General features: G+C 38.3%; 1 protein-coding gene and 1 long non-coding RNA gene across 2 annotated transcripts; both read left to right on the top strand.

The window, feature by feature from the left end:
* Positions 1-12,941: 12,941 nt before the first annotated feature.
* On the top strand, positions 12,942-27,407 carry UFM1 (ubiquitin fold modifier 1). Its single transcript, XM_019971369.2, has 6 exons — positions 12,942-13,068; positions 13,145-13,201; positions 18,684-18,741; positions 22,289-22,328; positions 23,689-23,721; positions 25,290-27,407. Coding segments are annotated over exons 1-6 (258 nt in total). The 5' UTR covers positions 12,942-13,066; the 3' UTR covers positions 25,358-27,407.
* A 14,035-nt stretch (positions 27,408-41,442) lies between these two features.
* LOC139186193 (uncharacterized) lies at positions 41,443-50,548 on the top strand. The gene is made up of 2 exons (XR_011569728.1): positions 41,443-47,540; positions 49,443-50,548. It is a non-coding gene; the product is annotated as an uncharacterized lncRNA (long non-coding RNA).
* Positions 50,549-72,089: the final 21,541 nt, after the last annotated feature.

The following is a 72,089-nucleotide window of genomic DNA, read 5'->3' as shown; positions in this document are numbered from 1 at the left end:
CTCACATCATGAACTCCTTATTGCAAAATTCAGACTTAAAATGAAGAAAGTAGGGAAAACCACCATGAGACCATTCAGGTATGCTCTAAATCAAATCCCTTATGATTATGCAGTGGAAGTGAGAAATAGATTCAAGGGATTAAATCTGATAGACAGAGTGCCTGAAGAACTACGGATAGAGGTTCGTGACATTGTACAGGAGGCAGGGATCAAGACCATCCCCAAGAAAAAGAAATGCAAAAGGGCAAAATGCTTGTCTGAGGAGGTCTTACAAATAGCTGAGAAAAGAAGAGACGATAAAGGCAAAGGAGAAAAGGAAAGATATATCCATTTGAATGCAGAGTTCCAAAGAATAGCAAGGAGAGATAAGAAAGCCTTCCTCAATGATCATTGTAAAACAATAGAGGAGAACAATAGAATGGGAAAGACTAGAGACCTCTTCAAGAAAATTAGAGATACCAAGGGCACATTTCATGCAAAGATGGGCACAACAAAATACAGAAATGGTATGGACCTAACAGAAGCAGAAGATATTAAGAAGAGGGGGCAAGAATACACAGAAGAACTGTACAAAAAAGATCTTCATGACCCAGATAACCATGATGGTGTGATCACTCACCTAGAGCCAGACATCCTGGAATGCGAAGTCAAGTGGGCTTTAGGAAGCATCACTACAAACAAAGCTGGTGGATGTGATGGAATTCCAGTTGAGCTATTTCAAATCCTAAAAGATGATGCTGTGAAAGTGTTGCACTCAATATGCCAGCAAATTTGGAAAACTCAGCAGTGGCCACAGGACTGGAAAAGGTCAGTTTTCATTCCAATCCCAAAGAAAGGCAATGCCAAAGAATGCTCATACTACTGCACAATTGCACTCATCTCACACACTAGCAAAGTAATGCTCAAAATTCTCCAAGCCAGGCTTCAACAGTACATGAACCATGAACTTCCAGAAGTTCAAGCTGGCTTTAGAAAAGGCAGAGGAACCAGAGATCAAATTGCCAACATCTGTTGGATCATTGAAAAAGCAAGAGAGTTCCAGAAAAACATCTATTTCTGCTTTATTGACTACACCAAAGACTTTGTGTGGATCACATCAAAATGTGGAAAATTCTGAAAGAGATGGGAATACCAGACCACCTAACCTGTCTCTTGAGAAATCTGTATGCAGGTCAGCAAACAACAGTTAGAACTGGTCATGGAACAACAACTGATTCCAAATTGGGAAAGGAATACGTCAAGGCTGTATATTGTCACCCTGCTTATTTAACTTATATGCAGAGTACATCATGCGAAGTGCCGGGCTGGATGAAACACAAGCTGGAATCAAGATTGCCGGGAGAAATATCAATAACCTCAGATATGCAGATGATACCACCCTCATGGAAGAAAGCAAAGAAGAACTAAAGAGCCTCTTGATGAAAGTGAAAGAGGAGAGTGAAAAAGTTGGCTTAAAATTCTACACTCAGAAAATTAATATCACGGCATCTGGTCCCATCACTTCATGGGAAATAGATGGGGAAACAGTGGAAACATTGACAGACTTTATATTTGGGGGCTCCAATATCACTGAAGATGGTGTCTGCAGCCATGAAATTAAAAGATGCTTGCTCCGTGGAAGAAAAATTCTGACCAACCTAGACAGCACATTAAAAAGCAGAGAAATTACTTTGCCAAAAAAGGTCCATCTAATCAAAGCTATGGTTTTTCCAGTAGTCATATATGGATGTGAGAGTGGACTATAAAGAAAGCTGGAATGCTGAAGAATTGATGCTTTTGAACTGTGGTGCTGGAGAAGACTCTTGAGAGTCCCTGAATATTCATTGGAAGGACTGATGCTGAAGCTGAAACTCCAGTCCTTTCACCACCTGATGCAAAGAATTGACTCATTAGAAAAGACCCTGATGCTGGGAAAAATTGAAGGCAGAAGGAGAAGGGGACAATTGAGGATGAGATGGTTGGATGGCATCACCGACTCAGTGGACATGAGTTTGAGTGAACTCTGGGAGTTGGTGATTGACAGGGAGGCCTGGCGTGCTGCAGTCCATGGGGTCCAAAGTGTCGGACATGACTGAGCTGACCTGAACTGATATTGAATGTGGCAAAAACCACACTTTTTTGATATGTAGTTACCAGTCTTTGTAATAGCTGGCAAATGATAGGAGATAAAAAATGTATATATTTAAAAGGTAAATATGGCACTTCTTAGTAAAAGTAGGAAACAACCTGTTAAAAGCTTATGAACTAGTCAAGAATTGTAGTCTTATGATCCTCTGAAACTTGTGAGCCATTTTACAAGTCAAAATTAAGAAAAATTTATTAAAATTTTGAGAAAATACTTGGAATTATGATTATATACATATTAAAATTTTTCAGGGTAGATGAATTACTTAGAAATTAAATTTTGTAACATTCAGGAAAAGATGAAAATTCCAAAAAAAGTAAGAAAGTGTTAGAAGGCAAAGCAATTAATGTTTATAGCCACAGAATCTCAATGATTTTTGGCTTGAATTTCTAATCTCAAACTGCTAGACCATACTTCCACAGCTCCTAGAATAAAAAAATCAATTAAAATTCATTTTGTATCATATATATTCATTCTAAATTATACTATTAAGCCATATGTTTAAATCTGTTTACTTCACTACAAAGAAAAAAAAGTCTTTCAGAAAATCTTTAAATCTTTGAATGTCTTACCCATTAGCTGCCAAGCAGCTGGTCAAGAAATACTCAGTGAAAAAAAAAAAAAAGAAAAGAAAAAGAATTGCTTGGTAGTACAGAAAATTTCAATTTTAGAAACTATTCTCAATCAACAGCCTTGCCTCGGGTATTCAACATATCTGGAAAGTATCCCAACAATGGAACAGATGAACTATTTCTTTTTTCTCCTGCTTAGCTACAGGCAAAATCTAAAATTATAAAAATGATCACCACCCAATTCTTAAAAGAATATGATGCTGAAAATCACAAGAAAACAAAACAGCTGCACTCCTTCCAAATTCTCAGATCTCATTCCCTAACTTTTGTGTAAATTCCTCTCAAACAAAAGCTTGAAGCGTAGTCAGGAACTAAAGGGCATTGTATTAGGTCTAGATGGGCTTACACATGAATTTAGCAATTCCTTTGTATGAAGAAATATATACTCTCTTAGGCAAGTTTCTGTATAGTTATCTGAAAATTTTCCATTTTATTCTCTTTGGAGGTAGGTTTATCTTAATCACTGCATTGTTATTGATGTGTTTAAAACACTTACATTCAATTTCATTATCAACACGGTAAAATGGGTAAACCTTGTTATTAAAATCTTGATATTTATTTTCCATTTGCCACTTTTTTCTTATTTTCTTTTTTCCTACTTCCTTTGAGAAATATTGAATTTTTATGATTTTATTTATACACGTTATTCGCTTATTATTTAAATTATTTTATGTTAGAGTGGCTATGCTAGTGTTTGCAATATATATCTTTTACTTATAGTCTACTTCCAAATAATATTGTATCATTTGCTTATACTGACAGAGATTACAATGTTACACTTCTACTCCCCACCTACTTAATTAATGTTCATGTGCTAGTGACGTCATACACACTCTTTCTGCGTTTGTTATAGAACTGCAAGACATTTTTATTATTTTTGCTTTGAATGATCATCTTTTAAAGAGCTTTTAAAAATTAGACAAACTCTCTTGTATTTTTATTTACATAATCACCATTGCTAGCACATTTTATTCTCTTGTGTAGATTAACATTTCATTCTAGTATCAGGTATTTTTTGACTTCTGCCAATAAGAACTTCCTTTAGTATTTCTTGTAATGCAGGACTGTTGGCCTTGAAAGCTCTTTTGTGTATCTGAATAAAATCTTTATTTATTTTTTTTGTCATTTTTGAAAAACTTTTTTGCAGTTATAGAATTCTAGATTGACAGTTTTTTCTTCCAGTACATTAAAGACGTCACTCTATTATCTTCTGGCTTGCAAACTCTTTGGCAAAAAGTGGGCTGTTTTTCTTGGTTTTGTTCCTATGTTTTTCCCTTTAACTGCTTTTAAGATTTTTTTTTCTGTATTAGCAGTTTTCAGCAATTTTATTTTTATGTACCTTGTTGAATTTTTTTTTAATGTTTCTCCTACTTAAGTTGGTTGAACTTCTTGAATTTCTGTCCCTAAAATTTTCATCAAATTTGGAACATTTTCAGCTATGATTTCTTCAAATATATTTTTGTACCCATAAACGTCTGTGTACCACCCTTTCTCTAATATATAAAATATATTTGATATTTCCCATAGGTCATTGAAATTTAATTCATTGTTTTCTGTATTTCATTTTGCACAGCTTTTATTGCTAATTTTTTTGCAGTGTCTAATCAGTTAAGTATTACTGGTAAGATTTTCATTTTAGAGAGTGTCATTTTCATCCAGATGTTGCATCTGGATCTTTTTTATGTATTCCATTTCTCTTCTCATCATATTCAATTTTCCTCTATCTTCTTGTACTCACAGAGATAATTATAACAACTGTTGAAGGTCGTCATCTGCCAAATCCTTTTTCTGTTGTCACATGGGTCTTTTTTAATGGCTGATTTGTCTCCACTTCTTTGAAATCCTTCTAGGGTTTTTATTGGATGCTGAACCTTCTGGATGCTACATTGTGCTGTATTCCTTTAAAAAGAACAGAGTGATGTTATAACATATAATTAAATTACTTTGAATCAGTCTGAACCTTTTGAGGCTGGCTATTGAAGCTTGTTTGTGTGAGTCAAGTACACCATTGAGCCTATAGTTAATATAGAACTACTACTAAGGGATAGCTGTCTAGAAGATTCTTAAGTAATGGCTTATGTATTAAGGTCTTTTCACTTGGTAAGTAGAAACACAAATTGTTTCCACTTCTTTGTGCACTGGTGGTTGTTAGGCTTACTGCTTTTCAGTTTCAATCTCCTCTGCCTGTATCCCTAGCTTAAAGGAATTTCCTCATATGCAAATAAACACTGAGTGAAAGACCCTCTGTTAATCTTAGACTTTCTCTTTGCAACTCTCTCCTCTCTGATCTCTGCCCTGAAAATTCTGTACATCTATGACTCCTTAAGGGAGAAGGTAATGGCTCCCCACTCCAGTATTCTTGCCTGGAAAATCCCATGGGCAGAGGAGCCTGGTAGGCTGCAGTCCATGGGGTCGATAAGAGTCGGACACGACTAAGCGACTTCACTTTCACTTTTCACTTTCATGCATTGGAGGAGGAAATGGCAACCCACTCCAGTCTTCTTGCCTGGAGAATCCCAGGGACGGCGGGGCCTGGTGGGCTGCCATCTATGGGGTTGCACAGAGTCAGACACGACTGAAGTGACTTAGCAGCAGCAGCAGCATGACTCCTTAAATGTAATCTCTGGTCTCCTGAGAGCACTGGACTCTGCTTGCATTCCTCTCCATGTGTCATGGTTCATAAGCAGAAAGCTCCAGTATTCAAAGGGCTCACCTTGCTTGTTTTTCTATAGTCTATAGAAAATAGTTCTATAGTCTATAGGAAATAATTGTCTCATACATTTTATTTAGTTTTCTAGTCATGTAATTGCAGGGGAGTATATCAGGGTCTGTTGTTCTATTATACTCAGAAGTTTTAGCTTAGTAATAAAATTTCAATTCATTTATTTCTATTTTTCACACTTTTTAAAATTTCTGTTTAATCTGTATATCTTTATTTTCAGAATTTATCTTTTTCTATTACAAAATTTCCTGTTTTCATAATGTATTATCTTTTTTTAAGACTAAAATGACATTTTGGTTTAAACTAATTCTTCAAATTCTTGGGAGACTAAGTTTGTTTATTCTTTTGCTACAAAGTCATTGCTCATGTTTTCTTTAATGCTTTCATCAGTGTTTTCAAAGGAAATTTAGAAAGGCTGTCTTACAGATAATTGGCATCAGACTTTATTAAACCAGAAATGTATTTTGGTAATTTTACAAGATAATGAATTATTATTCCTTTACTAAAGACAATGTAAATTCACTCATTTATCAAATAATGTCCCAATTATTGTACCCATGGGATTTTCATTTATAGAGATGACTGAATGATGACACAAAGAGGTTGATGCCATTAAAAAATTTTCAATTCACATTTCCCGAGAGAAGGGGGCACACCAACCACAATGAAAATCACCAGGTTTTGGTCAAGAGGCATTATCAGGAAGGAGTGACCTAGACCAGAGCCTTCATAGGAATTTCTGCAGGAAAGGCAAGGGAGGGGCAGGTAAACAGCTTAGGACTGGCTAGTTTGAATAGTTCTGGTAACATTTGGGTTATGGGAGTGGTCTCTAGTTGCCTGGCACCTGGGTTGATGTCCCTAAATCATATCATTCACATTAAGGGTCAGAAGCTCAAATGACTGCAGGGGATCAATAGAAAACATGAAAGTGTGATTAGGATGACAGGTGCTGAGCCATTTATATCTGCACCAAACGGTAATACTCACTTAGCCACACTGTACAGGCAAACACCAAACTCCCCCTGGGCCACTGTTACCAGCTCACAACCCCTGCTATGCCCCCCACCACCATACAAGAAAGGTGGTGCTTGTACGGTTAGGGAGCTAGAGAAGGCGAGGTTCAAAAAAGAATGAGGCCGGCACTTTACAGGAACAGATCACCTTTAATGACGCAAGGAGGGGCAGCAGTCAGATTAGCGAGCTGCCGCACTTACCCAAGAAAAGAGTAGGTATATATAGGCATGTATGTGGAAAGTTACTGTCTTAAGGGGGTCTGTTTTTCTCCAAGGTTGTTCAGAGTAGTTATCTCTTAAACGGTTGGGGCAAGGAATTTTGGAGATCAGCCAGAGGCTGGACCAGCTGGGAGCTGGGCGTAATCAACCTTAATGTCCATTTTTTTCTTTGGGTGAGAGAGTTCTTTGTTTGGCATAGAATGGTGGGGAGGACCTGGAGGGGAGTTTTAACCCCAGGCTACCATGAAGCTTGCAACTTTCCTTCAGTGCTAATATCAATATTAGCAAAGCAATTGCTAATATCAGTGAGCAATTCCTCATCTCTAAGAAGTATATAATCCTAAGAAAACCAATAATGAGATTTCTGGTGCAAGGTCTCTGATTCAGCACAAACATGTCACATAAAGTAATGGTGTGGGAACATGTGAGGATATTCATGTAATTTTTTATTTAAATGGCATCTTTATTTGATAATATTTGATAAGAACCTTTAATTAGCTTTTTCTAACCTCTGCTGTCACCAGTAGCCATAAATTGAGTGAGGAGTCTGTCCTTTGAATAGATAAGCTTTAAAATAAGAATAAAGCAAGAATCAAAGTGTATAGTCTACTGCATTAAGAACATTGATGACTGCACTTAATGGAATGTAAAACACTACTGTAATTAGGAAGCACCTACAACAATTTTTAAAGTAACATTAATTAATTAAACAAATATTGATTGAGTACCTGCTATATGCTAGATACTGATGGGAAATAAAAACTGAGTAAGAATTCCTTGACAAGCTCATCAAATGAATTTACCATTCAATTATTTGTATTTTACTACTAAAAATAAACTTTGTATATGATCAAATTTTGTAAAGAAACATCAATAACTATGCTTTGTCACTATTTCCTCACAAATCATGTGTGTTGCCCTAGGCCTGTTCAAAGCCTCTTTTGTCCATTTTCTCATTTTTAAAAAAGATAATAGTACACATCACAAGTGCTTTGTACATTTTATTTTAGACAACAAATAAGACAGTGAATGCAAAACTTTTCAAAAAGAACAAAATGTTGTATAAATATAAGAGAATATTATCAATGACCATTTCTTGCTCTGTTTAGGTATGATGGAGAGTCATAAATAATTTCAAAATATATTTAAGGCCAGAAATATCAATTAAAATAATATTAATATTTTAATGGTCATCAGTGGTGTGACCTTGAAAAAATCACTTAGCGTTTTTGTGTCTTAACTTCCTTACTTGTGAAATAAGGATAAAAATATTTCCTCCCTCAAAAATTTGGTTGCCACTAGTTAAAGATATGACTTAAATCCTTAACCTCTTGTAGTGTTAAAACTCAGTTTTTAATACCAGATATCTGAGTTCAATCTCATTTCAGTCACTTACTTATATTTAGGATAGGTTATTTAATTTCCATGAGCTACTTTCCTCTCCTGAAAATAGAATATAACTAGTACTGACCTCATAGAGCTACTGGTATGTAGAAGAAACACATCCTGTGTTTGGAGATTTGTGAAAGAGGACTCTAATTTTTTCCAATAAGTGTATTCCCATTAGACAGACAATTCATGTAGTATTTAGAGAGAAAACTTTAATTATGCAAGACTAGTAAATTCTTCCTTTATATAATTTAAATGCTTTTTAGTAATAAAGGTATTCTATGATTTCAGTAGTTAAAATACTGCAAATTTTGTGATTAAGTCTCACATTTATAAGGCTGATAGTCAAACAATGACATTCCTAGAAAACTCTTGTTCATTTTACTTTCCTTCATTAAATTTCAGGAAATAAGTGGGAAATGTATGTCACCATAGTAATCAGTGGCAGCACATTTCAGGGTGTAATCTCCTCTAAGGCCATTGCCTGGTCTTGCTAAACTCTAATCTCAGCTATATTTCATTGTTCGCAGGTTTACAAGGAGGTAAGGCACTCTCTAACCATATAGAACTTACAAGGATCAACATAGTATCTACATATTTTCCCATACTTTTGTCTACCAGATCATTCTCTTTGAATAAGACTTCTTGTCATTGAATTATTACAGCTAAGGTCAATGAAAGTTTAAAGTCTATATTTTGTGATTCCACTAACACTAAATACTTAACATAATACCTAGCACAAAAAATCTTGATACATCTTGAGCCATTATTATTATCATTGCCCCAGTAATACCAATGCTTGCTAGAGGATTGGGGTAGGGGGAATATGACCAAATTCAGTTCAGTTCAGTTCAGTTACTCAGTTGTGTCCGACTCTTTGCGACCCCATGAATTGCAGCATGCCAGACCTCCCTGTCCATCACCAACTCCCGGAGTTCACTCAAACTCACATCCATCGAGTCAGTGATGCCATCCAACCATCTCATCCTCTGTCGTCCCCTTCTCCTCCTGCCCTCAATCCCTCCCAGCATCAGGGTCTTTTCCAATGAGTCAACTCTTTGCATGAGGTGGCCAAAGTACTGGAGTTTCAGCTTCAGCATCAGTCCTTCCAATGAACACCCAGGACTGGTCTCCTTTAGGATGGACTAGTTGGATCTCCTTGTAGTCCAAGGGACTCTCAAGAGTCTTCTCCAACACCACAGTTCAAAAGCATCAATTCTTCGGCACTCAGCCTTCTTCACAGTCCAACTCTCACATCCATACATGACCACTGGAAAAACCATAGCCTTGACTAGATGGACCTTTGTTGGCAAAGTAATATCTCTGCTTTTGAATTTGCTATCTAGGTTGATCATAATCTTCCTTCCAAGGAGTAAGTGTCTTTTAATTTCATGGCTGCAGTCACCATCTGCAGTGATTTTGGAGCCCCCCAAAATAAAGTCTGACACTGTTTCCACTGTTTCCCCATCTATTTCCCATGAAGTGATGGCACCAGATGCCATGATCTTTGTTTTCTGAATGTTGAGCTTTAAACCAACTTTTTCACTCTCCTCTTTCACTTTCATCAAAAGGCTTTTTAGTTCCTCTTCACTTTCTGCCATAAGGGTAGTGTCATCTGCATATCTGAGGTTATTGATATTTCTCCCAGCAATCTTGATTCCAGCTTGTGCTTCTTCCAGCCCAGCATTTCTCATGATGTACTCTGCATAGAAGTTAAATAAACAGGGTGACAATATACAGCCTTGACGTACTCCTTTTCCTGTTTGGAACCAGTCTGTTGTTCCATGTCCAGTTCTAACTGTTGCTTCCTGACCTGCATATAGGTTTCTCAAGAGGCAGGTCAGGTGGTCTGGTATGCCCATCTCTTTCAGAATTTTCCAGTTTCTTGTGATCCACACAGTCAAAGGCTTTGGCACAGTCAATAAAGCAGAAATAGATGTTTTTCTGGAACTCTCTTGCTTTTTCCATGATCCAGCAAATGTTGGCAATTTGATCTCTGGTTCCTCTGCCTTTTCTAAAACCAGCTTGACCAAAGTAAACCTCTATTTAAAAAATTCATTTATTGCTAAAGCATTGATATATAATTTGTTTCCTGTAATATAAGATGTTTGGAGTAGAAGACCCTAAGATTTACCCAAGCATAAACCATCCAGGATGAAAAAACTTGACTATCAGGTGATTTTAGTCATAATTCCAAATACAGTCAAATTAGGGTGAAAGAGTTAGAAAGATAAAAATGAATTGGTACCTAAATCTGACATGTTTTCTACTTTATTTAAATCTGGCTACAGAAATAACTGGTAAGAAGAATTTTATGACTCTGTCAGCCTATTCTTTTCATCCTTAAGTAAATTTACTATCCCTCCCATTTCTTTCTAATAATGAGAGCTGTATATGCTTTTGAAAAAAGAATATTGGGTTGCTTCAATGATATTTAATGAGTTCTAATATGATCACACCATGCAGTTCCACAATCATTTCTGCCTCTGCATGATGCTAATTGGCCCCCTTCCAAAACACATTAGTCTACTTATGCTAGTTGTTGTCCTAAAATGTTACATTTGCCAATAACCTCCTAAAATCGAGTTTGCTTCCAGTTTAGAGTTATTAAATATATTTTGCCATATCAACTTTTCAATAAATAAGAAGATCCTTCTTTAGTTATATTTGCCAAATTTTGCTAGATGTCTTAGCAAATTAAAAAAAAAAAAAAGAGTAATATTGAGCTAATGCTATAACTGTTGATCCCCAAATCTATCAGTAGACATTAGCTTCTATGCTACTACATACATGGCAAGACCTACATTTTTAAAAGTGTAGAAGACAGTGACTGTCATGAGAATATCAAGGTCTTTTTTTCCTACAGTCGGAATCATGCATGGATAGATACCAATACAGAAAAGTAGTAATCTACGAAATTAAGGCAAAGATGAAATTTGTTTTCAGCACTGCCACTACAGTTGCTCCCCTATTCCTCTCTTAGACTCCTCTCCTTAAGAATGTAACATAGTATACTAAATGTTAACCATTTTTTCCATTATATTCGTCTATTAGTCTATATTAGTCTATAAGTCTATATTAGTCTATTTCGATTTTGTCTATTCATTGCAATGTTCCTTTTAAAAGGTTCTTACAGACATCGTAAGAAGATGTTTTGTCATCCAGACATAGATCCTTGGATTTGTAATAAAAAATTAGAGTAAATACAGTCTTCTTCTCTCATTATACAAGAACTTGTTAGATTCCAGAAGGTTCGACCTACCTACCTTATTCATATCAGCATACTCAGCATTTAGCTTTAGTGCCTGACACATAGAAAGGATTCAGTTCAGTTCAGTTCAGTTGCTCAGTCGTGTCTGACTCTTTGCGACCCCATGAATCGCAGCACGCCAGGCCTCCCAGTCCATCACCAACTCCCTGAATTCACTCAGACTCACATCCATCGAGTCAGTGATGCCATCCAGCCATCTCATCCTCTGTTGTCCCCTTCTCCTCCTGCCCCCAATCCCTCCCAGCATCACAGTCTTTTCCAATGAGTCAATTCTTTGCATGAGGTGGCCAAAGTACTGGAGTTTCAGCTTCAGCATCAGTCCTTCCAATGAACACCCAGGACTGGTCTCCTTTAGGATGGACTAGTTGGATCTCCTTGCAGTCCAAGGGACTCTCAAGAGTCTTCTCCAACACCACAATTCAAAAGCATCAATTCTTCGGCGCTCAGCTTTCTTTACAGTCCAACTCTCTGACCACTGGAAGAACCATAGCCTTGACTAGATGGACCTTTGTTGGCAAAGTAATATCTCTGCTTTTGAATATGCTATCTAGGTTGGTCATAACTTTTCTTCCAAGGAGTAAGCGTCTTTTAATTTCATGGCTGCAGTCACCATCTGCAGTGATTTTGGAGCCCAAAAAAATAAAGTCTGACACTGTTTCCACTGTTTCCCCATCTATTTCCCATGAAGTGATGGGACCAGATGCCATGATCTTCGTTTTCTTAATGCTGAGTTTTAAGCCAACTTTTTCACTCTCCTCTTTCACCTTCATCAAGAGGCTTTTTAGTTCCTCTTCACTTTCTGCGAAAATTTGCTATTAAGCTGAACAAATGTAACTGATAATAGGCAAACTGATTCCCTGGTTTAATCCTGTGAGATCACAAACTACTGAAATCTGTTTGTGGGATTTCTCTTCTCAACTAGACTTCAGGTTCCTCAAGTGCAGGGATCTTGTCTTTCCCACCAACTTGGTAAGTTTCTTATCTGTGGAAAACAAAAACTTTAGAGCTAAATTACGAGAAACCTACAACATGATTAGGTAGCTGGGCAGGTAGAAAATACTAATATTAAAACTGGGTAAGGATTCCCGCTTCTTTTTTTTTTTGGCTTCACATACTTTATTTTTTTATTTTTTAATATTTAATTCTTTTTTTAAATTTTATTTTATTTTTAAACTTTACATAATTGTATTAGTTTTGCCAAATATCAAAATGAATCCGCCACTTCTTGAGCATCACTGGATCTTCTCCGCGCTCATGTTGCCTCGGCAACGTAGGATCGCGCCCGCGTCCGGCCCTGCCCACAACCCTGCCCACCGCTCAGCTTTTCCCCCGCCTTCCCGGACCCATACTTCCGCCCCGACTTGCAAACTGGGACCTTGAATCTCGCTGTCTCTGTGCTGCCTAACTAAAAATACGGAAGAAAAATAACTTCAAGTAAAATAGTATTCTTTCCATACGACCCGAAACTGTGTTCCAGAAATATACATACAAAAGCATTCGCTATTTCGATCTCGTAAGCTCCGCCCAACTTGAGCCTCTGGCTCCAATTTTCAGGCAGTGCTCTGGACAGCCGCATCTTCGGAGGACCCCAGCTTGCGGAAGGAGACGTGGACCTGAGTTGGAAGAGACGCTAGGGTGCAAGTGTGAGGTTCAGCACGGGTTTGCTGTGAGGTTTCGGTCCCGAACGGCGGCACCATGTAAGTGTTGGCTTTCCAGCCGCCCAATTCCGCGGTCCCGTTGCCCGACCTTAACTTCTTCTTCTCTCTTCCTCAGGTCGAAAGTTTCTTTTAAGATCACACTGACGTCGGACCCGCGGCTGCCATACAAAGTGTGAGTAGCTCGGACGCGGTGGCGGGTGGAGGGGCTCTTGAGTTGGGGGGAAGGCGACTCGAGCCATCCCAGCGGCCTCCACCTCAGCAGTGCGCGTTCCTCTCCTCTCCCCGAGGCAGCCCCACTCACCTGAACCGGGTTATCGTGTATCAGCTTGCCCTGGCGCGAGGCTGTGTGGGTGTTATGTGATGGGAACGTCGTTGTTGGTTTCCGAGCTCTCTTCGGAACTCATTTCGGGGGTGGTGGAGCAGGGGCACGTGTGGACCGGGCCCTGGTGATTTGCTTGGATCCTTAATACAGTCTTAAATCTGCTTATAACGAGACAGGCCTTTCACCGCTTTGACCAACTGTTCGGGGAAGTAAGGCAAGGCCTCCCAGCCCAGGTTCTGAAATGTCCAGAACGTCAGGCCCTTGATTCCCGTTGGTGTAACTCCCACGATAGTTGGGCTTAACAAAGTAGAGCCCTTAACTGCCTCTTCTCATCATCTCTGATTTCTGCCTTTATACCGGAGTATTCTCATCAGTCTGTCAACTGGCTCTGGATAAGAATGAGAAGGAGGGAGGGAAAAAGGTGTAAGGCAGCCTCAGTAACTATATAAGGGTGCCTGAAAGTGGTACCAGTTCGCTTAATACTTATTGACTGGATGAGTTTGCTGGCAGGCCTCTAGTTTAGTGTGTGTGTGTAGTTGTATGTGTAGTTTGTATATGGATATGTTTATATAAAATGTATATAACATGTATGATTTTAGTTCAGTCGCTCAGTCATGTCCGACTCCTTGTGACCCTATAGACTGCAGCACGCCAGGCCCTCCTGTCCAACACCGACCCCCAGAGTTTACTCAGACTCACATGCAATGAGTCAGTGATGCAATCCAACCATCTCATCCTCTGTCATCCCCTGCTCCTCCCGTCTTCAGTCTTTCCCAGCATCAGGATCTTTTCCAATGAGTCAGTTCTTCACATCAGGTGGCCAAAGTATTGGAGTTTCAGCTTTAACATCAGTCCTTCGAATGAATATTCAGGACTGATGTCCTTTAGGATGGACTGGTTGGATCTCCTTGCAGTCCAAGGGACTCTCAAGAGTCTTCTCCAATACCACAGTTCAAAAGCATCAATTCTTCAGCGCTCAGCTTTCTTTATAGTCCATCCTCACATCTATACATGACTACTGGAAAAACCATAGCTTTGACTAGATGGACCTTTGTTGACAAAGTAATGTCTCTGCTTTTTAATATGCTGGCTAGGTTGGTCATAACTTTTCTTCCAAGGAGCAAGCATGTTTTAATTTCATGGCTGCAGTCACCATCTGCAGTGATTCTGAAGCCCCAAAAAATAAAGTCTGTCACTATTTCCCATGTATTTCCCATGAAGTGATGGGACCAGATGCCATGATCTTGGTTTTCTGAATGTTGAGTTTTAAGCCAACTTCCCCCCCACCCACCCACCCACCTCCTCTTTTACTTTCATCAAGAGGCTGTTTAGTTCTTCTTCACTTTCTGCCATAAGGGTTGTGTCCTCTGTGTATCTGAGGTTTTTGATATTTCTCCCGGCAATCTTGATTTCAGCTTACGCTTCACCCAGTCCAGCATTTCTCATGATGTACTCTGCATGTAAGTTAAATAAGCAGGGTGACAATATACAACCTTGATGTACTCCTTTCCCAACTGAGAAACAGTGTGTTATTCTATGTCCAGTTCTGACTGTTGTTTCCTGACCTGCATACAGGTTTCTCAGGAGACAGGTCAGGTGATCTGGTATTCCCATCTCTTGAAGAATTCTCCACAGTTTGTTGGGATCCACACAGTCAAGGCTTTGGCATAGTCAGTAAAGCAGAAGTAGATGTTTTTCTGCAACTCTCTTGCTTTTTTCGTGATTCAACGGATGTTGGCAGTTTGATCTTTGGTTCCTCTATCTTTTCTAAATCCAGCTCTGGAAATTCATGGTTCACATACTGTTGAAGCCTGGCTTGGAGAATTTTGAGCATTACTTTGATAGCGTGTGAGATGAATGCAGTTGTGTGGTAGTTTGAACATTCTTTGGTATTGCCTTTTTTTGGGATTGGAATGAAAATACATTTTCCAGTCCTGTAGCCACTGCTGAGTTTTCCAAATTTGCTGGCATATTGTGTGGCATATTTCACAGCATCGTCTTTTAGGATTATGTAAGTAAAAGCAGCTCTGAGATTTGTGGGAAAACATGCTTTAACTCTTTAGGCCACTTTTCACTTGTCAGGCAGGTAAATATGTACTGTAATAGAGAAGCGTCCTTTTGAGTTGCTAACGGTTGCATTCTAGAGAGGATGTTGCAGTTGTAGATTTATTCTGGGGGAATGTCCCAGTTTTTATGGTTGGTTTTGCTTGTTGATTGATTCCTTGTTGATACTGCTACTTGGTTATAGAAATGTTGAAATCAAACATTCTCTGTCATGTACAGGATGCATTAGAAACACCTTAGACTCTTTCAGCTCAGATGGTAAAGAATCTGCCGGCAGTGTGGGAGACCTGGGTTCCATCCCTGGGTTGGGAAGATCCCCTGGAGAAGGGAACGGCTACTTACTCCAGTATTCTTGCCTGGAGAATTCCAGGGACAGAGGAGCCTGGCAGGCTACAGCCCATAGCATCACAAAGAGTCCAACAGGACTGAGCGACTTTCACTCTGACTCTTGCAGTCTAATTCTAGTCTTCCCAGTCTCAACTCCCTGCCTCGCCTCCCCAGCCCCGTCACTACCACCATCATTTAAAGTTTCAGCCATCCTAGTTGCATATTGACAGCAAATCTTTTGAAATCTACCTGCTCTGGCACACATTCTCTTCTGTGCTTAGAATGTAGTTTTGTGAGTACCACTTCCTGATAACATCCTTTAATGATTAAAATTTCACCTCCGTGACAATTTCTGTGATGGTATAGAAAGTTCGTGTCACCCTTCTCTCAGTGTCCTGTACAAACTTCATTCTTTCTAACACTGGTCAGTTCAGTTCAGTCACTCAGTCGTGTCTGACTGTTTGTGACCCCATGAATCACAGCATGCCAGGCCTCCCTGTCCATCACCAATTCCCGGAGTTCACTGAAACTCACGTCCATAGAGTCGGTGATGCCATCAAGCCATCTCATCCTCTGTCGTCCCCTTCTCCTCCTGCCCCCAATCCCTCCCAGCATCAGAGTCTTTTCCAGTGAGTCAGCTCTTCGCATCAGGTGGCCAAAGTACTGGAGTTTCAGCTTTAGCATCATTCCTTCCAAAGGACACCCAGGGCTGATCTCCTTTAGAATGGACTGGTTGGATCTCCTTGCAGTCCAAGGGACTCTCAAGAGTCTTCTCCAACACCACAGTTCAAAAGCATCAATTCTTCGGCACTCAGCCTTCTTCACAGTCCAACTCTCACATCCATACATGACCACTGGAAAAACCATAGCTTTGACTAGATGGACCTTTGTTGGCAAAGTAATGTCTCTGCTTTTCAATATGCTATCTAGGTTGGTCATAACTTTCCTTCCAAGGAGTAAGCGTCTTTTAATTTCATGGCTGCAGTCACCATCTGCAGTGATTTTGGAGCCCCCCAAAATAAAGTCTGACACTGTTTCCACTGTTTCCCCCTCTGTTTCCCATGAAGTGATGGGACCAGATGCCATGATCTTCGTTTTCTGAATGTTGAGCTTTAAACCAACTTTTTCACTCTCCTCTTTCACTTTCATCAAGAGGCTTTTTAGTTCCTCTTCACTTTCAGCCATTAAGTGTGGTGTCATCTGCATATCTGAGGTTATTGATATTTCTCCCAGAAATCTTGATTCCAGCTTGTGCTTCTTCCAGCCTAGTGTTTCTCATGATGTACTCTGCATATAAGTTAAATAAGCAGGGTGAAGTTATGCCATACTTCTATTTATGTGAGATTTTTAATTAAAAAAATGCCAGTAGTTTACTTTAAAAGATCACCTCAGTATACAGGATGGTTGTCATCTTTCCAAAATACCAATGTAATGTATGAGTAAGTGATGTGACTGGCAAACTCAAGGGCATCAGATCTAGATAAATTCTCTGGAGTGAAAGTAACTCCCAGTCCCTGTGCAATTTTCTGTCAGAACATTCACTAAATACGCTTTTATATTTTATTGGGTTTTGTTTGGATAGTCTCACCAATTTAATCTGTGGAGAGAAACTTTTGTTAATGAGTATCAGCATGACATTTAATTATATGGTACAAGGACATTTCCTATCTCTAGTCCAAAAGTGAATTGAAACCCCAAAGTTTTAGAAGTTCTCTACAGGCAAGAGTTTTAGGACAGCGATTCTCAGGTTCTGAACTGTAAATAAACTATAGAAATACTTGCAAAGTACTATTCCTGGCTTTGTAAATTTTTATATTGCCAGTTTATTAGGTATTTTTTAAATAAATGGCTATTCTTTATAATTGTATTTGTCTCTTTTTATTCCATATAAAAAAGGAAAGGGAAAAAAACATGTTCTGTTTTCTCTTTAGCCATATTTTGGGGGAGTGGAATATGGCAGCCAAGAAATCTGTTCACACTTTTCTTATTGAAAATCATGGTAATGTGCAACATCAGATATAATGATTTTTGTATTCAGCATTCAATCTGTAGACTGAGTGAGCAGGTGGTATATATACCTGAGAATGTTACATATTGTAGTTGTATTAAATCATTAGAGAACAGTACAGTGGTGACAAATAGAGAAGTTTCAAAGAGAAATGTTACTTTTGTTTCTGTCTTTACTCACTGTAATTTGTTTTACATTAGGAATCTTACATAGCTTATTTTTTAACCTGTTTCTCTGTTTTCTTAAGGTATAATGTCAATTCTTTTTTATGGTTAAGTTGAATAGTTGATACAGATTGATTGTTTATCAGTGATCTTGAATATACTTGCCACAATTCAAGTCAAAACCACACATCACTTTTCAGAATGTTATTTCAGATTGTGTTGTATGAGCTTTTTTATATGTTATAAAGGTGGGAGATCACTTCTTATTTTCCCATAGTAAACATACTCATTTTTACCAACTTGGACTATTATTTTTGACTTGGTGATTGAAAGTGCACAGAAAAGTTCATGAAAAGATGATGCTCCCCAGGTAGCCTGCTCTTCTAATGAAAACAATCATGTTCCTGCACAGGATGAACTGTAGGTGGCAAAGTGTACTTAAGATTGAGGAGAGATTCCACTTTTTGAAATCCATTTTTGGAAACAAGAAGCAACCTACATGCTAGACTTGTTTGTATCAAAGTATTAAACATGTACAAATCCATACCTATTATAGGTTATGCATTTTCAAGTGGACCTGAGGGCACCATGTCAGCTATAAGGCTAATTATTGCTTTCTTTTTTAGACTTAATGCACATGGTGTACAATCAGAACAGCCAACCTCAGACTCAAAAGACAGCTTTGCCAAGGTCTGCTACAAGAGCTGAAATAAGTAACAAAGGACTTAAAAAATCAGCCTTTCAAAAAATTCTTTTTTAATTTTTGCAGACTCAGTGTTCCCGAAAGTACACCTTTCACAGCAGTGTTAAAGTTTGCAGCAGAAGAAGTAAGTATAGAAATTGGAACGGCCTGTAGAGAATACAGTTTGTGTCTCAAAATGTGTCTCAAAAATCTGCATGTGTCTTGACCTCCCACTTCCACACAAGTTCATTGCTAGGTTTATGGTGTCAAAATTAAACCTCACTTAAAGGTAAAAGCAGAGTGAGAGTTGAGACCCACAGATACAAGAATGGGTCACACAAACTGACGCATGTATTTAATGTAACTTAAATTATAAGGGGAATCCTTATTGAAATTGAAAAGATAGTCATATGTCAATTTTTTAAAAACGTCACACTGTATGCTTGTATTTTTACTAACTTTGATTCTGGAAGTACAATTTTATTATATATTTATCATGTTTTTCAACTTTTCTCTATAAGCATGTGCGGTGTCAGTAAAATTTATTGTTTTTGAAAATATGATTGGGTTTCTGTTTTTAAGAGATAAAATTTTTCCAAACAAAGATTTTCATCAGAGGCATCTATAAAGTAACTGTTTGTTTTTGACAATTAGAAGAGAAGCTTATGACTTGGGAGACTTAGGGTTCCTCTTTTAACTGTGTCATTAATTATTTGTTTGACATGACAGTTTCTCTCTTCCTGAAATTTCTTACATCTGTAAAATGGAAATAGTTAATGCTTATCCTTCCTGCCCAATAACATGATTTTGAGTAAAAATATAATAGCATTTATATTTAATGTTGTGGAATCTTTCAGTAAGAGTAAGAGTTGACCTGAGTTGTCCGTGGATATAAAACCCTAATATAATTCTCTTAATAAAAAATAAAACCCCCCAACATAGGACTGGAAATTAATTTAAATGAGTTGTCAAAGCCTGAGAGGAACTTCTTACCATCCTAAATTGTAAAACACAATGGGATCTGAAATAGAAATAAATGAAAACTGAGGAACTTCACATCTAGGAAAAAACTTGTCAGTTTTTTGTAGAAAGAAGTGGTAGTTTCTGTATTTTCATCACTAGTAAAGCTTCCCCAAATTTCAGTTAAACATTGTTACTATAGTCTGGAAAAGGGAAAAATTGTGTCTGCAGTTGCTTTTGATTTTTATTGTCATGTAATAGGTTACCACTAAAGAAAATGCGTAACTTAAAGTAGACATAACTAAGAATAACAACTAAAAACTTTGTCATATTCAAGTTTTAGAAATCTGAGATTGCCTATAATTTAGGTGTTTTATCAAGGTTTTAAAAAGTATTACAACCTCTATAAAAACTTAACTATTTTAAAATTTATTAAAGTATATTTTGAAGTTACTTTAAGTTTATTTAAAATTTTTAAAACATAAAGGACGTTTACAATTAAAAATGTGCCATATGGACAGTAAAATTGTTTTTTTTTTTTTTTAGGTACATAGGCCCCTAACAAGTAATTGTTCTCATGTGTAGTTAAGTTCTTATTTTAAAACTTGATTGTTAAATTCATAAATTATAATGAGCTCTTAGTTTTTTCTCAACTATGGTGTGTGATTATTGTAAATACTGAGAGCAGCATTTCCTAGAGAGAATGTTTTCCCCAGACCACTAGAACCACCAAAATATAAAATAACCATTAAAAACTGAGATTGGGATCAGTGGTCCAAAAGTATGGGGCGTTATTGATTATTTTTGTATTTTCCTGGAGTCAAATAAACTATATTAGTAGCATATTTGGAGAAGGCAATGGCACCTCACTCCAGTACTCTTGCCTGGAAAATCCCATGGACGGAGGAGCCTGATAGGCTGCAGTCCAAGGGGTCGCTAAGAGTCAGACACGACTAAGCGACTTCACTTTCACTTTTCACTTTCATGCATTGGAGAAGGAAATGGCAACCCACTCCAGTGTTCTTGCCTGGAGAATCCCAGGGACGGGGAAGCCTGGTGGGCTGCCGTCTATGGGGTCGCACAGAGTCGGACACAACTGAAGCGACTTAGCAGCAGCATACTAAAGGATATTGAAAAAATTCCCAGTTTAACTTAAATTTAACTTAAATTCCCAGTTCAGTTCACTTCAGTCGCTCAGTCGTCTCCGACTCTTTGCGACCCCATAAACCGCAGCATGCCAGGCCTCCCTGTCCATCACCAACTCCCGGAGTTCACCCAAACCCATGTCCATTGAGTCAGTGATGCCATCCAGCCATCTCATCCTCTGTCGTCCCCTTCTCCTCCTGCCCTCAATCTTTCCCAGCATCACAGTCTTTTCAGATGAGTCAACTCTTTGCATGAGGTGGCCAAAGTATTGGAGTTTCAGCTTCAACATCAGTCCTTCCAATGAACACCCAGGACTTACCTCCTTTGCTGTCTAGGTTGGTCATAACTTTCCTTCCAAGGAGTAAACGTCTTTTAATTTCATGGCTGCAGTCACCATCTGCAGTGATTTTGGAGCCCAAAAAAATAAAGTCAGCCACTGTTTCCACTGTTTCCCCATCTGTTTGCCATGAAGTGATGGGACCGGATGCCATGATCTTAGTATTTTGAATGTTGAGCTTTAAGCCAACTTTTTCTCTCTCCTCTTTCACTTTCATCAAGAGGCTCTTTAATTCTTCTTCACTTTCTGCGATAAGGGTGGTGTCATCTGCATAACTTAGTGTTTTCCAAACTTAATCACAAAACTCAAGTATAATATTTATAAAGCTAGTCTGTAGCATAGAAGTGCTTATTACATTATTGGAAAAATGAATGAGCTATGAACACACTTTGACAAATAAGAGCATTAAGAGAATAATTCTACCTTTAAGCTACCAATAAGCTCCATACCACATTTCATTGACTCATAAAGCACTTACATCTCTGAATAGAGATGAGTGGAGGCTGTCTGTCATGGTTGACCACGTGACAGTCACATAATTGTCCAACTGACATCACCTGCACCCCTACTTGTACTTAGAGGTATTTCTTGGTGGCATAATTGGACTATTGCAAGCCCGTATTAAACACAAGAGGGCATTTGTTTGAACTGATTATTTCTACCAAGAAATTTCAGTTACTTGGCTTTTATTTTCACTTGTGCCTGAGCATTATGTATGACCAAAGTAAACTGTGTGGAAGTCTGAAAGATCAAACACTGGGTTAATAGATTCATCGACAGTGTTTTTCCTTTTTTATGGTGCATAAAATAAGATGCATCTTACAATCTCTGGTGTCCTAAATACAATGAAATGCAAGTTTTAGAAAACAGGTGGCACTAGTGGTAAAGAACTTGCCTGCCAACGCAGGAGACGCGGGTTCAGTCCCTGGGTCGGGAAGATTCCTCTGGAGAAGGAAATGGCAACCCAATCCAGGGTTCTAGCCTGGGAAACTGCACGGACAGAGGAGCCCAGGTGGTACAGTCCGTGGGGCTGCAAAGAGTTGCACACAATTGGAGCGACTTTGCACAGCACATTAGTCTTTAAAGATAAAGCAGATTGTAATACTTTCTTTGATGATGTTACTTATCCTAAAAGATAAATTACATTTAAAATTATAGAATTGATTATATGTACCCTATCATTGCTAACTATCTTTTATAATTAACATTTTATATGCTTATATGTATTTTTTCTTTTCTTCCTTTTTAGTTTAAAGTTCCTGCAGCAACAAGTGCAATTATTACCAATGGTAAGAATTTGTCTTAAACCTGTTTATTAACAGAGCTATTAGCTGTTTAAAAGAAACCAAATTAGTTAAAATTGACTTAAAATACAAAAACCCTAAACTTTATATCAACATAAGTGATATACATAATTGTAAACACTACATCAAAGTTACTGTTCATAATTGTGTCTTCAGTTTTTTCTGTGCTTTTGTTATGTAGTACAGTACTTTATGGGCTTCCCTGGTGGCTCAGATGCTAAGGAATCCGCCTGCAGTGCAGGGGACCTGCATTCAATCTCTCGGTCAGGAAGATTCCCTGGAGATGGGCGTGAACCCATTCCAGTATTCCTGCCTGGAGAATCCCATGTACAGAGGAGCCTGGCAGGCCGCAGTTCATGGGGTCACCGAGTCAGACATGACCAAGCGACTAAGCACAGCACATTATAATATCATATGTCCTTATGCCAAATTATTGCTAAAAATAACTTGTCATTTAACAAACGTTTTCTATTGTATCATAAATCGTTTTAGAATATAGGAAGCTAAGCAGGAATGTACCTTTGCTGTCCCTTATTATTGCTTTCCTGATAGAAAACAATTCTTACAGGCTTGCAATAATGAGGATTTTATCCAGTTAGATAATATAAATTAAATCCTGTTTTTGGATACTACAAATAATTAATGGAACCAGCCCAAAGAGAAAATACTGAAATAAGATGAGGAACAAAGATGGCAGGAAAGGCTTAACTATTAAGAATACAAAGTCATGGTCCCAGGTACTGGTGAGTAGTTCATGTGTAGTTAAGAAAGACTAAGAGAAGGTGGCTTTAATGAGCAGTAAGTGGTATGATTTAGTTTAGATAATGATGGAATTTCTCATTCTGAAAAATTGTGCATGCTGCCACATTGAAATATGTCTGTATTTGGAAGAAAGTGATCCTTCCTTTTCTGGAAACTTTTAGATTCATAAATGAGTAGCTACTGAGAGAGTGCATTGTAAACTTTTATCAAGTGTCAGTGGAACTTATATCTCTCTGGTTCTTCAGCCTTAAGATTTGATGCCTCAGAGCAGTGTTAAACGACGAATGGCATACTTAAGGCATTTTGGCTTTATTTTTCACTGGATTTGGCAAAACAGTATGAAAAACTATCCTCTGTCAGACTTCGTGGGGTCGTTTCACTGACAGACATTGTCTAGTCCAGCAATATGTGTAAAGGCATAATAGTGAGAGATTTAACAGATAACCTACCTGCCAGGTTGTCATTCATGTTCGTGGTATAACTGCCTGTATGCACAGCAGCATTATTTTGGCACATTTCTTCTTACTGTTAAAGCCTTTTAGCTTCAGAAATAACTCAGGTCATTTTACAACTTATTTTCTAGATGGAATAGGAATAAATCCTGCACAGACTGCTGGTGAGTATCCGCAATCCATGGCAGTGTGGTGAGGCTGTCTACATCAATTGATAATGAATATGTAATTCATTCTAATTAGACTTGATAGGATTTTACCAAGATAATGGCTGATTTTCAGGGATTGTGTGGCAGTCTGTACCTAAGTGTGTGAATAATTTGTTACATTCTGTGTATCAGTTATATGCTTTTGGCTACAAGAAAGAGAAATTCTGAATAATGAACATTAAAGTTTTTTAACTAATACATGTAACAAAAAATCTTAAGGTAAGATTGTGCTCTAATGGGAATAATGTTCTGTAATAACTATCTCATTAGATAGTTGTGAGGTTGTACATGTAAGTGCTTAGAAGTTTGTGTTATTCATAATGAACATTCAGTAAGTACTGACTTATTATTTTGAAGAAGTACAGTCATTTAAATTTCATGGGACTTAGCCTGCACTTCTAGTCTCAAGCCATTAACATTATGTAGCGCTACATATTGATACCCTAACAAGCAGGAAGGGTAAGAGTAGTCTTAAACTTTTTAACCGACAGTTCTGTATTTGTTTGAGATGTACCTTCCTTAGCTTATGAAAGTGAAAGTGAAGTTGCTCAGTCATGTCTGACTCTTTGCGACCCCATGGACTGTAGCCTATCAGGCTCCTCCGTCCATGGGATTTTCCAGGCAAGAGTGCTGAGTGAGGTGCCATTGCCTAGCTTATAGTTCGGTTAAAATATTTTTAAATTAAGCATGATTTAATATAAATGCAGTCTTGAGAAGTAGTTATTTTTAAACTGTTATTTTTTTAAGTACTTCTACAAATTATATTGTCCTCATAAGGCCTGGGATTGAAATGTAAATTTAGCCATATAACAAATAAAGAGGGATTTAAAATGATAATTTCTTTTTACAAAAGTCAGTTGTTCTAAGTGTATAATTTATTAAATCAAAAAGGCTATTTTTTGAAAATTGTGAGGCATTTTGTTGTTGTTTAAACTTGGGTTTAAAAATTTTGCATTTTCTTACTCTGTAAATGTCCAGTGAGTTTATATTAATCTGAACTCCTTCTTACTCTGACATGTTGCCTGTTGGATTCCCCTTTAAAGTTGAATTGTGGGCATCATATAGTGGGAAGAAACTCTCAGTAGGCAGCCCAGACCCAAAATAGGTCAGGACTGCTAAACTTTTGTCACTTGTGGTAATTTACACTTATTTTTCCTGCTCCCAAGTATTTTATTATATATTAGAGCAAATATTGATGATTGTGTTTGGTGGTATTTCTTTGGGTAGTGTCCTTTCTTTTTTTATTTTTGTGGGTAGTGTTCTAATTTCAAATTTTCAGACGTTTGTTGCGTTGTGAGGATGTGAGAGGAGTAAGAACAAGACATAAGAAGCCTCTGCTTTGGTTCTGAGGATGTGAGAAGCGTAAGAGCAAGACCTAAGGAGCCTAGACTTGGGTTCTAATATATTTGAGCTTTGCACCTACTTGACACTCCTTTGTTTCTTCTGCATATTAATTGTCGAATTGTTAATGAGAGCATGTCATTTTTTAAATACCTAACGTTTTGTTCTGTCTGTTTGTGTAGGAAATGTTTTTCTAAAGCACGGTTCAGAACTGCGAATAATTCCTAGAGATCGTGTTGGACATTGTTAATATCTGCTGCTTGGAACATAAAACCCCCTTCCAGAGTAAATATTGGTATTGTTATTGTAAAATTGGAATCAGGCATTTGAAATCCTATGAAAATACCAGTAATTGAAGACATAATGAAAGGTGATTATCTGTCCATGCTTGTTGTTCACACTTCATGTGAGGAGAGAACGCATCCCGGCCTAGGGCCCCATGACCACAGAGGATCAGTCTTTCATTGCTGCCTCGCTGCACACACAGGTAGTTCATCAGGGGTGAATGGATCAACCATCTGTGTCTTATAACCGGAGGATGCTTCTGGTCATTCTTTCTGAGAACATCTGGAAAATTAAAATTTACTGAATCTTCCTCCTTGTCCCTGAGTTAAAAATGTAAAAAAGATTATGGATCCACACATGACGGTTGGCTTGATAGCATCTGACTCACAGACACAAACATAGTTGAATTCCTCCTTATATATCATTTATGGTAAAGGATCATATCAATGAATAACTTGTCTTATCATTTAGCTTGTTTTAAAGTTTCAGACTTCTTGAGTTCTTAATAAATTTTAATTTGATATCAAAGAGCCCAAAATTGCATTTTCCATCTAGCCCTTATGGGTAAAATTGGTTGGTATCTCACACCAAGGAGTTTTAGCGATGATCTTGCAGACTCCAGTACTTGTAATGATGAAAATTAAGAATAAAGTAGAAGCATCAGTTGTTGAACTATGCATTCCTTTATTGATCTCTTTTAAAACAACCTTTAAAATAGGAATCCTCAAGAAACCATCATCTTTTGTAAGATAATCCTAAATAGCCTTCAGGGAGAAAGTGTAAAGAAGAACATCTGAAAGTTCACAACAGAGGTCATAAAAATGCTAATTTAAATTCTGGTTAGTTATACATAATGAAGACCGAACATTTAAGGAAGCATTAAGACTATAGTTGTGGGGTGAATAAGAAGCTAGGGAAGAAAAATGGGGAAGCCCAGATGACCAGGCTTCTAGCAAGAAGGAAAGAAACAAAAGGGAAGGCAAGCAGAAACCTGTAACGAGAGTGTCACAGAAAAGGCCAGACTGGGTAGACAAAGCCACAGAGGCAATGGAAAGAACTGAAGGGAAAACAAAATACTTGACATTGTTATAAGGAGCTGAAGATGATCAGAGAAAGCACAGCATAGGCATTGTCAACATATGGTTTTTGGAATTCTCTTAGTTTAAAGAAAGATATACATAAGGGAAGATTATGGTTGCCCTTAGTGAGGGCATCAGTATCTCTGCATATCTTGAAAGGTGAAGGCTTATAGTGATTGAGAACCAGCACTTGACCTGCTGTATTCTAAATGCTGAGGTCTCTGGAGGCAGGCCTGGTTGTTTGGTATCTGTTTTGCACTTTGGAGGCCTGGAAAATGTAAGCTTCAAGATATAGGTGTTGAATTATTCATGAATAAAGTATTTCTAAAACCAATTTTTATTGAAATGTGCATAGGCCCTAGGTTCATTGGGGAAAAAAAATTATGCAACAGAATCAGTATCCGAAAGATGATATTGGTTAAGACTAAGACATGGTTCAGATATTTGACAATGACTAGCAGTCTTCAGAATTGTAAAGGGCAAAAAAATTTGTGCTGAGGTAGAAAAGTATGTTAACTAATGTTCGTGGAATTTTTTGTTTTTATAAGCAGATTTTTATTTTCTGATGCCTAAAGACTCCTGGTCTTTAACAACATTAAACCTCCATTAATGAGAAATTTATGAATGCCTATTTTCTGAATTTTTTGTCTTATTTAGATTTTCCCTCATTCTGTTTCTAGCACAGAATTCTGCCTGATTTGTCACACAGATAGGTTTTATGATGTCTCATAAATTATTTAAAATTTTTGTTCTTTGGTTGGAAAATTTTATTGCAGTAAGGTCTTAAAAATATTTCCTTGTATAGAACTAGACATGTTATTAAATATGATCTGTAACTTCTTTGTGCAAAATGTTTCAAAGTGGTGTATTTAGTTTAAAGTGCTTTATTGGTACATGATTCATATCTTGTGAAAATACATTTTCTTACACCATAAACCATATTGTGTACTCTTATTTTATTATTTAAGTGCTTAATTAACACACCTGTTAAGGCAGTATATAACAAATGTAGCCCAAAAAAGGGATAGGGGACAAAGATGATTAATGGCTATAGGTCTTAGAAATGAATGTATACTTCCAAATGCCAGTCCATTTTCAGATAAAATTGAAAGTATAGTTAAGTGCCTATAGTAAGTGTTTAGGCTAGTAGGTCCTAAACCTGTGCGATTATCAAAGTGACCTAGAAAATTATGAATACAGATTTCTAGAAACTACCCCTAAAGTTCTTACTCTTTAAATGTGGAATGATATGCAAGCATTTCTGTATATAAAAGCAGTCCTAATGATTTCTGCTTTTCAGCTTAGCTTGAGAATTTATAACTTTTCACTTTGTGTGTGTGCTTAATCGTTCAGTCCTGTCCCGACAATTTGCAGCTCCATGGACTGTACGTGCTAGGCTCCTCTGTCCACGGGATTTCTCAGAATACTGGAGTGGGTTGCCATTTCCTCCAGGGGATCTTCCTGACTCAGAGCTAGAACCCACAGCTCATGTGTCTCCTGCACTGGCAGGCAGATTCTTTACCACTGAGCCACCTGGGAAACCCTTTCATTTTGTAGATGAATAAAATGAAGTCTGAGGGGTCAGAGTGAGTAGAACATGTTCTAGGATCTTGGGAAATATTCTTCCTACTGCCTGCTTCTCCAGTATCTAAGTGCAGAGATGCTGTAACAGTCTCTTGAGACTCACTGGGAATAAAGCCTCCTTTTAAAGTGTTCCAAGTCCAGTTTTTGTTTTTTTTTTTTACGTGTTCTAGTAACAGTCATTTGAAAGAAAAGCCAATGAAAAGAAAATTCAGTCCAATTTAAGCCCCTAGTACCCCAACTAATATCTCTATCCAACCATATCTCTATTCAAAGACCTAGAAATATTTATAACTTGGAAGCATTTATATACTGAAATGGAGTACTTGTAAGATAACTGACTATATATTGGTGTTCCCAAGGCTATTTATAAAACTGCATATTATGTAGGTAAATCATTTATATGTGTGTGTATACTTAGGAGCCTGGGGACTACAACCCGTGGGGTCACAAAGAATCTGAGTGACATGACTGAGCAGCTAACACTTCCTTGGGTTTCCCAGTTGGCGCTAGTGGTAAAGAACCTGCCTGCCAGTGCAGGAGACATAAGAGACATGGGTTCGATCCCTGGGTTAGAAAGATCCCTTGGAGAAGAGCACAGCAAGCCACTCCAGTATTCTATGGAAAATCCCATGGACAGAGAAGCCTGGAGGGCTGCAATCCATGAGGACACAAAGAGTTGGACATAACTGAAGTGACTTAGCACACACATATATACATGTATATTTTTTATGCGTTTAACTATAGAATTAGTGGATATATATACACATATGTGAATTACATATGTAACTTATTTGAAAGAAATGTACATCTAGAATATGACCATGAATACCCATTTTCAGTATATTGAACATCAAAACATTTTGATAGATACTTTCACGTGTCTCATTCTTCATAACAGTGCTTTCCATGGACAGAGGAGCCTGGCAGGCTACAGTCCCTGAGGTCAGAAAGAGTCAGATACAACTGAATGACTAACTTATTAAAATATGGTGTAAATATGGTAAGATTGTAGGACATTAAGTAAAAGCCAGTCAAAGATAACTTTGAGTCTGGTACTGCTCTAGAAGGTGGTACAGACAATTATGTTTTTTTAACCTATGTGTCTTGATACAGCTACAGGGTAAGTTCCTGGTAATCTGCTCCTCCAACCAGACTGTTGTATATAAGCCCCTCCAGTATAGAAATTCTAGAATTACACTCCGATAGTGCCTGAGATGGATAAATCACTATTTAAACCACACTATTTAATTAAACCATTAATTCAACATTCTTAACTCGATCTGTGCAGTCTATTAGCCACATCCTAATTACCTAAACCAGGTATTTGAAACTCATTAAGATTCTTGATTTTCTCTTGCCTTAGCAAACCAATCACAAAACTGACAAAATCGGATTGATACCGTTTACATAATAACCATCTCCACTGTCCAAAGCCCTCATCATCTCATATATGCTCTTATAGAAGCATCTAGCCTCCATTTCCTTTTTCCACACAGTTATCATGAGATAATGTGACATGGAAACATGATCATGTAGTTCCACTAGTCAAAATCACACTGAGCAAAAATCTACGCTCTTTGTGACATACGCAGCCCTTCATGAAATGGTCTTTGTTCAGAGTCACCTGTTACTGCTGCTGTCTCTCTTACAGTGTCATTCTCCAGTTCACACTGCACCTACGCTGAACTACCAGTAATATTCAGTATCTTTGATGCTCCTTTGCTTTCTCCATTTGCCTGCCTGCAAAGCTTGGGACTCGTTCATCAAGTTTGAAAGATATGAAGCCTTTCCTCACTCCTCCAAGTAGAGTTAGGTATTGTGCTTAGCTGTCTAAGCACCCATTGCATTTTGTACACTCCATTATAGCCATTATTAAATGCAGAGTTATATTTGTCTCTAATTTAAACTATATATTTTATAAAAGCGAAAAATCATGACTGAAACTGGATGTTCAAATTGCCTTGCTCGTAGCAGGTACTTAATAAAGATGTCAGAAGATTATGATAAAGAATGAAAACTTAAAATTTCCACCTCTTAGGCCCCTACAAATAATTCCTTTAGCCAGAAGAGTTGATGAACATATATACTCATATTTCCTCACTACTTGAAGCAGGGATTTACTCTTTGTCTCAGAAATGAATTAATCATTCTTTCAAAAGTGTGGTACATTCTCCCATTGTTAAACAAATACGTTAATCATTAGCTGTATTATAGATGATCTCCTTTGTTTGAGCTTCACCAATGCTGTTCAAATCACACAATGAAATCTCTAACCCCCTCCCTTTCCTCCATATGATCTCTGATTGTTTCCAAGGAAACCATTCGATATCAAGCCGATGCCCCAACCAGTAATGCTGAAGAAGCTGAAGTTGAACAGTTCTATGAAGACCTACAAGACCTTTTAGAACTAACACCCAAAAAAGATATCCTTTTCATTATAGGGGACTGGAATGCAAAAGTAGGAATTCAAGAAACACTTGGAGAAACAGGCAAATTTGGCCTTGGAACATGGAATGAAGCAGAGCAAAGGCTAATAGAGTTTTGCCAAGAGAATGCACTATTCATAGCAAACACCCTCTTCCAACAACACAAGAGAAGACTCTACACATGGACATCACCAGATGGTCAATACCTAAATCAGATTGATTATATTCTTTGCAGCCAAAGATGGAGAAGCTTTATACAGTCAGCAAAAACAAGACCAGGAGCTGACTGGCTCAGATCATGAACTCCTTATCGCCAAATTCAGACTTAAATTGAAGAAAGTAGGGAAAACCAGTAGACCATTCAGGTATGACCTAAATCAAATCCCTTAAATGATTACACAGTGGAAGTCAGAAATAGATTTAAGGGACTAGATCTGATAGAGTGCCTGATGAACTATGGACAGAGATTTGTGACATTTGTCTTCCTGACAGGAGACAGGGATCAAGACCATCCCCAAGAAAAAGAAATGCAAAAAAGCAAAATGGCTGTCTGAGGAGGCCTTACAAATAGAGAAGAAAAGAGAAATGAAAAGCAAAGGAGAAAAGGAAAGATAGAAGCATCTGAATGCAGAGTTCCAAAGAATAGCAAGGAGAGATAGGAAAGCTTTCCTCAGCGATCAGTGAAAAGAAATAGAGGAAAACAACAGAATGGGAAAGACTAGAGATATCTTCAAGAAAATTAGAGATACCGAGGGAACATTTCATGCAAAGACGGGCTCAATAAAGGACAGAAATGGTATGGACCTAACAGAAGCAGAAGATATTAAGAAGAGGTAGCAAGAATACACAGAAAAGCTGTACAAAAAAGATCTTCACGACCCAGGTAATCACGATGGTGTGATCACTGACCTAGAGCCAGACATCCTGGAATGTGAAGTTAAGTGGGCCTTAGAAAGCATCACTATGAACAAAGCTAGTGGAGGTGATGGAATTCCAGTTGAGCTATTTCAAATCCTAAAAGATGAAGCCGTGAAAGGGCTGCACTCAATATGCCAGCAAATTTGGAAAACTCAGCAGTGGCCACAGGACTGGAAAAGGTCAGTTTTCATTCCACTCCCAAAGAAAGGCAATGCCAAAGAATGCTCAAACTACCACACAGTTGCACTCATCTCACACGCTAGTAAAGTAATGCTCAAAATTCTCAAAGCCAGGCTTCAGCAATATGTGAACCATGAACTTCCAGATGTTCAAGCTGGTTTTAGAAAAGTCAGAGGAACCAGAGATCAAATAGCCAACATGCACTGGATCATGGAAAAGGTAAGAGAGTTCCAGAAAAACATCTATTTCTGCTTTATTGCCTATGCCAAAGACTTTGACTATGTGGATCACAATAAACTGTGGAAAATTATGAAAAAGATGGGAATACCAGACCACCTGACCTGCCTCTTCAGAAACCTATATGCAGGTCAGGAAGCAACAGTTAGAACTGGATATGGAACAATAGACTGGTTCCAAATAGGAAAAGGAGTACGTCAAGGCAGTATAATGTCACCCTGCTTATTTAACTGCTTATACGCAGAGTACATAATGAGAAACGGTGGGCTGGAAGAAGCACAAGCTGGAATCAAGATTGCCAGGAGACATATCAGTGACCTCAGATATGCAGATGACACCACCCTTATGGCTGAAAGTGAAGAGGAACTCAAAAGCCTCTTGATGAAAGTGAAAGAGGAGAGTGAAAAAGTTGGCTTAAAGCTCAACATTCAGAAAACAAAGATCATGGCATCTGGTCCCATCATTTCGTGGCAAATAGATGGGGAAACAGTGGAAACAGTGTCAGACTTTATTTTGGGGGGCTCCAAAATCACTGCAGATGGTGACTGTAGCCATGAAATTAAAAGACGCTTACTCCTTGGAAGGAAAGTTATGACCAACCTAGATAGCATATTGAAAAGTAGAGACATTACTTAACAACAAAGGTCCGTCTAGTCAAGGCTATAGTTTTTCCAGTGGTCATGTATGGATGTGAGAGTTGGACTGTGAAGAAGGCTGAGCACCGAAGAACTGATGCTTTTGAAGTGTGGTGTTGGAGAAGACTCTTGAGAGTCCCTTGGACTGCAAGGAGATCCAACCAGTCCATTCTGAAGGCAATCAGCCCTGGGATTTCTTTGGGGGGAATGATGCTAAAGCTGAAACTCCAGTACTTTGGCCACCTCATGCAAAGAGTTGACTCATTGGAAAAGACTCTGATGCTGGGAGGGATTGGGGGCAGGAGGAGAAGGGGACGACAGAGGATGAGATGGTTGGATGTACATCATGGACTAGATGTACATGAGTTTGAGTAAGCTCTGGGAGTTGGTGATGGACAGAGAAGCCTGGCATGCTGTGGTCCACGGGGTTGCACAGAGTCAGACACAACCGAGCCACTGAACTGAACTAGGAAGGATCTCATAGCTTGCTATTGAACATTTCTGTGATCTCACTTTGCTTGAAAAAATTGAACATTCAATAATCTACAGACACATTGAAGACTTTTAGTAAATATATGTACACTGATAACTACAAAGAGATTGTGATCACTGGAAAAGTAGGTTTTGGGCCCTGTAATAACCTGCTTTGCTATATCAAGGGTGTGTGGAAATTCTGTCTGGATGCAAATCACTGGCCAAGGTTGGCAGACATATGCAGAGAGCCAGTTTTTTGGCATAAATCTCTGATTTTCTGACAAACTCTTTAGCAATGTAAAAGCTGTTATTGAGAGCATATTGTGATGATACATCATGTCAATATTTGTTTGGCTGAGTAACACTGTGGATTTAATAAATTAATTCTTAAATGCACAATGTATAACTGATTAGCTATTTAAGAAAAAAAAAATTCTCTGTGATGTTTGTTGTGAATGCCACAAACATTTTGACATTTTAAGTGGAGATGCTAGCTTCTATGATTTTACTAAATAAGTATTGGACAGATTAGAGCTTTAAAAAATTATCCTTAGGTGTACACATTTTGTAGGAATAACACATAAGAGACAATGACTAAATGAGTAAGTCATAGAGGTGTTTATCCTTTCCGACCTCTACTATAAATCCATATTACCTGCTAGACTATTTTACTCAACATTTTCAGGTCTGGCATAGCATTAGAAGATGCTTAAAATTTTGTTGAATAAATCAATTATTTATTTATTTATTTTTTCTGGTATGTGGGAAAGATACACCTGGCACTTTGAGCCTTAAACCTGAAGTCTTAAAAAGGAATCATCACTATTAACTTCTTCCTGAAAAAGATAGCACATGTGGAAAAGTTACTGAGCTTTAGCTGAGTGACTTCACTTTCACTTTTTACTTTCATGCATTGGAGAAGGAAATGGCAACCCACTCCAGTGTTCTTGCCTGGAGAATCCCAGGGACGGGGAAGCCTGGCGGGCTGCTGTCTCTGGTGTTGCACAGAGTCGCACACGACTGAAGCGACTTAGCAGCAGCAGCAGCAGCAGCTTTGTATAAGGCACTTCTGTGTTTTACATTCTTATTTGACCCTCATTATAGTCTACGAGTTTCAAGACTATTTTTTCACAAACTTGAGATTAAGAAGCTGGAATGTTCAAATAGATTTGGTAATTTTCCCAAGGTTACACAACAAATAAGCAGCAAAGGTATATGTAACTCAAACTCTTGCCATGAAGCCCCAGGACACAGGACACAGCTGATTGGGGCCCTGGCGAGTTCATCTAGTTCAAAACCCAGAAAGCTGGAACCTGCCCCAGTGCCGCCTTTTTTGGCCTCTCTCCACTTTCTTCTTCCTTATTCATCCTGACCTATTTCTAACCCTTCCATGTAGCTTAAAGCCAGTAAGAAAGGAGGGTCGTATGAATAGAAGACTCTGTAGGTACAGCCATGCTTCATGCTGCTTCATAACTATCTCTCTGACATTCTTCCATTCCTTTATTCAGGCATTTACTTACCAAGGATACAAAGATGAATTAGACCAGTTCACTGCTTTTCAGAGTTAAGGTCCATGCTCTGAGGCTTGGGGAGCAGGTGTGTTGGCAGCAGTTTCTAACTATTCCCACCATCCTTTGTAGGTCGCATTGAATGTTCTCAATTCCTTGTTTAAAGCCTGATGACCCCCACACCCACTCCTCACCCATCACTGCTTCCTCTTCACAGTTAGCCTACATTGGTAATGTAAATGGTGTTTACTGGGACTTCCCTGGTGGTCCTGTGGTTAAGACTTTGCCTTTCAATGCAGAGGGTGTAATTCCATCCGTGGTCAGTGAGCTAGGGTACCATGTAGCTCACGGCCAGAAACACAAAACATAAAACAGAAGCAATATTATAACAAATTCAATAAAGACTTGAACGAGTGGTCTACATGGAAAATAAAACACAAGTGGTGTTTACTAAAGAGTTGAAGATAACTGAGGCCAGCCAAAGTCAATGAATCTAGAGAAAAAGCAAGAAGCCATGTTTTAAAGCGAAAGGGCTTTCTTGGTGGCTCAGATGGTAAAGAATCCACTTACCAAGCAGGAGATGTGGGTTTGATCCCTGGGTCAGGAAGATCCCCTGGAGGAAGAAATAGCAACCCACTCCAGTATTCTTGCCTGGGAAATCTCATGGACAGAGGAGCCTGGTGGGCTACAGTCCATGGGTCACAGAGAGTCAGACATGACTGAGCAACCTAACACACGTAAAGCAAAAGGCAAGGCAGTAACCAAAGGTGAGGAACTAAAGTAGGTAGAGCTTAGAATTCAGGAACTAAGATGGAATTTGAAATCTAAGCTGGTCAGGCATCAGGAGTCGCACTGGTAATAAAAAGGTCATGACACAGTGGGCATTTGGGGGGTGTGATTTGGCAAGAGAAAGATGAGTGAATTTGTGTAGGTGTGTCTCAGGCAGTTGTTAAGAAATGTGAAATTTAATTTGACACAACTACTGTCCCAGTCAAGAAGCAAGAGAAATTCTGAAGTCCAGAACCCATTTGTTCAGTGTTTCCTGGTGGGAAGTAAAGAACCACATCAGAAAGATGCTTTATCAGGTTGAATATAGTATAGGTTGGGCTTCCCAGGTGGCTCAGCGGTAAAGAATCCACCTGCCATTGCAGGAGATGCTGGTTTGCCCCCTGGTTCAGGAAGATCCCCTGGAGAAGGAAATGGCAACCCACTCCAGTATTCTTTCCTGGGAAATCCCATGGAGAGAGAAGCCTGGTTGGCTACAGTCCATGGGGTCACAAAAGAGTCAGACACGACCTAGTGACTAAGCAGCAACAACAACAATCCATCATTCAACTATTCATTTGATACAAAACAGTGTGGCGCCTAGAGCATCCAATCAGAGGACAGACAGAAGCAGTAAAGGTGGAAGCTTCATATTAAATGGGAATGGAAGCCACAGAGCCAATTATAGGTACATTTCTGCTTGTTGAAGAGCCTGCAAAATAGAAACTTTAAAAAATTTGCCTCTAAAGTTTTCTTTTCAGTGAAATTGGAAAAAAAAATGTGATAGGCCATACATAAAAAAGAATATCCATTCTGCCTGCCAAAGTAATCATTTTCTTCCTCTTACCAGATTCAAGGCACAGGATAATTGCCTCTTCATGATGCTTTGTTATGAGTGTTCTAAATAAACCACTCTCAAGTGGCCCCCTTAAGAGCAGCACCCCCTAGGAATGTACCATTGAGCCTTGAAACTATAATTTGTTGCAGACACTCTGAGAAGAATGCATGCTTTCCCAGTGTCTAAACTTGACAATTAGGTGTGTTTAGTTATAGTTAAAAATAAAACGAAGTGGAAAGTTATCCAGGTGCAAGTTATTAACCTGGGGTGATGGCAGGCAGAGAGGAACTTCAAAGCAAGCTCACATTTTTGGTGCACATTATGTGATTCAGACACTTTGCTAAGCACTGTAACAAGCGTACCTCTTCATCCTGCACAGTGATCCATTTATACATTTCTTTTATGGATCTGAGAGAGGTGAAAGTGATTTATTTACCAAGTAAACAGTAGGACAGAACTCAAACCCATGGTGGTTTGATTCTAAAGTTCGTATTCCTTCCACTCAGTTCCAGCAACTGAGATGTAAGTAGAGAATGTGCACAACAGCACATCAGTCTAATTTCTCAATCCATCAAGTTGCTTCACATTCTGGCCCATTACATCTCTGCTATACCCAGCCGTACACCCTTTTCTGTAACCCTTCTTGGGTAACCCATCATCCTTTTGCTCATGCTGTTCTTGCCTGGAATGTCCATTTCTACTCTTCTCTGCCCGCAAGGTTCTTAACCAGGTACAGTACCACTCTCCTAGATGTTCGGAAATGTGTACCGCTTTCATGGTTGTCAAAAGGGGGCACTACTGTCAGTAAGCGCCTGGTAGCTTGGGTTAACAGCAGTTTGCCATGCCCTGATGTGTGGATGGCTGCACACGACAGAGGACAGAGGACTGCTCTGCGCCAAGTGCCCATCGAACCCCACTGAGAGCACAGATCGTGAATCTTGCTTATCCCTCCAGCCCCATCACCTTCATGAACTTTTTGACATTCTGCATCCTTGGGCCTGAAATGGTCTTTCCCTTTTCTAGAATGCAGAAAGATTTCTTGTCTATTAGTCTGAATGTTTAGTGCTAATGTAGTTTGACCTCAGTTATGAGTTGTCTTTTCTTATTACATATATTCTTTGTGTTTCTAGTAGTTCTTTGAATGATCGTTGGGGTCAGGTTCATGTCATATGTCCCTTTAATTGCAGTCACAATAGCAAATATTTCTATAGCTTATGTAGCATGGATATGCCAGCCACAGTTCATATGTGTGTATATATATATATATATATATATATATATATATATAAACTCATTTAATTCTCCCCAAACACTATAGAATATTATCATTCCCATTTTATAGGCAGAAAAACAGAAGAACAGACAGGTTAAGTAACTCATACAAAGTCACACAGTTAAGCCAGCAGTTCAAACCCAGAGAGTCTGGCTTCGGAGTCTGATGCTCTTACTACCAAGTTCAGTGGACTTTCCTAACAAACATGTCCTATAGATCAAACACAAAAATAAGACTTTAAATTTTAGAAAATATTAATAAAACTAGTTAACTATAATAATGGAGTAACATAGAGGAGATCTAAAGATGGGCACTTGACCCAGTTAAAGGGGAAAAGGGAGGCCTCCTAAAAGGATGAGGTAAACCTGAAGCATCAAGTTCAAGCCAGGGTCAATGGAAAAGCAGGGTAGAGAGTAGGCATAGACAGCTCACAGAAGAGCCATGTCAATTAGCTTAAGCTTAACCTTGTAGGTAGTAAGTTTCAAGCAATGGGTGACCCAGTCAAGTAAGAGTTTTACAAATGGCATCTCGGAATCCAAGTGAGGATGATCCGAGGAGAGAAAGTTTATAACACTGACAGTGTTTGGGAGGCTGTGGCAGTGCAGGAGTGATGATGGTGGAGATGGTGATGGTGGTGATGATGCTGGTGATGGTGGTGACAATGGTGATGGTGGTGGTAATGGTGGTGATGATGGTGGTGATGGTGATGCTGATGATGCTGGTGATGATGCTGGTGATGGTGGTGGTGACAATGGTGTTGGTGGTGGTGATGGTGATGCTTATAATGGTGGTGATGGTGGTGATGATGATGCTGATGATGGTGGTGATGATGCTGGTGATGGTGGTGGTGACAATGGTGTTGGTGGTGGTGATGGTGATGCTGATGATGGTGGTGATGGTGGTGATGGTGATGCTGATGGTGGTGATGATGCTGGTAATGGTGGTGGTGACAATGGTGTTGGTGGTGGTGATGGTGATGCTGATGATGGTGGTGGTGATGCTGGTGATGGTGGTGACAGTGGTAATGGTGATGCTGGTGGTGGTGATGGTGGTGGTGGTGGTGGTGATGGTGGTGATGATGGTGGTGATGCTGATGCTGATGGTGGTGGTGATGATGATGGTGGTGGTGATGATGGTGCTACAGTGGTGATGGTGGTGTCAGAATCCTGCCTGAACATGGATATCTCTACCTTGTTGTTGCTGTTGTTCAGTTGCCAAGTCATGTCCAACTCCGCGACCCAATGGACTGCAGTACCCAAGACTTCCCTGTCCTCCACTATCTCTACCTTACATGTCCTATTGTGGACTGTCCCCTCCAGGCTACACTGAATTCCCCTTTTTTCACTCACCAGCATCCTCCTAGTATATCCCCATATGGCCCATATACCTTTTCTTGGGTAGATGGATTGCAAATCAAGCCTACACTTCATGTACTTCAATGGGAAGCAACATGGTGCATGAAGATGAGCACTAAGCCAAGGATCGTAATATTTGGATTCAGCTCCAATGTTGCTTTTGACCACCTGTGTCACTTAACCTCAATGAGTATGTTCTCTTTTCCTGGGTAAATGAGGATACCCTTGAAAAGGCCAGAAAATGTTAGAAAAGAAGGTGTCTTATCCCTTTGCCAGGGACGAATGTTACTTATCCTCTGAACACTGAATTGTTATTTTATTATAATCCTAGAAAATATTTGTGTTTCTTATTTTGACACGGACACCTCCATTTTATCATTTTGTGACAAACAAGTTTCATTGTTATTATTTTTTAATCTAACAATGAGCCATGCTGTGCCCTTGGTTCACTTCTTTGGAAATTCTGCTGAAGTCAGTGAACATGGAATGATTATCTTACAGCTGAGCCTGGCCTGTGTTCCTCTGTGATTAGCGTGGCAGGAAGCCAGAGAGAACTTTGGAAGCAAAGAGCTGTGTCTGCGTGAACTGTGTCTCTGGAACATGAATTCCAAAGGGGCTGCAGGAAGGAAATAATGACTCTCACAGACCCGTCTTGTCCTGTTTCCATCGTCACTGACCCTGCTGCCTTTTCTGCAACATCTGTAAAAAATATATATGAAGGGAGGTTGTGTGTGTGTGTGTGCTCTGTGTTTGTATGGTATGTCTATCTGTGTGATGTCTGTGTAAAATGTATACGAGTCTATCTTCTGAGCAAAATAAGGTTTAAAGGGAATTCAGTTACAACACCAGTTGCCCTCACTTCCCCGGAGAAGCCTCATAGTATGTAAATATCTCAGGCCTTAGCAACATTTCTTAATTAGCTGTTTATAGACCTGCATCTTCCTGTGTCTAGCATATGACAGGAGCACAGGGTCCTTGTGATTGCACTCTATACCCAGTGTGGTTCTTGGCACATAGAAAGAGATAAAAATTTGTTGAATTGCTTGTGGTCAAATCAACCCAAATTTTGGTAATTAACTTGGAGCAGTTGCTTCTCATCTTAGTATGAGCCCCAGAAATTTCTGTCAAGCAGGGGGAAAAAGTTGCTTTAACAAGTATGGCAAGTTTGTCAATATGTATGATTCTTTGCAATTCAGTGAGAGAAAAAGTACTCATTGAGGAATAAAAATTCATAAAATAGGAATTCAAATGGCTCATGTGTTTTTAAACATTTTCAAACTCACTAGAAATCAAAGAACCAAATAATATAAGTATACTATATATATATAGGGTAGTATAAGATGCTATTTCATCCATCAAAATATCATGGATTAAAATTAATAGATGATATCTGAGTTGACAAAAGATGCAAGGCATAGACCCTCTTATACAGAGGGGGCATAAATATAAAGTGATTTGATCTTCTGGAGGACCACTCCTAATATTCTCAAAAGTCTTAAATAGATCATTTTACCTGGTGATCTCCATTACTAGGGAATTATTCAATGCAAGTAATCAGAGATGTGAACAAAGGTTTCTGCACAAGAATATTCATCATAGCATTATGTATAAAAGCAGAAAACAAAAAAGAAATAATCTCAATGTTAAATAATAGAGATTTAGGTATAAAGTATATTATGTAAAAATATAGTAATACCATTGGGAAAATTAGTGATATTTATGTGTAATGTTTAATTAAAATTATATTTTTATATTAAATTAAATACTAAACTAAGTAAAAATAGGGTATAAGATTTTGTGTGTGTATATACATATATACACTGATTGTTATAGACATGCTTATATTCTAACAGTGGTTAGGTGATTTTAATTTTTTAATATTGTCTAAATATTAAGTTTTAACAGTTATTGTTATCTCTTATTCAATACCAAAAGAATATAAGTTATTGAGAATATGTTAAGATTTTGGAGATCCTAAATATTTAGTATATTATCTTTAAATTTCAGGAAGAAAGTGCCAGAGGCAATCTCCTTTCTTCTACTTTCTTGCACAGTTTCTAATGTTTCAGTTGCTTGCTGAGTACCACTACTACTACTACTACTACTACTACTAAGCCGCTTCAGTCGTGTCCGACTCTGTGCAACCCCACAGACGGCAGCCCACCAGGCTTCCCTGTCCCTGGGATTCTCCAGGCAAGAACACTGGGTGGGTTGCCATTTCCTTCTCCAATGCATGAAAGTGAAAAGGGAAAGTGAAGTCGCTCAGTCGTGTCCAACTCTTAGCGACCCCATGACTGCAGCCTACCAGGCTCCTCCGTCCATGGGATTTTCTAGGCAAAAGTACTGGAGTGGGGGAGTATTACTCAGCCATTAAAAGGAGTATTACTCAGCCATTAAAAAGAATACATTTGAGTCAGTTCTAATGAGATGGATGAAACTGGAACCTATTATACAGAGTGAAGTAAGCCAGAAAGAAAAACACCAATGCAGTATACTAACGCATATATATGGAATTTAGAAAGATGGAAACAATAACCCTGTGTACGAGACAGCAAAAGAGACACCGATGTATAGATCAGTCTTATGGACTCTGTGGGAGAGGGAGAGGGAGAGGGTGGGGAGATTTGGGAGAATAGCATTGAAACATGTATAATATCATGTATGAAACGAGTCGCCAGTCCAGGTTCGATGCGCGATACTGGATGCTTGGGGCTGGTGCACTGGGACGACCCAGAGGGAGGGGAGGGGAGGGAGGAGGGAGGAGGGTTCAGGATGGGGAACGCGGGTATACCTGTGGCGGATTCATTTCGATATTTGGCAAAACTAATACAATATTGTAAAGTTTAAAAAAAAAAAAAAGTACTGGAGTGGGGTGCCATTGCCTTCTCCACTGAGTACCACATCAGCTAGTAATTTTTCTTTACTATGTCAGAAGCTACTTCTAGATGCATTTTTTAAATCTTTTTTAATTCTTATGTATCTCTAGCTATGGCCCTACAGATGAGACTCTTCTCTGTAATGTCTAAGGAAAATATTTCTTAACACTAGTTGTTCACAGAATGACAACAGAAGTAAAATCTTTACTTTGATCTGGACCAAACTTCAAGAAAATTGGTTGAGCATGTATGGTGTTTAAAAGGCTCTGTCTATAAACATTTTTCTTAGCTTAAGTGAAGAATCAAGCTCTGTATCTTTGACCTTTGAAATGGGCTCATGCTGCCAAAAATGTTATTAGTGTTTCAGATAGGAGACAGCTTTGAGTAGCAGTAAGTCCATGATCAGGAAATTTTATCAGATATTTATACTTGTGGATGTATGCATGCATGCTCAGTTAGTTAGTTGTGTCCCATCTCTTTGCAGTCCCATAGACTGTAGCCCACCAGATTCCTCTGTCCACCTGATTCTCCAGGCAAGAAGACTGAAGTGCGTTGCCATTTCCTCTTCCAGGGGATCTTCCCTACCCAGGGATGATACCTGCATCTTCTGCATTGGCAGGTAGATTCTTTACCACAGAGCCACCTGGGAAGCCCCATATGTATGTATAGTGAAAGTCGCTCAGTCCTGTCTGACTCTTTGCGACCCCATGGACTGTAGCCTGCCAGGTTCCTCTGTCCATGGAATTCTCCAGGCAGTTCCACAATTCTACTGCGGTTCCCTTCTCTAGGGGATCTTCCCAACCCAGAGATCAAATTGAGGTCTCCTGCATTGCAGGCAGATTCTTTACCAGCTGAGCTACCAGGGAAGCCTATATGTATGTATACATACCTATAAATCATGGAAATATATGTCTGCCTATCAAGACATTAGAAATCTTTGAATAGTTCTAGCTATGTATTCTCTTTGTATATTGAATTTCCAAACAAATCCTTCACATTAAAGTCCATATCCTGGAACTAATCAGCAAACAGTTAGAAAAGTGGAAAGTTAAAAGGAATCCATTTTGTCCTATCTCTATAGTGATTCACAATGAAAGGAGAGAACATCTGACTGTCTGAGCTTTTGTAGTAAGGCACATTTTTATTCAGGTGTGCTTGATAAAAGCAGTTAAAAATTGGCACGACTGTGAATCTTTTCTTTCAGGTTTTATTGACAGATTGCGATGGCTTTATCTTTTTACTAAAGGGGAATTGTCATAATGTTTATCAGTTTTGTGCATTTTGTGAATTGCTTTATCTTGATTTTACATTATTCGCACATGCATTTTATAGATAAATAAAAATCAATTTTCTTTTGTAAAGAATAGTCTTCATTCTAAATATTGATTTCTCCTTTACAATTTTACTGAGTTCAGTTGAGCCAAGTTGTCTCTATTTTGATTATATGTTTTATTTTTGGCCAATTATGACGCAGCTGCCTTTAAAACTTGGAAAACAATCCTTGCTACCAGGTCAGTGTCACTTGTTAGGCTGGAGATGTCATCTTGATCCTTATATGGAGAAGGAATGTTGCATAATTGAAAAACAGGTTTGGAGTCAAATCGTAGGTTACTTTGTTTCTTCCTAAGTCAAATAAAATGTTTAAATGATGACACCAAGCATGAAGCAGCACTTGTGGAAGTAGCTGGAAGGGCACTCAGTAAAAGTTAGCTGACTTCTTTGTCCTGCATTGCCTCTCCTCGCCCCATCCTCTTCACAAGATGAACGAGAATTGTATTTTTATTGTCTTGTAAAAACAATTTAAAAAATTGGACATTTATATTCTCATTTAAGAACATGTAAATGTCTTTCATTCCTTTACCATCTGTACTCCCATAAATCCTCTGAATCACACATTAGATTTCCTGCGATGCTATTTTTTGTTTCCCTGGGTAAGTAAATGATTACTTTATTCCTTCTTCTTTCTCCTATTTGATTTTTTTAAAATGTTGGCTCTGTTCTCAGGATCTAAGAAAACTACGTATTACCAGTTATGGTAGAAATATATTTATCTACAAAATAGGTTTGTTTGCAACAATGAAGCTTATTTTTCTTCATTAATAGGAGGGGTAGAGGAACAAGAAAGACCTCTAAGAAGCAAAGCTACAACATCATTTCTTATTACATTATATATAGGACTCCTGGATGGGAAATTTGGCAACTAAATTTCTAAATAAATATATATACATATATATAATATGATACCATATTTTGCTTTTAATTATTCTGTCATGAAGCCATTGATTAAGAATTTTTCTAAATTATTATATAATTCATTCATTCTTCTACTAGCTAGTTTACTAATCCCTACTAATAAGCAACACTTTATTTATTAAATCATTTTGTGACACTGCTATATATATATTCCTGTTTTAAATTGAAAATAATAAAAAGCTATTTATATTAACTAAATATTCTCTAAGATGCAAAGCCTACACAATTATGAACTTATGAGTATGAAAAATGTGTATTGTTATCATTTATATTCTGAATTTCCAGCAAGTACTCAGCAAATATCTATTAAACTAGTACCTAAATGAATGTGTAAAACAGGGGCACCAGAACTACCCCTGTGATACATTTGCAGAGTAACTAGAGGCTGAACACTGTAGATTATATCTTAAAGTGAAAGTGAAGTGGCTCAGTTGTGTCCGACTCTTTGTGACCCTGTGGACTGAGGCCCACCAGGCTCCTCTGTCCATGGGATTCTCCAGGTAAGAATACTGGAGTGGGTTTGCCATTTCCTTTAACTGATGAGTTAGAGCAATTGAAGAAAATATAATGAAGAGGTAAACTTAAATGTATCTTTAAATCTGCATTTAAAAGTTCAGCTTATATATTTGAAATGAATTCTACTAGATTCTGTATCTTTTTTTTTTTTTGGTTTATTTTGCCCTTTTTCATCTTTCTGCTCTGTAAAAAGTTATGTACTTGAATTACAAATAAGAATGCATTTTTCAGTATCCAAAGAGAGGATCGTTATACCACCGTCATAGAAAGATGACACGTACAACCTTTCAGAAGTAAAAGAAAAAAAGCTAAATTAATCCAGGATAATCATTGTTCCTAGTGTTTCATCTTGGACAATCTGTTTAATTAACTATATTTCCAAGTAATGATGAAACTAGTGAATAGCCATATCTTATTTTCCCTCTGTGAAAAATTCTTTTTCATCGTTACATGAGCAATAGCAATGAACAGCAATTATCCCAAATACAGGTGAGGAGGGAAGCAACTTACTTTGCACAGTTTCTTAGGAGAAAAGTAGATCTCTCCTGGAATGAACCATTAAAATTTGCTCTGGTTGGACCTATATGTAAGAGTTCTGTTATTGTGTGGATTTTAGAATTTTTTGTACCATAGGGTTACAGGGTTTTTTTGATTTATGGAATTATAAAAGTGTATTGTATCATGAAGTTCTGCTGTTGTCATTCAGTCACTAAGTCATGTCCTACTCTTTGTGACCCCATGAACTGCACCACGCCAGACTTCCCTGTCCCTCACTATCTCCAGAAATTTGCTCAAACTCATGTCTATTCAGTCAGTGATGAAGTTTTAGTTTGTTGTATCGTGAGTTATAGACTTTCGTTACATCATTGATTTGCAGAGTTTTATTATGTCATGGAATTATAGAAGTTTGTAGTATTGTGGAGTTATAGAAATTTTTAATGTCATGGAGTTAGAGAATGTTGGAGGTAGAGAAATCATCTAGTCCAAACCCTTCATTCTGGAGCAGGGGAGCTGAGAGCCCTGCCTCCCAGTAGGATAGCTGGCAAAACCAGGGTCACAACGAGTTGGAAATATGTCAGAATTTGTCAGTTTTTTTTTTTCTCCTACATAAGAATCTTATATTTTATTTAAATTTTTATCTTTGTTTGTAAAACCAGAACAAGCTTATATGTTTCTATATTAGGAACTTAATTCTGTTGTTTTAAGGCTTATTTTCAGTTTCCAAAAAAACTAAATCCCAAAGATCTCTGCCTTTTTCTTATTAATGTTTTTACAAAGTTAATAATCTGCATATGACATCTTTGTTCAATCTACTTCAGTACTTGCATAATTTTAATTAGCATTCTGTCTATAGAAGGCATTTAAATAGTACATAAATTAATTAAGGAATAAAAAATGATAAAAGATAGTTAATTTAATTTGAAGGAACCATGAATTAAATGTTATTTGAAACCTGAAGTGAGTTGTCAGTTTAGTATTAAATCTCTGAGTTTCCTGGCATGTAAGAATAGAGAAAAAGTATTGAATAGCTAAATTCCCTTTTCCTCATAAAAGTACATGTTTAATCAATGTTTAATATAAAACTGGTATATTCATATATCCCTATCTTGAGAAAAACTTTTGTAGCAATTATTTTAGTGAAAAATCTCTCTTATGAATCTTTGATTTAAAAAAATAAGTAGTATCTTTGGGCTTCCCTGATGGCTCAGCGGGTAAAGAATCCTCCTGCAGTGCAGGAGACATGAGTTCAGTCCCTGGGTCTGGAAGCTCCCCTGGAGAAGAAAATCGCAACCCACTCCAGTATTCTTGCCTGGAGAATCCCTTGGACAGAGGCGCCTAGTGAACTACAGTCCAAAGTATCACAAAGAGTCCGACAGGACTGTAGCCATTACAAAGAAACTAAGCAAGCACAAGCAATATCTTTAACAATGGCATAGCCATAAAAAAGAAAAAAAAACCACAAATCAAATAACTTCCCCTTTTAAAAAAGAGAGCATTAACCTTGCATCATAACTCAATGAAATTCTTCCTCCCCTTCCTACATGGTCCCATGATCTCATGAATGCAGCAATTCAAATCACAGGATATGAATCTGGACATTTTATACATTCAATGAGTGGGACAAATTTTTTGCAGTCAAATCAAAGATGATTTCTCTGATGAATGCCATCAGTGCCTATTTGCTATATTAGTGATTACGAAGAGCTTCTTTTATTTCATAAGCAGTTTGCAGGCCATGAAACTCTGTTTCATGAAAAATGGAGTCCAACCACAGATGCACTGCTTTGGTAGGGATAAGACCAAAGGAGTAGCTCTAATTAATTCCGGAATTTTCTTCCCAGATGGACTTTGATTCTTCTGAAGCACTCAGAGAAATGTGTAATCAAAACCCCAGAGTTCTGTTATTGTGGCATAAAACATTCTCACCCCAAAATGTTCAAGGGTATTTGTTGTGAGTTAACAGCCTTGATAAAAAGGAAAATCAACAGGACCACAAAAGAATATCTGAATTACATCTGTGATATACCTGAATTGGTTATCTGAAAAATAAAGCTCATAAAAATGTTCAAAACCTGCCTTTAGATATGATTAACGCAAACTGTCCATGAAATGTTGGAAAATATTAATTAAATGCAAAGACTGTGGTTCTATTATATTTTGTGTTAATAGTTATTAACTCTAACAATTGTTGACAAGAATCTTCTTGTATATATTTCTACTTAGGAAAAAAGATTATCACTGTTAAAAAAAAGCATCAGCAGTGCTTCTGATTTCTACTACAATCAAATTGCTACTGTGAAATGCTATGCAATTCATGATAAGAACTTACATTTGTATATTACTTTGGAATGCTTTTATATATATTATCTTGATAAATCCCAAAAAGCACTCTATGAATAAGATATTTGCATATCACAAATAAGACTGTTAGGGCTCAAAGTAATTAAATATCATTAGTTGAGATTAAGATTGACTGAAAAAGAAACTCAAAATGTGTTGGCCTAAATAAGATAAAATTTCTTTCTTTCTTAAACCTTTATGTTTATCTTTTTCTCTCAGGTCCAGGGCTGCAATCGTGACCCACGGGAGCAGGACCCAAGATCCTTTTATTTTATTACTCTACAATATAAGGCTTTCAGACCCAAGGTCACTTCATGGTCAAAGAAGGCTGCCAAAAGTCTGGGAATTATGATCACATTCTAGTAAGAAGGAAAAACCATGTAAGGGAAGGTTAGTTTCTGGAAATCATACACTCCTTCTGGTGACAGGATCACATGCAACCACACCTGGCTGAAAAGGGACCTAGGGAATCTTATTCTGGGCTCCATTTGTCTAGTTGAAAATGGGGGATTCCATTAATATAAAAACAGAACAAATCCCTATGGAGAATCAACTTTCAGTCTCTGCTATAGTTCGCACTTCATAGCTGGTAAGTAACAAAACTGGGATTGGAATTCAGACTTTCTTGTTTCTTACCTCATAGTCAAACTGCATGTGGTCATATAAAGTGAAGTCACTCAGTCATGTCTGACTCTTTGCGACCCCATGGACTGTAGCCTACCAGGCTCTGAGGAGCCTCCCAGTCCATGGAATTTTCCAGGCAAGAGTACTGGAGTGGGTTTCCAGGCTCTAGGTACATGGGCTTTTGCAGTTGCAGCACACAGGCTTAGTAGTTGTGGCTCTCCAGCTGTAGAGCACAGGCTCGGTAGTTGTGGCACACAGGCCCAGTGGCTCCATAGCAGAAGGAATCCCCCAGACCAGAGATCAAGCACATGTCCGCTTCACTGGCAGCAGATTCTTATACACTGTATCACCGGGAAGTCCTTGAATTTTCTTTTAAGTGGGTTGCCATTCCTTTCTCAAGATCTTCCCAACCCAGAGATCAAACCCACATCTACTGCATTAGCAGATGGATTCTTTACCACTGAGACACCAGCAAACAGTTGTAAAATGCATGTTTTCATCTATTCCATGCAAAATTTTAGGTCAAGATTCATTTAGTTTCAGTGACTGAATAAATACCATTTAGAGGGTTTACCAAGGATGAATAAGTCTACAATTCTACAGTGATAGAAGAATTTACATCTTGTGGTTGGTATGGCCCTCCTTTGAGATGAATCATAGAAATTATGAATAATTTTGCCAAAAATTGGGGCTCATAATTCAGAATTAGAACTCTCAACTTCTCTGAGAAGGCTACATGATTTCTTGAATATTTTTATGTTTATATAAAATATTGATGTTAAAATAGGTTTAAAAGTTTGCTCAGTGATTGGCTGAAAATAGAAGTATATTCAACAGAATTTCAGCACTTACATACAGAAATGACCTACACTTGGCATTATACCTTCAGGCCCAAATTCCATAAACGTCCTGAAGATGTGAGAAAACAAAACAGAAATTGTTGAAGGAAGTAAAACGTTTAATAAATGAAAAGAGGGGAAGAGACTGCCTTATTTTGTTGCTGTTAGCTGAGTAGAGAAATTTAAAATGGGTAAAAAGCCTGAGGGGCTTTCCAGGTGGCTCAGATGGTAAAACAATCTGCCTGCAATGCAAGAGACCAGAGTTCAATCCCTGAGTCCAGAAGGTCCCCTGGAGAAGGGAATGGCAAGCCACTTCACTATTCTTGCGTGGAGAATCCCATGCACAGAGGAGCCTGGTGGGACTACAGTCCATGTGGTCGCAAAGAGTCAGACATGACTGAGTGACTAAGGATACACAAAAAGCCTGAGCGTTTGTGTTTGGAGACATAAAAGAAACTATAATAAAGAAGTAAATTATTTCTCTTGGTTCAAAGAGTTACAAATGCAATTCATACCAAACTGTGAAACAGTTCTGAAAGTTTAGACTTTTTTAATTACAGCAGTGATCTTCACATTGTAGGGTACACCAGAATCACCTAGAGGGTTTATTAAAACACAGATGACTGGTTCTCAGTCCCATAGTTTCTAATTCAGTGGAAAAGTCTGAAAGAGATGGGAATACCAGACTACCTTACCCACCACTTGAGAAACCTGTATGCAGGTCAGGAAACAACAGTTAGAACTGGACATGGAACAGACTGGTTCCAAATAGGAAAAGGAGTTCGTCAAGGCTGTATATTGTCACCCTGCTTATTTAACTTCTATGCAGAGTACATCATGAGAAATGCTGGGCTGGAGGAAGCACAAGATGGAATCAAGTTTGCCGGGAGAAATATCAATAACCTCAGATATGCAGATGACACTACCCTTATGGCAGAAAGTGAAGAGGAACTAAAGAGCCTCTTGATGAACATGAAAGAGGAGAGTGAAAAAGTTGGCTTAAAGCTCAACATTCAGAAAACAAAGATCTTGGCATCTGGTGCCATCACTTCATGGGAAATAGATGGGGAAACAGTGGAAATAATGGCTGACTTTATATTTTTGGGCTCCAAAATCACTGCAGATGGTGACTGCAGCCATGAAATTAAAAGACGCTTGCTCCTTGGAAGGAAAGTTATGACCAACCTAGACAGCATATTAAAAAGCAGAGACATTACTTTGTCAGCAAAGGTCCATCTGTCAAGGCTATGGTTTTTCCAGTAGTCATGCATGGATGTGAGAGTTGGACTATAAAGAAAGCTAAGAACCGAAGAATTGATGCTTTTGAACTGTGGTGTTGGAGAAGACTCTTGAGAGTCCCTTGGACTGCAAGGATATCCAACCAGTCCATTTTAAAGCAGATCAGTCCTGGGTGTTCATTGGAAGGACTGATGTTGAAGCTGAAACTCCAATACTTTGGCCACCTGATGCAAAGAGCTGATTCATTTGAAAGTACCCTGATGCTGGGAAAGATTGAGGGCAGGAGGAGAAGGGGATGACAGAGAATGAGATGGTTGAAAGGCATCACCGACTCAATGGACATGGGTTTAGGTAGACTCCTGCAGTTGGTGATGGACAGGGAGGCCTGGCGTGCTGTGGTTCATGGGGTCAAAAAGAGTCGGACACTACTGAGCAACTGAACTGAGATCTGCAGTAAGGCTTGAAATCTGAATTTCTTCCAAGTTCCCAGGTGATGTAAATGCTACTGGTCCGAGGACTGCATTTTTAAGACCACTGCAATATGGAATAACTATTGGGGGGAAACAATTGAAATCGCATGTAGGAACAGATAGAATAAAATTCTATATAGTGTTTTCAGTTCTAAAGAAAATGAATTGGCCTTTATTGACAAAGTTGGTAGATGTTTTCATTACCAATAAATGCAATTTTCTGAAATATGACCATTCGAGAAAGATTCACTACAACTCTATGACCAGATAGTGCAGACTTTAGCTTATTTGAAGGAGAAACAGAGATATGTTAAGATTGTTCACCATCTGGGAGAAAGTGGATGTTTATGGCAACTCCACGTCTCTGGCACAACACCAAATTACATGTGGGAAAAGACAGCACACAATTTATCCAGATGTTTAGTTTGTAACTTGCCATATGGCCAAACATTCAGAAACAGTGGTTTCAAGTAAATTAACCATCTGGATATTTGACTGAGTTTCTTACATTCTAATCTAATAATTTTAGATAGTGTAGACTCAAACTTGTCCTTAGAGCAATTGACAGATTAAGAAGTCACCCCCCTCCCATGTGTCTATCCACTGCTGGGTTTTTTTTTTTTTTTCTATTTAATTATTTGGCTGTGTCTTATTTTAGGGCTTTTTAAATTCAGGATTTTTAGTTGCAGCATGTGGGATCTAGTTCCTTGATTAGTGATCGAACCCAGGCCCCTGCAGTGGGAGCTTGGAGTGTTAGCCACTGGACCACCAGGAAGTCTTATCCACTGCTGTTTTTCCAACATATAGCATCTATATCACATTGATCCCAGATGCACTTCTGTGTCTTTGAGGCTGGTCATCTACAAGTCATTATTTCAATTGTCATCTCACTGTGCTTTAGTTGTTTAAATTTTTGCAGTGAGAAATCCATGAAGCCACTTAATAGGAACTTTTCCCTTTAATGATTCCATCATGGTTACAATGTTTTCAAAGAAGGGACTTCATGACTATGTACAATACTAGGTGACCACACTTTCTTTTGGACAAAACCTCAGAATATCCAGTATACCTAATTTACACATGTATGTAAACAGTCACATTTGAGACAGCATTTTCACTATTCAAGCTGTTTCAATAAAAATAAAATAGAAGAAATGTTTTAAATGTTGTGTGTGTACATAGTCTGATTAGTTAATATAAAACATATCTATACTACATAGTTAATATAAAACATATCTATGCTACATATATGTGTGTGTGTGTGTGTGTGTGTGTGTGTGTGTGTTTCTATGTAGCCTCTATCTAGTGTTTTACCTGAAAGAAAATACAAAAATTCTAGCTTGGGCGAATGGTATGCGCACATGCACAAATAAAGTTTCCACATTAATTTATTTTCTTATTGATGTACAACATTTTTTTTGCATTATACTTTGGGGATTAAATAATTTAATTTTAAAGCCTCTAATTATTTCCAGTTAGATGCCTGATAAGGTGGTGCTTCAAAGAAAGTTTCTTAGTGCCACAAATGGATAGGAACTATTAGCTTTAAAAGCATCTATGAGATAAAAGCTTTATGCTGTATAATGCATGAATGCTAATGAAAATGAAAACTTCAAAGGCAGTAAGGTTAAGAACTGACCCCTAAAGTCTAGTTTAGTTCATGTAAAAGAACACTCCTTCAGAGAAAAGGGAGAAAACAGGCAAGTTTTTCTGTGCCAGATATCAAGCTGTTCCATCATATAGTGAAATAATCACTAAAGTATGAGAATCCGTGATTGACTATGAAGGGCAGGACTGGAGATGACTAAGGTATGCTGTGGTCCTGGAAAGATGGAAGTTCAATATCCAAGGAGCCACTGGATCGGAAGTAGAACCATGGTCACATTAATATGAACAGTAAGACCACAAATCTCAATGCACTGAAACTCAAGTGACGAACAGGAAGTCCAGTGATTTCCGGAAATGCCCAGGATAACTAATTACATATGAGATCCATGCAGTAAGTACAAATCTAAGTCCACAACTCGGCCAGGACTTGTGAACCAAGTTTGTCTGTAGATTGAGGAAAAGCCAGCTGGCCAGTGCGGCTGACTCAACACTTGACGGGTACACTCACACCAGAATTCACTTCAGGAATCAGCCCTGGGAACTGACAACAAAGGTGATCGAAGACGAGTAAAAGAAGTACAGATGGAACACAGGAATTGGAAAGTGATATATTGGAAGGGGGCTTTCCAGGTGGAGCTAGCGGTAAAGAACCCACCTCCAAAGCAGGAGACATAAGGGAAGCAAGTTACATCCCTGGGTGGAGAAGATCCCCTGGAGGAGGATATGGCAGCCCACTCCAGTATTCTTGCCTGGGAGAATCCCATGGACAGAGGAGGCTGGCGGGCTACGATCCATGGGGTCACAAAGAGTCGGAAGGACTGAAGCGACTTAGTACACATGGAAAGGTTGGAAGGACTCAGAGTCCAAAAGGGAGAAAGTGTCACCCAGAGATCAGGAAGTTGCTCTCACGACTAGGCTGAAGCTCAGGAATCCATATTTCCCACTGATTGGCTGCAGGTTCTGCCACTGAGGCAGAGCAGGGACTGCTACTGGTGCTGCTGAAGTTACTGAAACTGTAACTCCTGATACCCGTTGCTGATATCATCCCTGCCTCTGAGCAGGGGCGATTCTACCTACTGAAACTGATGGAGTTTTCTGATGCCCTCAGTCATTTACATTCGTCTGCTATTTCTCCCTATGGAACAGGATAACATGTTACTTCCCTTCATATTTTAATCCTTTAACTGTGATCCCCACTGATAGAAGCTACTCAAAATCCAGCTGCTTAGCGAGGCTTGGAATTGTGGTCTCCAATCTTTCAGATCTTTGGAATACAAAGAAAACAGGAGCTGAGTAGCCAGGGACCATATGTGGGAACAGTGTACCCTTTTGTCTTCTCAGCATTCGCAAACTGTTTCCTTTTGTCTTCTCAGCATTCACAAACCCTTATCCGTATTTCACTGCCAAATGGCAAAAATAGCAATGACACCATGACTCAACTAGCCTTGATGAGATTAAAGAAAAGCACATTCTTCCCAGAAAGGGATGATCCAAGTCCTTCCAGTCACCACATTTTTATCTAAGTAATACTTCCTTTTTTAGTTCTTTCAACTGCCTTGGTATTTTATACCCTGAAGATTTCATTCTAATATTAATCACCAGCAGTACTCTTTAAATAAAGGAATAGGAAAAAGAGATGGAGGAAATATTAGGAAACACAAGCCCTATGAACACTTCAGTACTTTGTCTTCTGTACCCATTGTTATGCATCTCTGAGATCAGTGTGTAAACCATCTTTTTTCTAACCATTATAATATCATAAGCATTTCCCCATATCATTAAACATCCCTTGTAAACAATCTTTTTAGTGACTGCATTTTATTGTCATATAGCCATAACATTCTTTACTAATCAAAACTCTATTATGGAAATGTGCTTGCCATTGCTATTATTAATACATTTTTAAATGCATTTTAATCAGTTTCTTAGCCTCTCAAAATAGCATTATTCTGTCAAAAATATACTTTTTAAAAGGGTCCTTGATACATCCTGCGTGATTCCTTTCTAAAATGTGTCTCCATCTATGTTCCCCCACACCAACTCAATGGACATGAGTTAGAGTAAACTCCGGGAGTTGGTGATGGACAGGGATGCCTGGCGTGCTGCAGTCCACGGGGTCGCCAAGAGTCAGACATGACTGAGTAACTGAACTGACTGACTGACTGATAAAGAATTTAAGGTTAAAAGTTAAAATTATTTCCATGATAAATGAAATATCAGCATTGTTTTATTTCTGGTGCTGACACAATGTGTGGCATGTATCGTGGGCATTCAGAAAATATTTTTGAATGAGTAATTGAATTATTTCTATTCAGGCAAGTGTGCTAGAGAAGAAAAGAAGTTATAATCCTTTAGAGTACAAGAGGGTGCACTTATTTTAAAAATGGATTGATTAAGTGATTTGCCAAAACTCATACAGCTATTTTTGAAAAATCCCAAAGTAGAATACACTTTATTGCCTCTAAACTTTATGTTCTTTCTGCAAAAGTTCAGTTCAGTTGCTCAGTCATGTCCAACTCTTTGAGACCCCATGGACTGCAGCACGCCAGGCTTCCCTGTCCATCACTAACTCCTGGAGTTTACACAAACTCATGTCCATTGAGTTAGCGATGCCATCCAACCATCTCATCCTCTGTCATCCCCTTCTTCTCCTTCTGTCTTCAATCTTTCCCAGCATCAGGGTCGTTTCCAATGAGTCAGTTCTTCGCATCAAGTGGCCAAAGTATTGGAGCTTCGGCTTCAGCATCAGTTCTTCCAATGAATATTCAGTACTGATTTCCTTTAGGATTGACTGGCTGGATCTCCTTGCAGTCCAAAGGACTCTCAAGAGTCTTCTCCAACACCACAGTTCGAAAGCATCAATTCTTTCTGCAATACCTAAATATATAATCAATGTAGTTTTTTCCTAGTTGATGCTGTCTCTGTGTATCAACAATCTAAAATAACATACAATTTTAAACTGTATATTTCATTTAGCATAAAATTAAAGTCTAATTTACTATATTCACAAAATTTAGCACGCACACCCACATATCCGTACAAATCAGACTGGTCAATAATTGACCACAAAATAAAAAGAACTGACAAGTTGAACCATTTATCTTGATATATATGATTTCTTTTATGTGGATTTTCCAGAGGGAATTCTCCAAACCTGATGCATTTGGATGTTAGAACTTCAGCAGAAATCAAGTCAGGTGATGGAAATTGGGACTGTCAAGATATCTAATAGTTTAAAAGAAAAAAAAAAATAATCCAGTGAGAAGGAACCTAAAAGAGGAACTCCCTTCAAATATACACATAACACTTAACGAATTTTGGTCTGGATCTCTGAATGTGATTTCCTGAGTGATCCTCCAAGGATCCCAGTTGGGGAAAATAAAGGTAGACGGCAGAGAAGTGGGTTACAATTAAAAGCACTAGATTGGCACTTCCTGGTGGTCTAGTGGTTAGGATTCCACACATCCACTGCAGGAGGCAAGGGTTCAATCCCTGGTTAGGGAACTAAGATCTCACATGCCTCGTGACCAAAATAAAAAATAAATAAAAATAAAAGCGGTAGATAAAACACAACATCAACCACCTGAGGATTCCTAAATTTGAACAAAAATAGATGGCTTATGAAGGGAAGCCAAAACTTGGAAAAAAACCCAGATAGAATGTAAGGGGTGTGTGTGTGTGTGTGTGTGTGTGTGTGTGTGTGTGTGTGTGTGTGCTATGATTTTTTACATAGCTGGGTAGTAGAACAGTGGCATGGGAAGCCGAAACTTCTATAGAATCCTGTATATCTGTCTATAGGAATCTGAAAAAAGAGCAGATTGCTTCAGAGTGCAGGAGGTGGCAGGGATGGGGTTTCCAGACAGGAGACTTGAAGAGGGAGACTTTCTGTTTACGAACCTGCACAGGCTCAGGCTCACCCCTTAATGGTGTATGAAGGAGACAGACTCAAAACATGGTAACAAAGAAGCTGAGAACTGAACTGGTTGAAACATTGGCCCCAGTCTCAGAGGAACCCCTGACTGTTTCATGTGTGTGACAGACCCAAAGCAGCATAACAAAAGCTTTGAAAACTGAACTAACATGAGAACCACCACCGACCGGAGGCAAGACAGAACTTGTGGTCTGAACCCAAATGGTAGGTTGCTACTGTTGCTGTTTGGTTGCTAAGTTGTGTCAACTCTTTGTGATCCCATTGACTGTAGCCTGTCAGGCTCCTCTGTCCATGGGATACTCCAGAATACTGGAGTGAGTTCCTATTTTCTCCTCCAGGGGTATTCTCAACCCGGAGATCGAACCTGCATCTCCTGCTTTGTAGGCAGATTCTTTACCACTGAGCCACAAGGGAAGGAGGGAAACCCTTATTAATAGGTTGATTACCTACTAAAACAACAACGACAGCATTCTCTGAAGATCTTAACAGAATCTACAGTTTACAAACAGAGTTGCCATTCAAAATATACAGAATCTGTATCAAATTTGCTTGACATAAAAAGACCTAGAAAAAGGTGACCAATTTTCAAGAGAAGCAACAATCTGGGAAAAGTGCCAAATGTCAGAATTTTTCAATCAAAGAGTGTAAAACAGGTAATATAACTGTGTTACATGAGGTCAAATGGAGCATACATGAAATGAATAAACGATAAAAATCCTCAGCAGAGACATAGAAACAATTTTTTCAATTGGAAATTTCAGAACTGAAAGTACAATACTTGAAATAAATAATTCATTGGCCGGGTTCAGTAGAAAAACGAAGTTGACAGAAGAAAGAGTCAGTGAAGTTGAAGATAGATTAGCAGAAATTCGTATTATCACCACAATGGATGCAAGAACGACATTTGGAAAAAAAGCAAGGTCCATTTAAACTCTCAGTAACAAAAACTAGAAGAGATCTCTCTTGATCTGATAAACTGCATCTATTAAAGCAACAGCACCTCCCAAGCTAACATCATTCTTAGCAAATGTCTGCAAAACGTCAGTGTCTGCAAAACTGTGCTGTACAGGCACCACTGCGCTGAAAAGAAAGAAAGAAAGCGAAGTCGCTCAGTCGTGTCCAACTCTTTGCAACCCCATGGACTGTCTGTCTGTCAGGCTCCTCTGTCCATGGAATTTTCCAGGCAAGAATACTGGAGTGAGTTGCCATATACTCCCAGTTGGTCCCCTCCTCCAGGGGACCTTCCCAACCCAGGGATCAAACCCAGGTCTCCTGCACTACAGGCAGACTCTACCATCTGAGCCACTGGGGAAGCCCACCACACTGATGTAACACATAGAAGTGTGAACTTTGACCTGAGATTTACCAACTGTAAGACTTGAATTTGCATGAATCCTATCTTCATCCCATCAGTGTAGTGGGCTTCCCTGGTGGTTCAGATGCTAAAGAGTCTGCCTGCAGTGAGGAAGACCCAGGTTTGATCCCTGGGTTGGGAAGATCCCCTGGGAGAAGGAAATGGCAACCCACTCCAGTATTCTTGCCTGAAAAATCCCATGGACAGAGAAGCCTGGCAGGCTACAGTCTATGGGGTCGCCAAGAGTCAGACACGACCGAGCAACTTCACTTTCTTTCTTTCAGCTTCAGCCCTATACACAGTCTGTTGTCATTCCCATAGGGACCTTGGACAAGGCCATTACACTGGGCTTCATTCATTACACTGGCCATTACAGTTGTGCTTCACCGCAGGGGAACCTGCACAAACCATGATAATTCTTGGAGAATCAGAGGATGTGCTTCAATTTACCTCAACTGGGGAACTTAGAGGCAGATTTGGGGGCCTCCATTCTGCTAACTGACTTTAATTTTAAAAATAAAAAAAATTATTTTCTCTCTTAGATTTTAAATGAATTTCCCCAGGCTACCAGTTTTGCCTGGTTAAGGCTACAGCTCACTAAAAGGTCTGAATCCATCATTAAGTATTCACTCTGTGATCCAATTTAATAAAAATAATTCTATAATCTTTTATCTAAAACTATGTTGTATGAAATATCATTATATAGAGGCTATGGAAATTTTCCATTTCCTTTTTTTTATTATTCAGGAGAAAATAGGTTCTCTGACACACAAATTGCAAAAGATAGAATTTGTTTAAAGTTAGAATTTCAAGTAAGGATTAATCAAAACAATATGCCATTGGGGAGAAAAGGGATTTTCATTTAGGCTTTTTCTCTAAGGTTCTCTTGCCCAGGAGCAGTGTCAGCGCTGGATAGCGCAGTCATGTTTGACTAAAGAAAATGCAGAAAAGATTTACTGGTCTCCCAAGTCAAGAGTTATCTCCCTGGTTCTAGGAAATTTGTTTTAATTGAGACTGACCTTAGCCATCTACCTTTTTTTCACAAAGAGATAAAGTTCTTTGGTTTATCCCAACTGAAATGAGAGTTTTATCTTATCATAAAACTGCCAATTACCTTGTGCTCATTGAGTTCGTTTTATATTTTGAAGTGAAACTAGTCCAACAATTCACCAACTGATGAGTTGAGAGTCTTGGTATTCCTGATTAGTAGGTCAAAACACTTCTGGAATGAAATTCTGCCTTTGCCAACAAGGCCGACATTTTGTAATTCTTGTATCTGATACCTAGGAATAATTAATAGTCTGTAATTCCTGACTCTGAGAAGTGTATGCTCTTCCTTCTGCAGTAAGTCCCCTACATATGAACAAGATCCTTTCTGAGAACATGTTCATAAGTCCTATTTTTTTGTAAGTCCAACAAAGTTAGCCTCAGTATCCAACTAACACAGTGGGCTGTATAGTACTGTACTATAATAGGTTTATAATACTTGGCATGCAAATAATAAATAGAAAACAAACACAAAAAATAAAAATGTTTAATCTTGCAGTACCTTGAAAAGTACACTACAGACGTACACCAGTTAGCACACATTGGCTGGCATCAAGTGAACAGGCAAGAAGAGTTACTGACTGGAGGAAAGAGCAGAGGTGAGATATGGTAGAGGCGAAGGATCGTCAGCAGTAGGAGACAGAGGACAAGCTGCAATTTCACTCTTGCCTGACGTGGATGACACAGGTTCTGGTCCCTTGCTGGAACCAGATGCTTGTTCACATCTTTGAAATTTCACAACTGAAGATGCGAATGTAGGGGACTTACTGGGTATGTAACAAACTGTTGGATTCTCATCTCCGGAACATAATACAGTCCCTCTAATTTTACTCTGTTCCATCATTTAATCTTCTCTTTGCCCCAGTTTTTAGCCTAAGCATGTGCTTTGCATGTACCTGACTTAGATGGCTTTGCTTCCATCACATTAAATTATAATTCTAGAGAACTGTCCTATGAATATCAATGGATTACTGTGAGAATTAAGTGAGATAATGCCTGCAAAGTGCTTGCCACATGGACTGGCATGTATGAACTATGCAAAGAACATAAACTATTATGTCTGATAAGCTCCTTGCGAGGAGGGTCTTTGTCTTTAGAACTTTATGTAGAGTGATCAGTATAGATCCATGCCATCAGTCCCTAAATTAATGTTGTCCAATAATTTCATGTGAATGATTTAAATTGTGAACATATATGGTGATTTTTATTTAGTACTTCCTTTCCTGAAGTTATCATTTTTTTCACCTAAGAAGGTTCTTAGCAGTTAAGTGACACTTTTAAAAAACTTCTTCCTCATTGGTGGAAGAAGGGACAGCAAATGAAATGTATCCAGTAGGGGAGATGAGCAAATAGAACGGCAAATGCAACATCCGTCAACTAGATAGATATACAGTAAAGTCATGGGCTCTGTAACCTGGTTTAATTCATTATCATAAATTATCTTTCTACTCTTTAATAGCTGTTCAGTAAACTAAAGTGGGCTTCCCAGGTGGCTCAGTGGTAAACAGTCCATCTGCCAATGCAAGAGACGCAAGAGACTCCGAGTTTGATCCCTGGGTTGGGAAGACCCCCTGGAGGAAGAAATAGCAACTCATTCCAGTATTCTTGCCTGGGAAATCCCATGAACAGAGGAGCCTGGTGGGCTGCAGCCCATGGGGTTGCAAAGAGTCAGACATGACTGAGGACTGAGCACTTTGACTTGAACCAAAGTAAAATTTTAAAAGCTTCGAGGCTTTATATTAAAACAACACTGAAAACTTTGTTTATATTTGGTTAGATTCCCTTCCCCTAATCTCAGCCTGGGCAGCATTTTCTCTTTCTTATAACACAGAGAGGTATAAAATAAACATAATTGACAGAACAAATATTTGATAGGGTGTGTGCATTACTCTTTTTCATCAAACATGCTTTGTGTCAGAATACAAATTATTTGAGAAAGAAGAGGTATAAGCTATGCATACAGTAGGTAAGCTACAATAATATATTATACAGCACAGGGAATTGAGCCAATATTTTATAATGACTTTAAATGGAGTATAATCTACAAAAATTTTGAATCACTATGTTCTACACCTGAAACTAATATAATATTGTAAATCAACCATGTCTCAAAAATAAATAAAGTAAAAGATGGAAAAAAGAAAAAAATATTTGAAGAAAGTAATGTTTTCTTTTGGTTATCTTTTCTTATTGCAGAAACCCATCACCTTAACAGGAATCCTCCAAAATTGCTTAGGCCATATAATTTTTTGGTTTTTTGTTTTTTTTTTTGTCACTGGCAATATTTCATAGTATAGCACTATACTCAATTTTCTAAGTCATTCATTTTCTCTGATCCAGAAGCTACCTTTCTTTTCTCTGACTTCAGAGCAGTCAAGTCACTCTTTTAGTGGTGACTAAGAGACCCACTTCAACATGTTCTATTGTTATCACACTAGCAATTTCCTGTTAGAAACAGCATCAATCACCCTGGATACGAGAAGTTCTTTGGTAAAAACACTGACAGAACCTGAGTAGAGATTTTTTTTTTTTTTTTTTTTTTTTTATCATTCCACAGAAGTAGTACCTAACTGGTAGGTACTGCTTCCGTGGATCCTTAACTGGTATTTCTGGATGTCTCAAAATATAAACATAATACTTTTTCAGAGGTTATTGGCACTACGTGTTATTTTGGGGCAGTAAAATCAAGCAATCATTGTCAACTAGTTTACTATGGCTTGGATAATTTATTCTTTTTTGTATATGAATTTTTATAGCAAGTATATACACAATATATACACAATGAAAACAATGTTAATGTTCATCACAGGAAAATGGATAGCAATTGGTGGTATATTTATACAATGTAACGCTAGGGAGCAATAAGAAATTAACTACTGATGCTTGCAATTAAATAGCTAAATCTCAGAAATATGATGAATGAAAGAAACAGCATACAAAAGACTACAAGCAGTATGATTCCCTTTATATGACCCTCAAAAAGGCAAAACTACTTTATGGTGAGAGAAATCAGAACAGTGGCTGTCTTTGGGGGAGGGCAGTATTTACCAAGAAAGGGCATGAGCAAACTTGAATCATTTATTCTTTGGACAGTCACATTAAAATAAGCTGTCATTAAAACCTCATTCATTTAAATCCTATTATTATTTGAGTCTTCCTGGAGTATACTATGGCCAGTGTTCTCTATTAGGATATTTAAACATTTATTTCATAAAAATCTATAGCCATGCTAGTCTTTCTATGGCCTTGGAAAATAGCAAACTTGAAATAAAAAGCAACACAGTAACAGCTGTGCTTTGCTACCTAAAATTAGAGCGTCATCATAAACCTGGTTCCAGGTTTGCATGTGTTCAAAATATTGCTTGTGTTATCAATCATCTGAATGTTTGCAGGTGCTAGAGAGTGGCTTCAAACCTCCATTGGTAGAAATTACAAGGAACTGATCTTCAGTTCTACTTCCCTTATTCAATATGTGGATATAAACACCAAACTATTGTGAAAGTTATGTAAAAGAATGCATATAAACTTTTTTGCATAGTGTCAACCAATACAAGTTATCTATAGTTATGATAATTGCTAACAGTGAGTACCACACATTTCTATCACACCAGGAACAGTCTACTTTGTAAAAAAAAAAAAGAAAAGTGTAATGTTAAGAAGTAAGACTATACGGTATAATGAGAATAATCAATATTTCATATTACAGTCATGTAACTCATACTCCTGTCAAGATACAGACGATTTCCCTCACCTCAGTTTTCCTTATGTATCTTTTTTTTAAGGTGTTTTGATGTGGACCATTTTTAAGTCTTTATTGAATTTGTTACAATATTTATTCTCTGTTTTTGTTTTTGTTTTTGTTTTTGTCTATGAGGCATGTGGGATCTTTGCTCCCTGACCAGGGATAGAACCTGCACCCCTGGCACTGGAAGACAAAGTCTTAACCACTGGACTGCCAGGGAAGTTCCTCCTTGTGTCTCTTTTTAGTCAGTTTTCTGCTGCCAATCCTGGCCACTGGATCACTGATCTGCCACTATAAGTTTGGCTTTTTTAGAATTTACTATAAATTGATTCAAATAATCTTTTGTGCCTGTGTTTCCTTCATGAAACACAATACTTTAGAAATCCATCCATGTCAGTTTTTTTTTATAGATGAGAAGCAATATTTTATTTCACTTCTGTTTTTTGCATTGAAAAGTAAATATTAGTGTTATACATATACAATCAGCATATGCTTAGACTTTCCCCAAAATGTATTAATTTTATCCTTCTTTGTTCTTTCCTGCATCTTAGATCTTCCATCTGAAATCATTTTCTTTTCTACTAAGGTACAATTTACAAAAGTCCCTCCAGTTTCATTTAAGGATTATCTCAGTTTTTGTCTGCCTGAAAAAATTATTTATTTTACTCTCTTTCTTTAAGTTAATTTAACTAGATATAAGATTAGAGATTGACAATTAGGACAGAGACACCTATCCATGAGAGGTGTCTGTCCCACTGCTATGGTACAGAATGTTCACGGGGAAGTAGCTGCCCATGCAGGGATTATATTTATCAGCCTCCTGTGCATCTAGGTGGGCTCAAATTTTTAGTTCTTTCCAATGCATTGTGAGAAATAGTCTTTCAATTCCAGTCCAAAGTGTTTACGATGGTTTTACTTTCTATACCCAGTTTTACCCCTGTCTCGGCTGAAAGTCTGAGGCTCCAACTGAAGAAGGTGCCCAAGATGGAAGGAGCCTGGTTAAATCACTGTACAGAAAACTATGAGAACTTAATATATTACGTGACTGGGCATAAAGAGGCTTTTGTTTTGTTTTGTTTTGTTTTTTTCTCCCCACAGAGTCTCAAAGATGATCACTAAAGAAAAGTTGTTTTTTTTAAACTTAATTAATTTGCTGTTGTTGTTCAATTGCTCAAGTCAAGTCTGACTCTTTGAGAGCCCATGGATTGCAGCACACCACGTTTCCCTGTTCTTCACTATCTCCCAGAGTTTGCTCAAACTGCTGTGACTACTCAAATATTTGTTCAAGGCTGTAGGTAATTTGAATGATTTCTGTGTTTGTTTCAGGACCGATGTATAGCACTGAGGAAGCTCTTTTTTTTTTTTTTTTTTTTGACACATTTCTAACACTCAAGCTACCGCACAATTGCACTCATCTCGCACACTAGTAAAGTAATGCTCAAAATTCTCCAAGCCAGGCTTCAGCAATATGTGAACCGTGAACTTCCTGATGTTCAAGCTGGTTTTAGAAAAGGCAGAGGAACCAGAAATCAAATTGCCAACATCTGCTGGATCATGGAAAAAGCAAGAGAGTTCCAGAAAAACATCTATGTCTGCTTTATTGACTATGCCAAACCCTTTGACTGTGTGGATCACAATAAACTGTGGGAAATTCTGAAAGAGATGGGAATACCAGACCACCTGACCTGCCTCTTGAGAAATCTGTATGCAGGTCAGGAAGAAACAGTTAGAACTGGACATGGAACAACAGACTGGTTCCAAATAGGAAAGGGAGTACGTCAAGGCTGTATATTGTCACCCCGCTTATTTAACTTATATGCAGAGTACATCATGAGAAACGCTGGACTGGAAGAAACACAAGCTGGAATCAAGATTGCCAGGAGAAATATTAATAACCTCAGATATGCAGATGACACCACCCTTATGGCAGAAAGTGAAGAGGAACTAAAAAGACTCTTGATGAAAGTGAAAGTGGAGAGTGAAAAAGTTGGCTTAAAGCTCAACATTCAGAAAACAAAAATCATGGCATCCGGTCCCATCACTTCATGGGAAATAGATGGGGAAACAGTGGAAACAGTGTCAGACTTTAGTTTTTTGGGCTCCAAAATCACTGCAGATGATAACTGCAGCCATGAAATTAAAAGACGCTTACTCCTTGGAAGGAAAGTTATGACCAACCTAGATAGCATATTGAAAAGCAGAGACATTACTTTGCCAACAAAGGTCCATCTAGTCAAGGGTATGGTTTTTCCAGTGGTCATGTATGGATGTGAGAGTTGGACTATGAAGAAAGCTGAGTGCCGAAGAATTGATGCTTTTGAACTGTGGTGTTGGAGAAGACTCTTGAGAGTCCCTTGGACTGCAAGGAGATCCAACCAGTCCATTCTGAAGGAGATCAGCCCTGGGATTTCTTTGGAAGGAATGATGCTAAAGCTGAAACTCCAATACTTGGCCACCTCATGCGCAGAGTTGACTCATTGGAAAAGACTCTGATGCTGGGAGGGATTGGGGGCAGGAGGAGAAGGGGATGACAGAGGATGAGATGGCTGGATGGGATCACCAACTTGATGGTTGTGAGTTTGGGTGAACTCCGGGAGTTGGTGATGGACAGGGAGGCCTGGCGTGCTGCAATTCATGGGGCTGCAAAGAGTCAGACACAACTGAGCGACTGAACTGATGTAAAAACATTTTTATTAGAGTATAGTTGCTTTACAATGTTGTGTTAGTTTTGACTATATAGCAAAGTGAATCAGCTATACATATATGTATATCCCCTCTTTTTTTGGATTTCCTTCCCATTTAGATCACCACACAGCATTGAGTAGAGTTCCTTGTGCTATATAGCAGGTTCTCATTTGTTATATATTTTACACATAGTATCAATATTGTATATATGTCAGTCCCAATCTCCCAGTTCATCCCAACCCTACCCCTTTCTCCCCTTGGTGGAAAAAAAAACTGTTAGTCACTCAGTTGTGTCTGATTCTTTGTGACCCTGTGGACTGTAGCCCACCAGTCTCCTCTGTCCATGAAATATAGCTCCAGGCAAGAATACTGGAGTGGGTAGCCATTCCCTTCTCCAGGGTATCTTCCCCACCTGGGGATCTGACCTGGATCTCCTGTATTGTAGGCAGATTCTTTTCCACCTGAGCCACCAGGGAAGCCCTTCCCTCAGTATCATACCTTTGTTTCTATATGTGTGACCTGGCACTCAGATGAAGGATTAATTTAGTGTAGACAGTTTTTTTTTTTTTAATTTTACACAAACATGTGTACAGCTATATTTTATCAAAATATTGCACTTTCAACTCTACACTAGTATACAGTCTTATGTATTACTTAAAATAAATGTATGAACATACATTCTGTTGTTTATATTTAATGACATTTAAATTATGAAACATAAGATTTTTCTGCAGTTCACAACAAATTGGAAATGTAGCTTTAAATACTGAAATGAAAATGACTTTGTTAGCACAGTACTGACTTTTATAAGAACCCTGAACTGACTTGAAAATAATTTTCATCCATCCTGTTGCTTTTTTTGCATAATCAATCAAAATGCTCTCAATATATGTCAGTCATTGAAAAAATCTGGAAAATCAAATAAAGTACCTTTCAGTCAAGAACATTTTAACTTCATGTCCCTGATCTTAGAAAAAATTGCCAATTTGAGAACCCATAATAACTGCATGGAGCTTCTAAAAAGAGACCCATGTTGTAGAAGATGCAATAGCTCAACATAAAACCTGAGTTTGTCCCAAGATAGATGTTATTGCTACTTCTTGAAGACTTCATCTTGTTGCAAATGCAATTAAAATAATGATTAGAAGTCCACTTCTATTCACTTAACACAATTTTATTGTTGACTGCCAGCCATTTGGGAGTCTTTATTCAATGATGTAGAGAAGGTTCAAATAGGAACATAATCTCCTCCTTCTTTTTCAGTTTTACCCACAGCAAATCTAAACACCATTGATCCTTAACATTCATCCATATATAGGCTTCCTATCCCCTTCATTCCAGTTAGTTTTTACTTGGAAATTATCATTTTCCCTTTACAGTCCATGGAATACTTGAGGCAATATTAGCATTAAGTAATTTTATATGCAATTCTAACCACTGGAATCAGAAATGTTGGCTTATCCTAAATAATGATTTTTTCTCCCAGTCTTTCTTTAAAAGTACTTTTTTGTGGTACTGTATCCAAAAAACTCATGATATATTTATATTATAGCTTTTTAAAAATCTCATTTACATTCCAGTCCCATATTTCTGAGGATGTGACTTATTTCCAAAATAGACACATGGGAAGTATTTTGGTCTCATCCTCTAAATATGTACGAATCAACATTTAGCTTCGGTTACTATGCTGATGATGACTAAACTCTTGCAACCCGTGTGAATAGCATGGGATTTAGATTGGAACAGATCTGGTCAAATCCCAAGTCCAGCACTTACTAGACTTGTATCCATAGGTAAGTTAATTAACTTTTCTAAGGGTTTCTTCATTTGTATTGGAGATCCCCAGTACAAATCCCCAATAAAATGGGGATACAAAAAACTTTTTTATGGAATTCACATGAATACCGTATTTGAATGTTCAGCAAATTGGAAACCTCTTCATTTCTGGTTTCATTTTCAGTAGATGATATTTCTAGACACAGTTTCCCCATTCTAGGGGCACAATCTATTGTGTCTTGTAGCTCCTATGACTTTCAATACAATAAATAGTAATCGTACAGCAGCTACTAACACTGGTGGCCCAAATTTATTTCAGCAGGAATTGCTCTTGACTCTTCCTCAATGCTTAAAATTTCATTGCTCATTTTCCTAATTTTTTTGTAAGTAGTATTAGAGTCGGAATGATTTCTCTCTGATTCTACTTCTGTTTGTAACCAGTTGGAATGGCAGGTGATTTAATCAGAAATGTCTCTCACTAGTAAATCATCTCCTCCCAACTTTTTTTTAAAGGAACTGGAAGAAATATCTGACAATTATGATAGTTATTGAGTCCATTCAGTTTCAGAGATGACTAGTTTTGCCATATCTGAATGCTGTTTTGAACTTGGGTATAATAAAGTTTAAATAGTTGACTTAGGCACAAAGAGACAGATCAAGGGAGAGATTTCCACAGCTTTCAGACCCTGCTAATCTGAGCTTTAGCCTGGGTCCTGTTTTTTATTTTTATTTTTTAAAATTAATTTTTATTGGAATATAGTTGTTTTTGTCGACTAAAAAGATACACAATGTGAGAGTTGTGAGTTGTTTTATTTGGAGCAAAATGAGGACTGCAGCCCGGGAGACAGCACCTCAGATAGTTCTGAGAGACTGCTCCAAAGAGGCAGTGGGGGAAGGTCAATATATAGGATTTTGTTGAAGGCAGAGTTCAGTGCAATTATGTGCTTATTTTACAAAAGGTTTTCTCCTAGTCACAAGGATCTGATGTCACCATGAGGGATTTAGTGCTTTTCTAGATAGGAGGAGACCCAAGGATCGGGATCATGAAATCAGTTCCTGAAAATACCTAACTATCTAAAGACTTGTCCTACCAGATTCCCTGGAGCCTCACTCCACCCTGAACTCCCTCAGGGTGTGTTGAAAGTCAACAGCAGCTCACAGGGTTCAATCTCTGCAGAGGTGGATGGCAAATGCCCTTGTTGTTGCTGTTTGGTCTCTGGCAATGCTCTTGGCAAGTGCCAGTTTGTAGTGGACAGGCAGGTGCCAATTTGTAGTTGACGCTTTAAAATTTTGTATTAGTTCCTGCTGTACAATGAAGTGAATCATCTATATGTACACATATATCCCCTCTTTTTTGGATTTCCTCCCCATTTAGTTCACCACAGAGCACTGAATAGAGTTCCCTGAACTATACAGGAGGTTCTCATTAGTTATCTATTTTATCCGCAGTATCAATAGTGTATATGTATCAATCCCAATCTCCCAGTTTGCCCCACCCCCCACCTTTCCCCTTTGATATCCATATGTCTGATCTCTAAGTCTGTGTCTCTATTTCTGCTTTGCTTCTTGATACATTCTTTTATCTTGGTATATCAGCCCCTTCTTGACTCTTGGACTAATAATGCCTTCGGGAGAAATCCTGTCCCTGTTAGTGCTTCTTGAAAAGTTTTACTGATTTGCTCCACATTTCAAAGGTTTTATGCCATAACTTCTGTATTTATTAGGGTTCTTTTGGATGCAAACTACAGAAATAATCCATTCAAGCAATCTTAAGTGAGGACAGGGAGGAAGAGGAAGAGAAAATGAATTCATCTGAAAGATACTGAAGTATCTCAAAGAAACAGAAAAAGCTGAGTAACAAAGAGGTGGGTAGGGAAAGAATCGGTACTGCTGTAGGGACTAAATCACAGGCATGGCAGACAGTTTTGTCCTTGAACATGATCATTCGCTAGACTTGGCTTCGATGACTAATTGTCTCCATTTTCTGGGTTTATATTTATATTTCAGTCTGGGAAGAAAGTATCTGTTTGATCCACTTTGGACTGGGTGTCTATTTTCAGACTCATCAATCATAAAGCACAATTCCAAGAAAATAAGGATTTGCTGAATAGCCACCCTGAGAAGTATCTACTCTTCCTATTCACAACTCTAAATTCTTTCTTTTTCTGCTGCAACTATATGTTTTGTCTCTTTGTCCTCTCTTCCCACCTGTGAACAACCCAGGCATCACCTTGCCAAGTAAAATATCTTTAGCCTGAGCAAAAACAGATTATAGTTTCTTCTTCTTGTGGATAGAAAGAGTTAATTGTTTTCTCTCCTGTGCAGTGGAATATATTTGGAGATGATTTTTTTTAAGATTTGTTTTTAATATGGACCACTTTTAGTCTTTATTGAATTTGTTACCATATTTCTTCTGTTGTTTATATTTTGGTTTTTCGGCTGTGAGATATGTGGGAATATTGTCTCCCTGACCAGGGATCGAACCCATACACCCTGCGTTGGAAGGCTGAGTCTTAACCACCAGACCACCAGGGAAGTCCCTGGAGATGATATTTAAAGGACTGTTTATTCCAGGAATCTCTTGATTTCTACTTGTTTTCAATTTTGTGGGGGTAGAACAGAATACATCCTCTGGGGAGATATACCTAAAGCCTGTTATGTGGAAGAAAGCCTTTTTCCTCATTTATTTTCTTTACTGGAGTTATACTGACATACCCATTTAATTCAAAGTAACATTCGTTTCAAAATAGATGAGGCTGGTAGTTCGAATAGATTTTCAGTTTCTCTGATTGAAAGCAAGGAGTTTCTATAATTGTTGGATAGTCTTAACTCTGGGACTCTTAGGTCTTAAGGTTAGGAGTGGGTGGAATTTAAATAATTAATGTTTTAAGTTTTAATCAGAGAATTAAAGAAAAGGCTATTAGTATTTATATGAAATCACACTTTATGGAAACTAAACCTCTAGCCTTAATATTTTGAATATATCCATATTATGTAAAACCCTTATGTGGTCTGATTTTACACACTGATGAGTTCAAATAGCTCATATTTATAGCAGTACCTCATACCTCAATGCCCTAAGTCCCCACACTTAACTAAGACATGACCAAGATTTTTTTTATAATCTGGGCTGTAGCCAGCAACTTTCCAATTTTGACATCATGGGATCCATTGCTCTTTACATTCTTGATCACTGCAGTGGGCTGCCCTTGGGACCTATGTATTGCTAGCTGGGCTGGTTTTCATCCCTAATGTCTCTGACCACTGCCACAAACATGCAGCTACTTTGTACCATTGCCACTGACTCTGCAGCTCATCTCCTTCTCCTTTTGATAGGCGAGCTCCTCTTTCTTTTCCTGACCAGTTCATATAGGTTGTTTCTCAGAGAGTAGTTGACCCTCTTGTGACATTTTCTTTTTTCCCTTTATACCACAGCCCTCTCTGTTCCTTAGGCGACAAAGCAGGGGAGGGAAAGGAGATGGCCAAGTATAGGATGTATTCCATTAAACCTGCAGGCATTACTCCTGCCAATAATAATTCCTATTTTCTGTCTGACATGTCCCATGAGACTTCTTTATGGCCAAGAACACCATTGTTTTTATGCATCTATTCCTATTAAAAAATTCTGTATCCCAGTTATAGGAAATGACCAAGTTCTTTTTTAATGTGTGTGAGATCCTTGAGCTCCATATAAATTAAGGAGTGTCCCAAGCCTTTTGTCTCAGTCTCATGTGGGTAATGTTTCTAGTCTCCGTTCTAACTTCACCCAGCTAAAAATGTTCTAATGTATGATTATCTCTATCATCTAGAGATTGTCTGTGTAACATGTTGTAATACAAGTTTTTTAATTGTGGTAAAGTATACAAAAGCTCCAATACTTTGGCCACCTGATGCAAAGAACTGACTGATTGGAAAAGACCCCTGATGCTGGGAAAGATTGAAGGCAGGAGAAGGGGATGACAGAGGATGAGATGGTTGGATGGCATCACCAACTCAATGGACATGAGTTTGAGCAAGCTCCAGGAGTTGGTGATGGACAGGGAAGCCTGGTGTGCTGCAGTCCATGGGACCACAAAGAGTCAGACACAACTGAGTGACTGAACTGATACATAAGTATAAAGTTAACCATTTTTAGGAATATAGTTCAGTGGCATTAAGTACATTCATATTGTTGTACAACCACCATTGCTATCCATCTTTAGAAATTTTTCATCATTCTGAACTGATACTCTGTCCCCATTAAATACTAACTCCCTGGTCATCCCTCTCCCCAAGACCTGGGATCCTTCTGTCTCTATGAATTTGACCACTCCAGATACAAACAGGATCATATAATGTTTGTCCTTTTGTATCTGGCTTATTTCACTTATTTAACATTTTTAAGATTTATCCCTATTATAGCATATATCAGAACTTCATTTTTTTAATTAATTAATTTATTTTAATTGGAGGTTAATTACTTTACAATATTTTGGTAGTTTTTGCCATATATCAACATGAATCAGCCACAGGTGTCCATATGTCCCCCTGTCCCAAACACCCCTCCCACCTCCCTCCGCATCCCATCCCTCTGGGTTATCCCAGTGCACTGGCTTTGAGTGCCCTATTTCATGCATCGAACTTGGACTGGTCATCTATTTCACATATGGTAATATACATGTTTCAATGATGTTCTCTCAAATCATCCCACCCTTACCTTCTCCCACAGAGTCCAAAAGTCTGTTCTTTACATCTGTCTCTTTTGTTGTCTTGTGTACAGAATCATCGCTACCATCTTTCTAAATTTCATATATATGTGTTAATATACTGTATTGGTGTTTTTCTTTCTGACTTACTTCACTCTGTATAAGAGGCTCCAATTTCATCCACCTCATTAGAACTGATTCAAATGCATGGTTTTTAATAGCTGAGTAATATTCCACTGTATATATGTACCACAGCTTTCTTATCCATTCATCTGCCAATGGACATCTAGGTTGCTTCCATGTCCTAGCTATTGGAAACAGTGCTGCAATGAACTTTGGGGCACATGTGTCTCTTTCAGTTCTGGTTTCCTCAGTGTGTATGCCCAGCAGTGGGATTGCTGGGTCATTTGGCAGTTCTATTTCCTGGTTTTTAAGGAATCTCCACACTGTTTTCCATAGTGGCTGTACTAGTTTGCATTCCCACCAAAAGAGTAAGAAGGTTCCCTTTTCTCCATACCCTCTCTAGCATTTATTGTTTGTAGACTTTTTGATAGCAGCCATTCTGACCAGCATGAAATGGGACCTCATTGTGGTTTTGATTTGCATTTCTCTGATAATGAGTGATGTTGAGCATCTTTTCATGTGTTTGTTAGATCCTGTTGTATGTACAGACCATATTTAGTTTGTCCAGTCATCAGTCAATAGAGACTGGAGTTGTTTCTACCTCTTGTCTACTGGGAATAAAGGTGTCAGGAGCATGGATGCAGAAATCTGCTCCTAACCTGGTTTCAACAGAAAACAAGCAAACAAAAAACCACCAAAAAAAAACAGTATATGAATAGACGTATTTAGATCCATTAAAATTAGGATGGTGCTATTCAGTTATTTCATTTAAAAAAGGTTTCTAACTGGGTTATTTAGATTAATTAATTAAATTGT

Source organism: Bos indicus, chromosome 12 (genome assembly GCF_029378745.1).
Source record: "Bos indicus isolate NIAB-ARS_2022 breed Sahiwal x Tharparkar chromosome 12, NIAB-ARS_B.indTharparkar_mat_pri_1.0, whole genome shotgun sequence".
NCBI lineage: Eukaryota > Metazoa > Chordata > Mammalia > Artiodactyla > Bovidae > Bos > Bos indicus.
The sequence above is the reverse complement of the archived record's forward strand: the minus strand, read 5'-3'. Positions and strand labels throughout refer to the sequence as shown.

Coding starts and splice junctions, on each gene's coding strand:
- UFM1 (XM_019971369.2), top strand. Junction 13,202..18,683: donor CCGCGGCTGCCATACAAAGT/GTGAGTAGCTCG, acceptor TAATTTTTGCAG/ACTCAGTGTTCCCGAAAGTA. Junction 22,329..23,688: donor AAGTGCAATTATTACCAATG/GTAAGAATTTGT, acceptor CTTATTTTCTAG/ATGGAATAGGAATAAATCCT.